At 38.0% G+C, this 72,089-nt stretch overlaps 1 protein-coding gene across 2 annotated transcripts; it reads right to left on the bottom strand.

The window, feature by feature from the left end:
- Positions 1 to 1,887: 1,887 nt before the first annotated feature.
- Positions 1,888 to 41,977, bottom strand: PRXL2C (peroxiredoxin like 2C). 2 transcript variants are annotated; one of them, XM_078153014.1, is made up of 7 exons: positions 41,550 to 41,977; positions 40,749 to 40,817; positions 35,601 to 35,654; positions 35,097 to 35,202; positions 26,996 to 27,127; positions 22,036 to 22,137; positions 1,888 to 2,119 (listed from the first exon to the last, which is right to left on the bottom strand). In XM_078153014.1, the coding sequence occupies exons 1-7, from the start codon at positions 41,739 to 41,741 to the stop codon at positions 1,956 to 1,958; spliced, it is 819 nt and encodes a 272-aa protein (XP_078009140.1). In that variant the 5' UTR covers positions 41,742 to 41,977; the 3' UTR covers positions 1,888 to 1,955. The 2 variants fall into 2 exon arrangements, with proteins under 2 accessions (XP_078009140.1, XP_078009141.1); XM_078153015.1 differs by lacking the exon at positions 1,888 to 2,119 and having other exon boundaries at positions 17,353 to 22,137; positions 41,550 to 41,959.
- Between the last annotated feature and the right edge of the window lie 30,112 nt (positions 41,978 to 72,089).

Raw genomic sequence — 72,089 nt, forward strand, 5'->3', positions numbered from 1 at the left:
AGGATTAGGAGGTCAGAGAAGGAAAATATCTCTCCTCCTCCCCCAATCATCACCCTGGGAAGAAGTCCCAACACCCAGCCTTAAGTATATGCTCCCTTTCCCTGTTCCTTTCACTAGTTTACAAGTCTCTCACTATATATATATATAATGAGAATGGGATCTAGACCCCAAAAAGGAAAAACCCTAGACTTTCCCACATGGCCAGATCTCTGACCTTCACTTGAGGCTGTAATCCCATCAACTGGCCTTTCATTGTGGCAACACCCAATCTCCCAATTCTCCTTTACCCCAGACCTAGACTAGCCCTCCACTGTTTTACCTTCCTATGGCCCCAGGCCACTTCCCACCCTTAATCCTATCTAGGCTCCATTCTCCCTTGGCTACAGTGGCCCAGGTCCCTGGAGTTCTATTACCTCATAGACTACTTGGCCACTCCTAGATCCCTCCCATAGTCTTTCTGTCCCTGTTGTCTCCATTAAGATGCTCAGATTTTTACAATCTAGCCTATAGCTCACAGATGCTCAGATTCCTTAAGAGTCTGACCAATATGGCCAATATATCCTTAATAAACCTTGTCTTTGGCTGAAACAAGGCTTGGGTTGAATTCTTTCGGACAGGACCTGAGTGTCATGATCTTGGGGTCCCAGCATCCCTAAACCTCTTGGCCTCATCATATATACATATATGTGTGTGTGTATGTGTGTGTGTATATGTATGTATATATGTATAACTTCACCCTATCTTCTGTGTTCCAGATCTAGATTTCCAACATCATACAGGATATATTCCTATACACCTCAAGCTTATATCCAAAACTTAGCTTTCCCCAAAAACCTACTATTCCTTCTCACTTTATTTTTTTTCCGGTAGTATCACCATCCATGCACTCTCATGTTTGAAACATTTATATTACCTTTTACTTGTTCCCCTCTCTGCTTTCCAATCAGCTAACAATAAGCCAACAATAAAAGGGGAATGATAAAAGCACCTACTTCAGAAGGTTGTTGTGAAAAATCAAATGAAATAATATTTGTAAAAAGCATTTCACACAGGGCCCAGCACACAATGAGTGAGCACTATATAAATGTGTCTTCCCTCCCTCTGCTATCCAAGTCATAATAATTCTGCCTCTACAATAACTCTTGCATCCATCCTTTCCTCCATATTCTACTTCTATTAGTCTATCCTAGTACAAGGTAGACTTGACTTACCTGCCCCAGACTATTAAAACTTCCTAATGTTTTTTTTTTATCTTCAGTCTCTCCTTGCCTCAACTTCTAATCTTTTTACACTATGACAGTCATTAGACTTTCTTATACACAGCTCTGCTCAAAACCCCTTGGTATCACAGATTTAGAGCTGAAAGGAACCCTAGAGGTGATCTGGTCCAACCCCCTCATTTTATACATAAGGAAACTGAGTCCCACAAAAGTGAAGTGACTCTCCTAATGTCTGTTTCTTGCCCTCTAACTAAAATTTACATTTACATTTCTTAGCTTGTTATTCAAAGCCTATCAAAATCTGACACACTCACCCCTCCTTCTCTTTCTAGCTTTATTCCATATCATTCACCTTATCTCACTACTCAAAGGGCTAAGTAAACTACAGTAGGAGGTTCCTTCCGGCCTTGGTGACTTTACTAACATCACTTCTTATACTCTGAATGTCCTTCCATTCTTTTCTTTGGCCTGTTGAATTGTTACCTAACTTTTGAAGTCCACCTTAAATGCCATCTACTCCATAAAGCCCTCCCTGGTCCCTATGGTTGATTCCCTTTCCCTTCTTGGAAATATCACTTTGAACCTCTTTTACGCACTAAGTATGTATTATTCTATATTAGTTATTTGTAGGCCACCACTTTTTACTAGATTGTAAGAGCAGGGATGGTTTTCTAATTTAAGCTTTTTATTTCTTCCAGCACCTAACACAGTATTCTGCACAGAAAAGTAATTTTATTAATGTTTCCTGAACTGAATAGAATGCTTTTTTGATAGGCAGGGGTGAAGGGGCAGAGGATAGATCTGTAATTTCTTCAGTGTGGGGACTTCCAAGTCTGGACACTTCCTGTAGTAATGCAGAAAAGCAATTCCTCTGGCAATGTACAGTCCAAGAGAGTTGCCTAGGACACAAAGTGATTAAGTGATCTGTCATTCTCATGCAGTACGTGTATATGCTAATATACACATAAGAGGCAATACTCAAACACAGGCCTTTAAGACTCCAAGACCAGTCCTCTATGAATTACACCAGCTGGTGACACAGTGACCATAGCAAAAGGCCTGGAGTCAGAAAAACCTGAGTCCAAATCCAGCCTCTGACAGTAACAGCTGTGTGACCCTAGGCAAATCAACTTCAACTGTTTGCCTCAATTTCCTCACCTGTAAAATGGGAATCATAATAGCACCTACTGACAGGGTATAGGCCCTGGAAACACAACCCTCCAATTTCCTTGAACTTTTACACAAGGTCAAGTCTCAGGGGTTGGCCTGAGGCATCATCTCAGTAATCCTCCCAACTGGCCTTTCATTGTGGATACCCTCCCAATCACCCTTGGCCACTTGGTAACAATTCTGTTAACTCTGACCCAGCCCAACCTTCATTGTCTGTTACCTCCCAATCACTCCTGACCACTTCCCACCCTTCATTCTATCTAGACTCCATTTTTCCTTGGCCACAAGCTTCAGGTGTCCCACCCTTACTACTTGGCCACTCCTAGATCCTTCACACAATCTTTCTGTTTATAAGATCCATCTTGCCTTCATTAAAGGGCTCAGATTCAATCTGGCCCCCTTGCAATACAAATGCTTAGATTTCTTTAGAGTCTGGTCATCAGGGTGGATTTTTAGAATCATGCCCACCCTGCATGGGCGGTCTAGTAAACCTTATCTTTGGCAGAAAGAAGGCTTGGGTCAAATACATTCAGGCAGGATCCATGTGTCACTATTTTGGTGTCCTAGCACCCCTAAACCTCAACACTACCTCACAGGGATGTTGCAAGAATCAAAAGAGATATTTGTTAAATGCCTAGAACACAGTAGATGCTAAATAGATGCTTACTCCATTCCCCCTTCCTATACCAGATTGCGTCTCCTTATTTAGTCCTAAAGTGCAGGCACCACTATGTCACTCCTTTACTCATTAAACTCTAGTAGCTCCCTATTGCTCCCAAGATCAAATTAAAAAAATGCTCCATTTGGCATTCAAAGCCCTTTATAATCTAACCCCCTTCTATCTTTCCAGTCTTCTTACACTTTTCTCTCCATTCTATACTCTTCAATCCAATGATCCCAGCCTCCTAGGCTGTTCATGAACAAGATATTCTACCTCTAGGTTCTAGACATTTTCTCAGGCTTAACCTCATGGGATCAGACTAGATTGTTTCTGAGGTCCCTTTCAGATCTTGGCCTAGAATCCTAAATACAAAATTTATTCAAAGTAAATATAAAGTAATTGGGAGATCAGGAATAGCTTTCTTGGTGTAGGAGGAAGCATTAGAACTGGGCCTTTCATGCCGCCTGGAAGCAGAAATGAGCCAAGTAGCAGAAATTAGTCAGGAGGAGGGACAGGTTGTACAAAGGCATGGGAGAAGGAGACTAGAAGTTGTGTATGGGGAACCAATAGGAACCATGCCAGTCTGGCCAGAGTGTGGAGTATGGGAGAGCTAATGATAGGAAAGGTCTAGAAAGGTAGTAGGAACTAGATTGTGAAGGTCTTTAAGTGACAAAGAGAATTTATATTTTATCCTAAAGGTAATAAGAAACTGATTTAGGAACATCAGTTTGGCAGCTATGTGGAGGATAATTTGAGAGGGGAGAAGCTGGTTGGAGGGAGAACAATGAGGAAGCTATTACAGTAAACCAGGTGAGAGTATTTGTAATAAAGGCATGAACTCATGTGGTCATATTTGTAGAGAAGGAAGGATATGAGAGACGCCTTGCATGTAGCATTGATAAGTCTTAGCAGTTGATAGGTTATGGAGGAGTCAAGGATGACTCTTAGGTTGTGACTAGATGGTAGAAGAGTCAAAACTATGACTTTTTTCGGGGCTTCATCAAAATTTCAAAATGAAATCCTCCCTCGGGTGGCCTTGTATAAGACATCTTTAAGGAAGAAATGGGAGATTGGAGAAACAGATTCCTAGTCAACAGAAACCTAAGCAGAAAAACAAAACTGGGGTCCTGTGCATGTACCTCCCTCATCTTGGGGGGAGGGGAAGAAGTGGGGGAGTTGCTATATCTGGGAACAAATACTACATGGCTGCCACTTAGAATAAGTACACAAGGTACATATTTCCTTTTTCCATTTCCTGAGGCTGTGTGTTGTGATGACAAGAGCACTGATTTTGAAGTCAGAGGACTTGTATTTGAAACTTCACTCCTTGTTGGATAAGTCACCTAAAGTCTCTGATTTTTTGGTCTTCTCACTGGAAAATATGTGCCCAGCTAATCTCAAAGGATTATTGTGAGAAAAGCTCATTAAGATAAAGCATTTGGGTAAATCCTTTTTAAAAAAATTTATTTATTTTTAGTTTTCAACATTCACTTCCATAAGATTTTGAGTTTTAAATATTTCCCCCTCCCACTTCTTTCACCCCCCAAGACGGTGTACAAGCTGATATGGATGGGCTCTACTTATACATTCATTTTAAGTGTATTTTCCCATTAGTCAGGATATAAAGAACAATTACTAGAACTAATGGGGAGGAACCATGAGAATGAAGCAAAAAACAAAACAAAGGAAAAGGAGAGCAAATAGTATACTTCCATCTGCATTCAGACTCCATATTTCTTTCTCTGGGTGCGGACATTTGGGTAAATCCTAAGTGACTTTATAAATGTGAGCTATCATTATTAAGGCAGGTTCAAATGAGCAATGGTCATATGGTAGAAAAGAAATGAAGGGTCCAAGTTTCCCATAAAAATGGTAATCAATTGCTGAATGCTATAAATTTGCAGAGGATTATAATTTAACCAAAAAGGAAGGATAGTTATGTTAGTATCTTAAAAAATACTTTGTTCATTGTTCTAGCTTAATCACACGGAGGAAAAGATGCTATTCAGGAAATATAGGTGGGGGCAGCTAGGTGGTAGAACGGATAGAGCTCTGGCCTTGGACTCAGGAGGACCTGAGTTCAAATTTGGCCTCAGACACGTAACACTAGCTGTGTGACCCTGGGCAAGTCACTTAACCCTGATTGCCTCACCAAAAAGCCAAAAAAAAAAAAAGGAAATATATGACTGCAAAAGAGATAGGCCTGTCATGTAGAATGAATGATGAAAGATATACAGCTAGTGCTGCACTGGTATGTACCTAATGTTAAAAATCAATCAATGCTGGGGCAGCTAGGTGGTGCAGTGGATAGAGCACTAGCCCTGGAGTCAGGAGGACCTGGGTTTAAATCTGACCTCAGAAACATTAACACTTAGTTGTGTGACTCTGGGCAAGTCATTTAACCCCAACTGCCTCACCAAAAAAAACAAACATTATGCTAAGCACTGGGCATAAAAAGGCAAAAAAATAACATAATCTCTACCCTCAAGGACCATATAGCTGCCTGCAGACATCAGATATATCTTATGCAAAGGCTATATTCAAGGACATAGATAAGTCGCTGGATGAGAAGACATGGATAGGTTGCAATCTGTATTCCTGGAGAGAGCACTTACCTAGATGAGATTCGCCGCCTGCCCCCCCCCCCATTAGATCCACTGAAATACAACAATACTTTTTTGAAATACTTTCCCATCTACACTCCTAAGGGTTGCATCTCCAGAAGGATTCCTACTACGTTGGATTATAGGGGTAGTCTTTTGGGTCTGCATTCCTAACTTTGAGCCCTTTGGCTCATGGGCCCCAACCAATGGATGTCATTCATATTAAGTAGGCCAACGGACTCAATCTGCTCTTAATAAAGGTATTTCCTCAAATGGCATAATTAAGTAAACCAGTTAAAAAATATTCCTCCCATAAACCTGAGTTACATTTTTCCCATAAACATACACAACATCCATGGAAAGAGCTCTCCAACTCTCAGTATAATGGTAGTGAGGCATATATACATCTGTATAGAAAAGGTGACTCATAATTCCTGGTGCTATAGTGCCTGGAAATCCTTCCTTTTGTTGTAGATTCCAGATGCAGCTCCCCTTGGATAGAACACTTCTACTCTTTTGGGTTTTCAGCTCCTCTTCCTTAACTAGCTTTTTTTTTTTGCTGATAAGTAATCTGCTCCTAGAAGCTGCTTTTTTCCTCAAACGACTGATTGTGTTTTTCCACGTATTTCTAGATACATGAGTTTGCTTGCTGAATTGTGGTTTGAACTTTCTCAAATTGACAAATTCTTGAACTGCTGGGTAGTATGTCTACTGCTTTATTGCAAGGCAGTGTGACTGATTAGTGTAGGAAAGACAGAGAAGTAACATTCCCCCTTTTTAATGGGATTATATTATAGTATTCTGGTTTAACCAATCACTCTAAGGCACACAAATTTAAATAATGTATAATTAAATATCTCTCATATGAAACTAGCTGCCAAAATAACATTAATAAAAATGGAAATCCTTGAGATTCAGACTTTTTTTTTTAATCTAGTTGAGCATCTTTATCTGGTGGATTTTATTCCTGGAGTTTGGATTTTAATGCACACTTTATTGCCTCTTGAGGGAGGAGTCTGCCACCTTTAAGATACTTAGAGTTCTCCTGGTTTTGATTTTTTTCCTAGTGTTCTCAGTAAATATGGACTTGGTGTACTTTGAGCTCAATATGAATTAATAGGGTGATAAAGAAATCTGAGCAATCTGTGATTCCATCAGCACTGGAAACTCCTTCTACTAAATTCTATCACAACTAGTCTAATGCCACAAATTAGTAAATAATTCATAGGAAATAGTCTGAGAAACAAGGAAATGAAATGGCTAGCCAGGATCATATAGCTGGGAAGTATCAGAGGCAGAATTTGAACCCAGATCTTCTTGATTATAAGTTCAGCACACTATTCATTGTGCCATGCTGCTGCTTCTACTGACAGCATGACATGGGAGAGAGGGGAAGGGAACAAATATTTATTAAACTTCTTACTATGTACCAGGCTGGCTAGGTGGCCCAGTGGATAGAGTGCCAGACCTGGAATCAGGAAAGGTTCCTTTTTGTGAGTTCAAATTCTCTTAGACACTTATTGCTATATGACCCTGGGCAAGTCAGTCACTTAATCCTGTGCCTCAGTTTCCTAATCTGTAAAATGAGCTGGAGAAGGAATGCCAAACCACTCCAGTATCTTTGCTAAGAAAACCCCAAATGGGGTCATGAAGAGTCAGATACTACTGAAAACAACTGAACAAGAACAAACATTTGCCAGGCACTGTGCTAAGCACTCACAAATATTATCTCATTTGATCTTCATAATAATCCTGGAAGGTAGATGCTATTATTAGCCCTATTTTATGGTTGAGAAAATTGAGGGAGAGAGAAGTTAGGTCACTTGCCCCAGGGCACACAGCTAATAAGTGTCTGAGGCTGAATTTGAACTTAAGTGTTCCTGACTTCAGGCCCAATGCTTTATCCACTGTGCCACTGAAGCCAAAAAAGTTAATGTAAGTTTAAACTGCATTAAGAGAGACATAGTATTCAACATTTTGATGGTGAAAAGGCCCTTGATACTATGTTCTTGTTTGATCACAGACACTGGCCTCTTTACTGTTCCTCAAATATAACATTTTATCTCCCAATTCTATATTTTCACTGATTGTCCCCCATGCCTGGAATGTTTTCCCTCTCCATCTCCACCTCTTTAGCTTCCCTGACTTCCTGTAAGTCCTAGTTAAAATCCCACCTTCTCCCAGGAGTCTTTCCTGATTCCTCTCAATTCTGGCCTTCCCCATTAGACTATAAGCGCCTTCTTTGAATTCCTAATGCTTAGCACAGGGCCTGGAACATAGCAGGTGCTTAATAAATGTTTCTCAAATGACCGACTGAGTTCAGGGTGCCATATTTTAGGAAGGACATTAATTAGCTGGAGAAAATTCAGAGATGGATAGCCAAAATAGTGAAGGGTAGAGAGAATAACTCCATGTTGTATGCCTCATCAAAGGCAGAGTTGGCATGGACAGCTTTGGAGAAGCATTCTTATGCCTCCTTTGAGAGACCCAGAAGGCAGAAGTTGGCAGAGGTTGCATAAAAGTAAATTTACGCTTCATATCTATATCTATATCTATATCTATATCTATATCTATATCTATATCTATATCTATATCTATATCTATATCTATATCTATATCTATATCTATATCTATATCTATATCTATATCTATATCCCAGGTTTCAATTGAGGTGTTTTGGGAGCTGCTGCTTGGGCATGACTCCTAAGCGAGTGGAGAATGATGATGACTCAGTGCTGTGTGCCTCCTCAAGGGGCAGACCTGGAAAGGCCAGCTTGGGAAAAGAGAGGCATTCTTCAAACTTTCTTTGAGAGAGGACTTGTGGTTCCAGATACACTTGGGGACCAACTCCAGGCATATAGAAAGAAAGAGACAGATTTTAGAGGGCAAGCATGTAGGGGAGGGCTGGCTCCTCACCTTTCCCTGATTTCTATCTTGCCTCCCTAGAGACTTCAGAAAATTTTCCTTTTGGGGGATGGCTGAGACTCTGTCAGTTAAACTGAGATCCATTGCTCTCAGTGGGAGAGCATATTTTCTCCCCCTCCTACCTTTTCAGTCTTCATAAACCTAACTCACTCTCATGTTTTCAGAGATTTAGTGCCATTTCTCACACAAAAGATGCTCCACATCTCTTGACTCCAAGACTTCCTTCAGAATAAACCAGAGATAATCAATTGAGGGAAGGCACTAGTATTAAGTGGAATTAGGAAAGTTTTTTTTTATATTGTTAGGCAATTGGGGTTAAGTGACTTGCTCAGGTTCACACAGCTAGTAAGTGTCAAGTGTCTGAGGCCGATTTGAACTCAGGTCTTCCTGACTTTAGGGCCAGTGCTCTATCCACTGGGCCACCTAGCTGCCCCCAGGAAACTTCTTATAGAAGAAGGGATTTTAGCTGGGACTTGAAGGAAGCCAGGGAAATCAGGAGACAGAGATGAGGAGGTAGAAAATTTCAGGCATGGAAGACATCTAGTGAGTCCCAAGCAAAGAGTGAAAGGCCACTTGCCAGGCATGTTGTAGAGGAGAAAGGAAGGAAACAAGGATTTGTTAAGCACCTACTATGTGATAGGCACTGTGTTAAATGCTTTAAAAATATCTTATTTGATCCTCACAACAACCCTAGGAGGTAAACGTGCTATTATTATTCCCATTTTACAGTTGAGGAACTGAGACAGACAGCAGCTAAGTGACTTGCCCAGGGCCACATAGCTAGTAAGTGTCTGAGGATGGTGTTGAACTCAGGTCTCCTGACTCTAAGCTCAGTACTCTATCCACTCCATCTGCTGTAAAGCAGATTTCTTATCCAAGACAGGTTTGACTACGTGGCCTCTGGAATCCATTTCAGCTCTGACATTCTGTGTTTTGGGGAAGAAAGTGAAAATTTATTTTTTAAATAAATGCAGGTTGTAACAAGCACAGGGAGTGACAAATATTGAACTCACTTCCAGTTGCATACATGTTTCTTAAATGAACCAATCACGCATCACACAGAGAGCAATCTTGTTTCATTAGGATAATGAACTAGCTATAATAATATATTATATAAAATATATTATATCTATATCATATCTATATCTATATCATAACTATAATAATAATGTAAGAAGAAGAACTATCTGACCAAGAGAAGTGAGTTCTCAGTTTCAACTTACCCAGGCAACATTTCACATTTGTTTGTCTCTGGGTTCCTTGGGGAGCTGGCTGATTTTAAAATCTAGAGCACTCAGTCAGCATTCATTTTTGTGCCTAATACGTAGTAATATCATCCCAGACAGGAATATAGGATTTAGAACCAGAAGGAACTTAAAGAGCATTTTGTTCACCACCTCCACCAAAAAAGCCCACACTCTTCTACGGATGTCAGGGATCCTTAGAAAGGCAAAGTTACTTGCCTAATGTTGCACAGGTAGTCAGTGGATAAGCTGCAATTGGAACCCAGGATGTCTGAATTCAAAGCTACTACTCTTTCTACTATACCACATGCATGACGTTTTCAATTCCTGCAAGGAGTTTACATATATAAGAGAAGACAAGTCTGACCTCACTTGCGTGCTCTGAAATCTTCAGTGGCTCTCTATTGCCTCTAGGATAAAAGGAAAATTCCTCAATAAAAATAGCTAGCATTTATGTGTTGCTTTAAGGTTTACAAAGTGCTTTAGAAATACTATTTCATTTGATCCTTAGAACAACCCTTAGAAGCAGGTGCTATTATTATCCCCATTTTACAGAAAAGGAAAGATTAAGTGAATTTCCCAGCATCACACAGCTATTGATTGTCTGAAGCCATATCTGAACTCAGGTCTTCCTGACTCCAGGTCCAGTGCTCTATCCACTGTGCCACCTAGCTGTTCCTGGCAGTTCAACCTGGCATTGAAAGCCCTCTGTATAGGGGCAGCTAGGCGGTACAGCAGATAGAGGACCAGCCCTGAAATCAGGAGGACCTGAGTTCAAATATGGCCTCAGATACTTAGTAGCTGTGTGATCGTGGGCAAGGTACCTAACCCTGATTGCCTCCAAAAAAATACAACAAATATATTTGAAAGCCCTCTATAATTTGGTTAGGACAGTTGGTATTAATGTGAAGTGTCAGGAAATGGTTTTTGGCAAGAGGAGAAAGAAAAGAGCCTGTGGGAAATGAGATAAGGAAGGAGATTGGTGATCATAGCATGAACCCATTTGAATTCATGTACCATAAATTTGTAAGAATAAAGAGCAGGGATGACCTTTGGAGATGTTGCCATAGTAGAATTGATATTATAGAAATGAATGTAGTTCAGGGAGGTAAACAAGAACTGCACTCTCTAGTGAAATCTATTCACTATAATAAAAATTTGGTTAAAAAAAGCCAGTTCTATCATTGACTGTATCTCATTGGGTTACTAGAGTATTAAAATATATCATTATGGTTCTCCTCCTCCTTCCCTTGCTGCTTTTTTGCCATTTTGGCTTGCTTCTCTTCCTTGTCCCATCCTATAAATGTGGATATAGGCCAAAGACTGGTCCTTGGCACTCTGATTTTCTCTCTAAGAAAGCTCATTTACTTTCACAATTTTATTTATTACCTCCATCTGGGAAGCTTACAAATCTCCATCTCCAGACCTGACTTCTACAGACCACACTTGATGGATATTTTCCCTCAGATGTACTGCCATCACTTTGAACTTGATCTTGTCTAAAGCCAAACCCATCATTTCTTTGCCCCAAAACTGACTACCCCTTTAGACTGGGTAACAAACCCATTTTATTCTGCCTTTGGGAGATCCCATCTGGAGTATTATGTGATGTTTTGGGTGTCAGGTTTTAGTAAGGACATTGACAAGGTACTGCATTCGAGGGAAGGGTGTCTAGGATTCAAGAAGAATATAGGCCATCGTAAATGAGAATTATTTGAAGCTAGTGGAATGTTTAATTTGGAAAGGAGAAAACTTTGACATGATAGATATCTTCAAATATTTGAGGGCTTGTTAGGTGAAAGAATAATTAGATTTGTGCTTGGCCTCAGAGGACAGAACTAGCAATGAGTAGCAGCTGCAGAAGCATATTTAAGTCGGATGTAAAGACAAACTTTATAATTGTTCAAAGTAGACCAAGTGAAATGTGCTGCTTCAGAAGGTGATGTGTTTCCTATGATATAAATTATTTCATTTATTTATTTGGCTAGGCAATGGGGTTGAGTGACTTGCCCAGGGCCACACAGCTAGTAAGTGTTATGTGTCTGATACCAAATTTGAACTCAGGTCCTCCTGAATCCAGGGCTGGTGCTCCTATCCACTGCGCCACCTAGCTGCCCCATATAAATTCTTTAAGTAAATAATGGATGACCATTCATTGGGGATGTTAAAGATAGGGTTCTTATTTTGAACAAATCAAATTAGGTGATCTCTGAGATTAACAGCAAACTCTGACTTTCTGTGATTCTGTGTTTTACCATTTCTGTCAGTGGTACCATTATTTTCCTAGTCAACCAGATTAGAAACCATGGAGCCATTTTTGACTTGTCCCACCTTGACCTTTGCATCCAGTTAGTCACCAAGTCCTGTCAATTCTCTGTTTACAATATTGTTTTCATTTTTGTCTTTCCTCTTCCATTCCCATTGTTATCTATATAGTCTAGACCACATCATATTACATCTACTCCATTGCAATAATTATCTAACTTTTCTTTGGGTCTTCAGACTCTTTGGGACTGGAGCTGGGTAATTCAAAAGAGCTGAATTCTGGTCCTGGTTTCACCACTTCCTAGTCATGTGACATGAAGAACTTTTCTTCATCCTCCTGTGCTATGATTTTATGTGTAAATTGGAGAAGATACTATTCTCATTACTTGAATTCAATTAAACGGATCAAATTTACCTCTCAGCGTTGTTGTAAGAAAAGAGGTTTGTAAACTGTCAAGCTCGGTGTTATCTAGGTGTCAGATCCAAGCCAATCATGGAAGTTCTCAATAATTAATACCCACTTTGGTCTACCTAAATTTAAAAGCACCGAGAAACTCAGTTAGCTTGCAACCAAGTTATTTAGTTGACTCATCTGCTGGCAAGCCTAGGCTCCCAATGTCATTGAAAAATCATAACATTTACTGACAACAGAACTGAACAGTAAAGCAAAAGAAAGTAATCACAGCTTGAATTCCCAGTTAGAACTGCCTTACTTTCCCCAGAGTAAGTCAGATCTCCATTCCCTCCAAAAACATACAAAGGCAAAAGAAGATGTTTGGATAATTACTCTGCAGCTGGAGTCAGCATGGGGTCAGCTTAGGAGGGTGGCTAGAAATTTCAGTGGATGCAGTATTGGCATCAGTGCTCAGATCACTAACTCTTCCATCTGGCAGCTAATAATCTCTTATAGATGGGAAAGTTTCCTCATCATCCTAGGTATTTCCATCATCCCTAGTGATGGGGTCCAAGTATCAATGCTTTTTTCACTCCCACTTTCCTCCTGCCTCTTTCAACAGTCTCTTGTTTAATACCTATCAACTATAAGCTTTTGGCCCACAGAATTCTGGGAAACATTATCTTCTACTCCTATTGTTGTTCAGTGGTTTTAGGAGTATCTGACTCTTGGTGACCCTATAGAGATTTTCTCAGCAGAGATACTGGGGTAGTTTGCCATTTCCTTTTCCAGCTCATTTTATTGATAAGGAAACTGAGGCAAAATAAGATTAAATGACTTGCCCAGAGTCAGACAAGTAGTAAGTGTCTGAGGCCAGATTTGAACTTAAGTCTTTTTGACTCCAGGCTGGGTGCTCTACCCACTGCACCACCTAGCTACCCTCTGCCATGTTCTAATTTTTAGACGCTTTATTGCCCCCACTTCCTCTGCCCCCTCCAAAGGTATGAGAAAAGAAAAAGAAATAAGTAGGTAAGGTTCCCATGAGTTGAATTATTTAGCTATTTTTGTAATCTACATAAGGAAGGGTAATTCCCTTACCATCATCACCTTTGCTAATATAGTCACTGAAGCCCCAGAATGTAATTATAAGGTGTGAAGAAGTGTAAAAGGTATGTCAAGTTTTCCTACAAACCCACAATAATATGTAAAGAAGTTCCTTTGTAAACATCCTGGGCTTTGGCCACTGGATGAAGGGAACTGACACCACATAAGAAATACAGCAATTGACTCAATTGGTCACGTTACATAAAAAAGCAAGCCATCTAGCAGTTTGAGTTTGAGTGTGGGAGAGAATAGAAGAAATAAGGGTCATGAACCATACATCTTTGAAGGGGAGCTACCAAACCAGTAGGAGATACTGAATCTAGCAGTGAATAGAGGTAGATATTACAGACCCAGACGCAAGACAGATAGTCATCTAGGGAAGGAAAGAAGCTTTGAAGAATGGGACTTCTAGCAGTAGGGAACAGAGCTGGCTATGGAGAAGACCCTGGGAGCACAGATGGGCAACACTCCCAGCAGAGATGCTGAACTGCTGGGGGAGTGTATAAGGAAGGACTCTATGAAGAGGGAAGGGACTTCCAGGTTTTGTAGTACCAGGAGTTGTGAGTTGCCTTTGCCACATATGTATACTATACATGTACCTCATTACCTTTATACTTTAAATTTGACTTACCACCTTATGAATCCTTATATAGAGTTTTTATTCTCCAACTAGATAACAAGTAATGTAAAAGCAGGGACTATGTTTTACATTTGTTTTTCTTATAGTGCCTGGCCTGGTGCCTTGCACTGAGTAGGTGCTCAATAAATGTACACTGACTGACAGCAGTTTCATCTGTGAAATTCCACAGTATCAACACAAACAGAGGGATGTCATTTTAAAAAGAGCTACGAGAAGAGTCACATAAAGATAGCAGTTGCTGTCTTTAGATAGAAGGTGTAAATACATTTTTTCCCATTTTTACCTACAAATGTAAATCAGTAGTATGCCATCTACAATGCTCCACTTTCTATTCAGGTCATTACAATCCTAAAAGCAATTATAATACAGCTATTATAAAACCTAGGAGTAAACAGAAATCTCAGTGTAGTTTTTCCTGCAAGTTGATAGGGAAAATAATTGCTTTAAGCAATGAGATCTGAATTAAATTTCAAATTTCAAACATTGTTAGTAAATAAGCTTTACAGCTTACAATGCTTTTGCTTTTAGAGAATAAGTAGGCAACTGTTCTATGATATTGCACATTATGATTGTACCTTAACAAAGCAAAGCAAGGGCTATTTGCAAATCTTAGAGAACTGGATTATTGCGTACTTTTGTCTTCATACATAAATTCAATCATCAACAAGATATGAGTCAGCATTTTTAAGTATAAAATGCACACAGATTTTTGAGTTACACGGTGTTGCCCTTAATTAAAACTGCCTGTTTATAGATAGAACAATTATAGTGGCATTCTTCTTTTTCAATAAGACAATTCAGAAGCAGTAGCAAGATGGCTGAGTAAGAGCTTGTGGCTAAGATCAGCTCTCCCTTTATTACCTCAGAGCAGGAAGAAATGCAGCAAATAAACTAAAAACAACAACAACTGAAAGAAAGGAAAAAGATGGAGGTGTTCACAAGGAAAACCCCCACAGAAAAGTCAACAGAAAAAATGAGTAAGCTAAAAAAGGTTATTTAAAATCAATAAATACAATGGAGTAAAAGAATGCAAGCAAAAACTTGTAGAAGTGAACACTGTAATTATTATAACTAGAATCCCCCAAAGAGAATGGAAAAGCCACAAGGACCCCCAGTGTCACTAAAAAGCTTAGTCAGAAATTAAAGGAAGCAAAGTTGGAACTTTAAAAAAAAACTGAAAAGTGAATCAATGTTATAGAACAGAAGTTGGACATTTTTTAATGAAGCAGTAGACACCCTGAAGCAGAGAATGGAAGAGATAAGACTCAAAACTCAGACGTGCAACAAGAAATATTAGAATGAAGAAAAAAGCAGCAATATTACACGTGAAGAGGTCTTGACAAAACAAAGCAACTGCTCTTGAAGTCATAGTACTTTAACATTCAAATTATTATAGGAATATTTTATAGAAGTATATGAAATAATAACATTCATTTGGAGAAACAAAAGACCAAAACTATCAATGGAAATAATGTAAAACAAAACAAAGTTAAAAAAGGGGGCTTTGTGCTACCAGTATTCAGGCTACATTGCAAAAGAAATATTAAATTATCAAAATCACCTAGTATTGGATAAAAATACAAAAATGGGTTAATGGAAAATAATTGGTATTCAAGAGCTAGAAACAAATGTGCTTTCCCATCTAGTATTAAATAAAACTGAGAACACAAACTATTGGGAAAAACACTGTTTATCAAGAACTACTGAGAAAACTTGAAATAAGTCTGAAAGACAGGCTGAGAGATTTACACTAGTACTTTATGTCATACATCTATAATTTCTATATAGAAAAATGTTGCTATTAAAAAAAATCAAACCACAAAAATATAGCAGAGAAGGAAAAAAAGATATATAACAACAGTGGATAGTGAAATAATTTGTAATCAAATAGAGGATAGAAGAGATTATAAAAACCAAAAGAGACAATTTTGTACAAATAAAAACCACTTTTACATAAAACCAATGATGCTAAAAAGAAAAAGATATAGATTGAGAAATATCTTTGCATGAAATATCTCAGAGTAGTCTCATATTCAGAATCTAGAAGTAATTGTCATAAATCTGCATCCTTAAGGACCATTTCCCATATGCCCAAAGGGCTATAAATATGTGCATACTCTTTGACCCAGCAATAGCACTTCTAGGGCATGTAAATGGGAAAAGGATCCCCATGTACAAAAATATTTATAGGAGCTCTTTCTGTGGTGGCAAAGAACTGGAAATTGAGAGGATGTCTATGAACTGGGGAAAGGCTGAACAAGTTGTGCTATATGAATGTAATGGAATACTATTGTGCTATAAGAAATGATGAGCAGGCAGACTTCAGAAAAACCTGGAAAGACTTGTATGGACTGATGCTGAGTGAAGTGAGCAGAACCAGAAGAATGTTGTATATAGTAACAACTATGTTGTTAGATGACTAACTTTGATAGACTTAGTTCTTCTCAAAAATGCAAGGATCTAAGACATCTCCAAAAGTCTCATGATGGAAAATGCTATCCACATCCAGAGAAAGAACTATGGAGTTTGAATATAGTTCGAAGCATGCAATTTGCTTTTTGTTTTGTTTTGTTTTGTTTCTTCTTTCTTGTGGTTCCTCCTATTGGTTCTAATTCTTCTTTACAACATGACTAATGTGAAAATATGTTTAATAGGAATGTATATGTAGACCCTAAAATAAATTGTTTGCTGTCTTGGAGAGGGAGGCAGGGAAGGAGGGAGGGGGAGAAAATTTAAAACTCAAAAGCTTATGAAAGTGATTGTTGAAAACTAAAAATAAATTAGTTAAACTTTAAAAAAAAGAACCATTTCTCAATAAAGTGGGCAAAGGAGAAGAAAGTTTTCAAAAGAAAAATCACAAACTATCCAACCATTAACTGAAAAAAAAATTAAAAACAATTAATAATTAAAGAAATGCAAATTAAAACAATCCTGGGATGTGCAGAGATGTTAAAGGATGGGAAAACGCATCCTTGGAAGGGAAGAAAGGCATGATAATTGGTTCAATTATTGTGGAAAACAATTTGGAATTATGCAAAGTTACTCAGTTATTCACACCTTTGACCCAGGGATCATGCTATATCCCAAAGAGGTTATGAAGAGAAAGAAGTCATCAATATGCACATAAAAATTCATAGCATTTTTATTTTTTGCAACAAAATGCTGTAGACAATGTTTGCTTAACAAAGGACATAAGATGAGAAGTTTTGTCCTAGGACACTGAAATTTAGAGGATGTTGACAGAATATTACTCCCACCACATGTTATGAATAAGGGAGCACCTAACTAGCAAGAATTGGTTAAAATGAGAAACTACTAGAAATCACTCTTTTTTGGTTTTCCACTTTAACCAGTTAGAGAATATAATAGATGGAGAAGACTGGACTTGGGGTTGGGGACTTGACTCTTTATTGCCTTAGATATTTACTGGTTATATGACACTGGACAAGTTACTGTAAAAAAAAGTTCTTAAAGTGCTATACAATTATTACCTATTATCATGCCATCGACACATATATATCCACTCCCTCAACTGGTCCCCACCTTAACTATGACAGTGCTCTCCTGGGTCCCTGATATCTGCCACAAACCACCAATTCACTTATAATCATGTCCCAGGGCAGCGGGAGGTAACAGTTGCTGTGGCCCCCTTGCTCCAAACCAGAGTTGGAGGATCTAAGAGTCATTGGTGTAGCATGAAGCATAAGATGGAGTCTCCAGAGGACAGACTGTCCCTATAACCAACTGGGGCAGTCCACTCTTGAGGCATCCCCAGCCTGAGATAAGTGTGATCTAAGTTACCCAAGCTGTCACAAAACACAGGCCAAAAAGCCTTATGGGTACATGAGTCAGGGGCCTGCATTGCAGCTACAATGGATGTGAAGGCCAGCACACCCCCAACTCAGGCAGGAATCCAAAGGCTTTACCACAACAAAAGTAAGCTCCTCTCTAGCCTGGCCCTACCGAGTTCCTTTACTTTAGACACAGGATACTCCAGAAGCAACTTCCTCTGTCTAGGGGTCTGAAGAAAACTGATATAATGCTGCATCATATTGATCTGAAATCCATCCTTTTCCCTATTTGGTCAGATCCCACTTTTTTCAGTCTAAATTCACCAGGCCATTTCTGAAGGGCGTGATCTAGTAAAGTGATCACTCCTAGCCCCTTAGACATCCCTAGTTAATCTTTGTGGGCTGGGCCCCTTGTCTCTCTTTATCCCATAAACAGAGAAATTGCATGGTCTAGGCCCTTCAAGAGATAAGTCTTTTGTCCTTGCTTTTCCTTTATCAAAATTAGGGGTGACTTGACCTTCAACGGGGAGACCAAACCAGGGGAAACCTGATTGAGATGGCTTCTGTTTTGCTAGCCAAGACTGCTAGAGGCAGCTGGGTCTCAAAAAGCAACTAGCATTCCTTTAGTGTCAGAGAGGGGCATAATCAGCCACATCTGAATGCCAGCCCACTTTTGCCAGCAGCAGACTAATCCTATCATTTGAGGATTAGTTCTGCCCTTCACTCCTCCCCCGCACAGGGTTAAGCGACTTGCCCGTTTGGACAGCTAAGATTGGAGTGGAACTGAAACACTCGAAATCTCATTCCTCTATTGAGAAAGGCAGCCCCAGTGCAATGAAGTAATAGGGAAGAGCTGAGAACTCTTGATCTACCTCCTCATTAAAATGTCTACCAACTGGGATTGCCTTGCCTTTGCCAGGAGAGATCCAAAAAGTGTACTATCAGGCCAATTAGAAGGAAGACACTCCCAGGTGTTTAAAAGACCCCGTCTTCCACCCTCACTAAGATCTTTGGACATCAACAGAAGGCCACTGGTCCAATTTCTTTGTTACTGCTAGACTAACTAATAAACTGGTCATGCTCCTATCCCTGGTTTGCTGCTTAGGTGCCAATGTGACCCATTTTAATAATAGTATGTGCGTCACGGTCACTAAAATGCTAATTTACCCTGGAGAAAACTGCATCTCAGCATCATTTCTACTCACTACAGGTCTCTGTCCCTGAGGGGAAGTGTCCATGAGGCAGTCTGTCGTGAGTTCTGAGGTATCCCAAGGAGCTTTCTTCTCTTCCTTCCAACAAAAATATTTTTCTTAAAAAGATAAGCGCTAGGTGGCACAGTGGATAGAGCACTGGCCCAGGAGTCAGGCGGACCTGAGTTCAGATCTGCACTCAGACACATAACACTAGCTGTGTGACTCTGGGCAAGTCATTTAACCCCAACTGCCTCACCAAAAAGGGAAAAAAAAGTTAATTTAAGGGTACCTTTTGGGTTTGCCTAGAGAATCAAGGTTCTTAGTTATATCTATGAATGAATTCACCTTTGAAGTGGGAAGATAGCCAATATCTAACCATATATGACCACACTATTATTTTTTATCATCATCTCATTCTCATCTTTTTTTTTTTAAGGCAATTGGGGTTAAGTGATGTGCCCAGGGTCACACAGCTAGTAAGTGTCAAGTGTTTGGTCTGAGTCCAGATTTGAACTCAGGTCCTCCTGACTTCAGGGCCAGTGCTCTATCCACTGTGCCACCTAGCTGCCCCCAAACATTTTGTTTTATTTTTATTTTTAAATTAGGCAGTTGGGGTTAAGTGACTTGCCCAGGGTCACACAGCTAGTAAGTGTTAAGTGTTTGGTCTGAGGTCACATTTGAACTCAGGTCCTCCTGACTTCAGGGCTGGTGCTCTATCCACTGAACCAACTTAGCTGCCTCATTCTCATTTTTTTTTGATAGAATTCAGAAATAGTCCGAGGACAAGTTACTATCTTGGTATCATTCTTTTATATATATATGTATGTAGACAGATACAGATATATAGCACATACACAGTGTGCATGTACATATATGTGCATAAAATTTTATTTTATATATAATAACAGAATAATACTATATATCATTTTATTATATGTACAATAAAAGAATAATACCAAATATTTTTGTTGTTGTCATTTTTCAGTCATGTCTGACTCTTTGTGACCCATTTGGCGTTTTCTTGGCAAAGATGCTGGAGTGGTTTGGCATTTCCTTCTCCAGCTCATTTTACAAATGGGGAAACTGAGGCAAACTGGGTTAAGTGACTTGCCCATTTGGACAGCTAAGATTGGAGTGGAATTGTAGCACTAGAAATCTTATTCCTCTATTGAGACAGGCAGCCCCAGTGCAATGAACAGCTCTAGTGCAATGAACCCAAGGAAAACTACGAGGGCAGGTAAAGGACAGTAAAAGGAGGTCACTAACCTTAGTGGCCACTGACTTGTGGTGCCTGGCTAGCTGCTGTGGTAGCCATATGTTTTGTGAACTAAAATTATCACTTAAAAAAAATGAAATTAGAGGGGGCAGCTAGGTGGTGCAATGGATAGAGCACCGGCCCTGGCGTCAGGAGGACCTGAGTTCAAATCTAGCCTGAGAAACTTGATACTCACTAGCTGTGTGACCCTGGGCAAGTCACTTAACCCCACTGCCTAGCAAAAAAACAGAATTAGAGCATTGGGACATTGGCACATCTTTGGTTGACTTGCTGGAAAGCACCCTTAGGACAAAGCTAATCATAGGCAGGAGGACAGGGATGACATATACTTTATCTTGTTCCCATATGGTTTTAATTACCTCTGTATTTTGAAAGCTTTTCCATCTCAAGTGGTCGGGAGACTATAAGTATATGAGGACGTTTATTTTAAATATTATTGTGAAATTCTTACCGATCAATATTATATCTGGGTTTTTGTGGGAAACAGTTCTATCTGTAACGATGTTGTTATTCCAGTGTAGTTTGTCTACTAAATCCTCAAGGATATTTTGGGGGATCTGTATTCATTGAGGATTTATTGTCAATTAGTTTCTTTTTTCTTTTCCTTTTTTTTTTTTTGCGAGGCAATCGAGGTCAAGTGACTTGCCCAGGGTCACACAGCTAAGTGAGTGTTATGTGTCTGACGCCTGATTTGAACACAAGTCCTACTGAATCCAGGACTGATCCTCTATCCACTGCACCACCTAGCTGCTCCGATGTCAATTAGTTTCTAAAGGACAGTGAGTTTCTGGTGTATATCTATCCTATTGATTGTGTTCTATCCAGTAGATGGCTAAATTTTTGCATCTTTCAGTGATAAATCACACATTTTCCATCACTTCATTGCATAATCTCTGCTGATCAATATGTTTGGACTCTTTAAGGATAATCTTTCTGTAATCATTATGATTAATTATCTTTATTACATGTTATAAGAAATTTTTCCATTTTTATTTTTTAAAAATTTGAAACATTGCTCTTTTAAAAAATATACTTTCCTTTTTTAAATACATCACTTAACTTTCAAACATTTACATCTCTATGTTGTCATAAGAAGAAACGTGCAAAAAAGAAAATGAAAATGAAATAATTCATAGCAAAACTGTCAGTTGAGCATGTTTTTGTTGTGACTATTTATCTGTTAATAGGTTGAGTTGAGCAATAAACATTTTATTATCCAGTCCCCCAATATTCAAGCAGAAGGCTCTACCAGATGACTAAACAGGTGGTCTGCCATGTATGACCACTGGACAGATTTTTCTGTGCATTAAGTGAACTGAATGGAAGTATGTGAACTATGAGTTGCTACAAAAAGAATACCTTATAAAGATTTCTGATGTTTCATAGTGATATTCAGGATAAATTATGAACAAATGGTATGTTTTATTCAACTGATAGGTCATTTCTTAATCATCTCATAATTTTCTTTTAAAGACTTTACTCCCCTCAAGACAAAGTCTTGAAAAGAGAAGTATGTCTCTAAATCATATGTCAATAATGAAAGACTTACTTGTGAAGTTCACTTTTTGAACTCTGGCAAGTTGCAAAATGGAGTTTATGGGCTTGTGATCTAGTCTATTCTTATCAAGGTGTATAAAATGGATGTTGTTACCTGGAACAGAAGAATAAAAATGGAGTTAGTAACATAAAGTATATTTGCTAAATTTATTATTAATAGTAGAATGAAGGGAGCTTTTAGGTTTCTAATTAATTGCTCTAAAGAGACAAATTAATCACCTGGATTATAGAATATTCCCTATATTTTGCTCTAATAAATTTTAATTACAGCAACAAAGCAGGCAAAGGAATACCGTTAAGTGAGTGATATATGACCCTTTAAAAGATCCCAGGGGAAAGATCCTTGAGTTATAACCTTCTGTTAGGTTTTATTCTTTTTTATGCAAATCAAGTCAAATGCCTGGTCAGATTGAATGGCAGAATATAGGGATGACATACAGATGTTGAGGGGTTTTAAATCATTCTTGTTTCTGAAATAGTTGAGTAAATAATTTATTTTTAAAGTTTCACTCCAAAACACTGATTTAATGGAATATTTACATCGCAGGCATGGCACTAAAGATTTTTGAAGGTTAAGGGGATTAAAACAATCAGGCACAAACCCTCTAGGTCTCCTTTACTCACAAGCCTAAATGCACTGCTTTTGTTTAGCATTTAAAGCCCTTCACAATCTGACTCTATCCTACCTTTCCGGGCTGATTACTCTCATAGTAGTATAAACTTCAGTCAACCATAATACTATTGTTTCCCTACAAACCAATTCCTACCTCAGTGGCTTTGCATGTGCTGTCCTCCAAGTCTGGAATGCTCTCCCTCTTTATCTCTCTTTGCTCCCTTCCAAGTCTACATGAAGTGTTACCTCCTTCAAGAAGCCTTTCCAGATTCCCCCAGGTTGTTAGCTCTTCCTCCCCTATCTTGCAAATCACTGTATTCAATATTACTTATCTGCGTAAAGCTCCTTGAGGGCAAGTACCATCTCAGTTATTTGTATTCTAAGCACCTAGCACAGTGCCTCATTAATAAAGGCCGGCTAGTTAACTGACAGAATAAAAATTTATATCCTCTGTTCCATTTCCATAAAACTAAATTAATTATACAGGAGCCCTAAAAGGCAGGATTTGAATTTATATCAGATCAATTGTCTTATATAACTTTATCCCATTATAATCACTCCATTGTAACTACTTTTAAAAGATGAGTGAAAAAGCTATATTAGTCACGTTGTAGAAATATGTGGCTAATCACATGCTGTTAGTCGTCTCTCAGAATGGCTTTTGTTTGTTGTTAGGTTCTTTAATAATGTTTCTCCTATTTAGTACTAAAGCCTGTGGTGCTGTGGTGAATAGAACACTGTACCTAGAGTCAGGAATACCTGAGTTCATATCCTGACTCAGGCACTTACTAGCACTGTAAAATGGGGATAATTATAAGTTCAATTCAATCATTTTTCAGTCATGTCTGACTTTTTGTGACCCCATTTGGTGCTTTCTTGGCAAGGATACTGGAGTCATTTGCCATTCTCTTCTTCAGCTTATTTTAAAGATGAGGAACTGAGGCAAACAGGGTTAAGTGACTTGCCCACGGTTACACAGCTAGTAGGTGTCTGGAGATGCATTTGAACTCAGGGAGAGGAGGTCTTCCTGACTACACGCCCTGACTCCAGTGCTCTATCCATTGCAACACCTAGCTGCAGGGATAAATATAAATAATGCCTATCCCCTAAAGTTGTTGTGAGGATTATGTACATATACATATGCATATACACATACACATACATATACATATACATAATATATATATATATACATATACATATATACACACATACATATACATACACACTTACATAAATATAAATATATGACTTTGAAAACTTTAAGGCGCTATGTAAATGCTATTATTATTACTAATGATCTCTTTTAGGCCGCGTGGAGGAACTTAGAAATAGTGGGGTTCAACACAAATAATACTGGATTTGGAGCTAGCAGACATGGGTTTGAATCTTACCTTGTTTACTACTTATGTGACTTTGGGCCAGTGACTAACTACTGTAGGCCTCAGTTTCCTCATCTGCAAACTGAGAGGGGGCTTTTACTAGATAATTTTTAAGGTCACTGCCTGCTCTAAAATTTATGATTCTCTACATATGCTATCTGAGTTTGGTTATAAACAAATGAAGTTTTATTTCTGTGGTCCTAACTGTATTGCCATTAGCCTACAGAGAGGAAATATTAATAAAAAGAAGCCATTCCAGTTTTAATGCTAAATGCTAAATGGAAAAAAATGCTAAATGAACTTAAAAATATGAATTCCTTTAAAAGAGAGGTAGCTTGATGAAGCCAATAGAAAACATAATCTCAAAGCCAGGAAAGCCTGAGTTTAAGTCCCACTTCTGACACAAGTTGGCTATGTGACCCTGGGCAAGTCACTTAACCTTTGAGTTCTCCAGGCAACTCTCCGTGACAAGGGCTCTTAACCTGAAGCCTATGAACTTGTTTTTAAAAAAATAATCTGATAACTGTATTTCAACGTAATTAATTTCCTTTGTAATATGATGTCTTTTAATTTTTGAATTTAAAAACATTACTCTGGGGGCAGCTAGGTGGCACAGTGGATAGAGCATCAGCCCTGGATTCAGGAGGACCAGAGTTCAAATCCAGCCTCACACACATAACACTTACTAGCTGTGTGACCCTGGGCAAGTCACTTAACCCCACTGCCAAAATAAATAAATAAAATAAAATAAAAAATAGAAACATTACTCTGAAGAGCTCCATTGGTTTCATCAGTCTGCCAAAGGAATCCAGGGCAGAAAAAATATTAAGTACTCTCATCTAAGACAAACTTCAGAGAAGACACTGACCTTGCAGTGGCAGAGGGGCTTTCCTTATTTGAGAATCCTCTATGTTACTAAAATCACAGGTCTTTCAAAAGTACCCCCTTTCTTTGAACATTTGTAACTTAAAAAGTTTTATGTCTAACTGCACAAGTGGGAAGGGCTTTTTTGGTACCTTTTGTAAAGAAAAAAAATAGGGGAATATTGTTGTTTTATTGTAAATATTGGGAATAAAGCGGTAAAATTTGTGTGGCCTAGTTCACTCAGTACCAAATAAAAAGTTGCAGTCTCACATGTTTCAGCATTTCTGTTGCTGCTTTCTGACTCCAAATAATAATAATAATAGCTAGTATTTATATAGAGCTTTAAAGTTTGCAAAGAGCTTTACAAATATCTAATTTAATTGTCACAACAACCCCAAGAGGTAGGCATTATTATCATACTCATTTTATATATGCGTAAATTGAGACTGAGGGAGGTTAAATGACTTGTCCAAGACCATAGAACTGGTAAGCATCTGAAATCGAATTTGAACTCAGCTCTTCCTGACCTCAGGTCCAGTACTCTATCCACTGTACCAGCTAGCTGCTTCTAAAAGGGCACTTCACAAATACATGCCTAGTTTTATAAGGTGTGAAATAAATTCTAAATCTTCTGTTGATAAAAAAAATTAAGTTGGTCAAGCAGCAGTGAAAAGAGTGCTGGATTGTAAGTCAGGGGACCTGGGTTCAAATCTCAGCTTTGCATGACACTCCTTGGGTGACCTTGGGCAAGCTACTTAACTAATCACTTTAGGCCTCAGTTTCCATATCTGTTAAATGTAGAGGTTAAATTACATTAAATTAAAAAAGATGATCTCTAAGTTTCTATCTCTAAATCAATGGGGACTCATCATTTTCCATTAGCAGCTCTACTTGCTTTTGACTCCATGGAACATGGAATCAAAAACCTCACTCTGGATAAGCTGATAACCTGAAATCTCAGCACCATGCTAACGTGTCTCAGTTTTTGTTACTCAATACCTTCTCAACTCCCTTAGTTGCCTCTCCCATCTGATTTGAGGGCTGATGAGTAGAGCAAAATCTTTTCTCAAAGCTTTATTTATTTATTTTTTTTTGGATTAGGCAATGGGATTAAGTGACTTGCCCAGGGTCACACAGGTAGTAAGTGTTATGTGTCTGAGGTCAGATTTGAACTCAGGTCCTCCTGAATCCAGGGCTGGTGCTCTATCCACTGTGCCACCTAGCTGCCCCTAAACAATTCCTATTTTCTCTCTCTCCCTTTTTTTGGGTGGGGCAATGGGATTAAGTGACTTGCCCAGGACAGCTAGTAAGGGTCAAGTGTCTGAGGCTGGATTTGAACTCAGGCACTCCTGACTCCAGGGCTGGTGCTCTGTCCACTGTGTCACCTAGCTGCCCCTTCAAAGCTTTCTTTAAAGAGGGCTCAGAAGTTTCAGAACTTTCCAGGTCAGCAGTTCTGCTCGGTTTTGACTCCACAGAGCATCACATCCCCAACCCTGGTATCCCCTAGTGCCCACTCCCTCCTTTTCAGCTTCTTTATGTGTACCAACTTCCTCTCTTAGACTGTAAGCACTGATAATAGGGGTTGTCTTTTTCTTATTTGTATCACCAGTGCCTGGCACATAGTAGGTGCATAATAAATGTTTATTCAATTTAATCACGATCCTATGAACTCTGTGGAACTGAACAATATTTTACAAAATATCTGCAAATCACTAAACTAGAATTACTTTAGTTTATCTCTTTCGCTCATCCCTACAGTCTCAGTGATCTGACATTACTTGCTCTCTGAATATGGAGAGTATTACATTAAATTAGTCATCAGAAAGAGAAGCCATGAACACATTTGAAAATGTAAAGTATTGGATGAAAAGATGAAGTCCCTAGGTTAGTCAATCAATTAATCAACCTTGCATTTTATTAAACACTTACTGTGCACCGGGTAAAGCAAGAAAGATAGAAGCATTTACTATGCTGAAGAGAAGAAAAGGTGCTCAAGATGGGAATGGCCTTTGCATTTTGATAATGGTAAAGAAAAGTCACAGAGACTAGACAGCTAATTAATGAAGCTACTTGGTTTTAAAACTGAGACTTACCAGGACCTAAAATAAGCGTTCCACCTTGCTGAGCTGGATCTCCTTGAAAATCAAAGACAGGGCCAGTCACCGCTCTCCAAAGGCTTTGAATGCTTCCTGACAGTAAGTTGGATTTCACATGTGGACTCCGCACTAAAATGGTTAGCATTCATCTTTCAGTTACATTAATTCATATTTTATAAGGATTAGGTTCAAAAAGTCATTAGTCTCTCTGTGGGAAGACAGGCATGCCAATATACTGTTGTTGGAACTATGAACTGGTTTAATCATTCTGAATATTAATTAAGAATTATGCAAGAAATGTAACTGGGGCAGTAAGGTGGAGCAGTGGATACAGTGATGGGCCTGGAGTCAGGAAGATTCATCTTCCTGAGTTCAAATCTGATGCTTAGCTCTGTGACACTGGGCAAGTCACCTAAGCCTGTTTGCTTCAGTTTCCTCATTTGTAAAAAATGAGCTGGAGAAGGAAATGGCAAACCACTCTAGTATCTTCCCTTAGGAAACCCCAAACGGGGTCATGAAGATTTGAACATGACTGAAATACCTGAACAACAACAAAGAAATGTAATTACTCTGTTCCTACTCTTTGACCTAGCATTGCTAATACTGGGCATGTATCTGAAGGAAATCTAAAGCAGACACTAATATCCAATACATGCCAAAATACTAAAAGAATCACTTTTTGTGATAGTGAGGGAAGTGAAACAATGTGGTTGTCCATCAATTGAGGAATGTATGAATAAACTGATCACAAATGTAATGAAATATTATTGTGTAATAAGAAGTGATGAATATGAGGAATTTATTGAAACATGGGAAATTTTTCTGGACCGACAGAGTGAAATGTGTGTAAGCAGAAAAACAGTATTCAGGTGTGGGGAATGTGAAGTTTGGATTCAGTCAAAGGGCCACACTTGAGGACCTAGAGGGCCACCCTATACATAATGCTAACAACAATGTAAATGAATAAATTACTAAAAGGAAATCAGACTTTGAGGAGATGAAAACCAATAATGGTCCCAGAGAATAGATAATAAAACATATTTCCCTCTTCTCAGCAGAAAGATTGGTCACTATACTGCTTGTTTTTGTTTTACTGTTTTCTTTGTTCGCAAGGGAGAATTAATTTCTTTTTTCTCTCTCTTTTTGTTTTTTCCTTTAGGCAATTGGGGTTAAATGACTTGCCCAGCGTCACACAGCTAGTAAGTGTCAAGTATTTGGTCTGAGGCCGGATTTGAACTCAGGTCCTCCTGACTCCAGGGCCAGTGCTCTCCTTACTGCACCACCTAGCTGCCCCTGAGAATTCGTTTCTAAGGTAGGGGTGGAAGGCAGTATATCTAGAAATGATGGTAATATAAAAATAAAGGGCATCAGTAGAACACAATTTTTAAGATTTAAAATAAATATAAAAACATTTTAAACAAATTTTTAGCCTCTCGTGACATCTTCCTCACAAATGTGCCAACTTACCTTACTAGTCTTGCTTTCTATTTCCCACTTATGATTTTTGCCTATAAAGGGAGCAATTGTAGATTTAGTTAATTTTCTCCTCCTACTCCTGCTCTGTTGGCCATACTGGTCGTGATTTTTTTTTTCTGCTCCTTGATTTGTTCCACTCCCAACTCACTTTACCACTAAGTGCCTCCTATCTTTCCCAAGTATTATTTTTTGTCTTTTATTTGTTTGCCAACTTTTTTTTTCTTTTCCTGTAGTGAATTTGATTCTTTAACCTCACTCCCACACCACTGATGGAATAAAACTTCCTTCACTTTCTAAATTTTATCTCTTGATCCTTCTGCTACTCTCTTTCTTGACCATATAATGCCAAGCTGGAAGAGATATTCAAAATCATCTAGTTCAATACCCTCATTATACAGATGAAGAGAACTGAGGCCCAATGGCTGTCCAATATCATGCAACCACTGTGGCAGAGGTGAAACTTGAACCCAAATCTCCTGAGTCTACTTTGGGTGACCATTTCACTATCCCATACATCTGATCACTAAGTCTTTTTTAGAAATGAGTCTATTTCTAGGGGCAGCTAGGTGGCACAGTAAATAGAGCACTGGCCCTGGAGTCAGGAGGACCTGAGTTCAAATACAGCCTCAGATACTTGATACTATCTGTGTGACCCTGGGCAAGTCACTTAACCCCATTGTCTAGTACAAAAACAAGAAATACGTCTATTTCTAACAAGTCTTTCCCTTGATCACCCTTACTTTGTTCCCTCCTTTGTCCTTGACCGCCTAGGATTTGAGAGTGCAGTCTTGCAAAGGTTATTATACATGAAAGACTCAATTTGCTTTTATTTTTTGTTAGTCATGAGAATGAACCCTAAAATCTGAAATAGTTTTAAAAGAAGTTCATTAGGTTGTTTGACAGGCAGAGAGCCAGAAACAAGGGATGGCTCCCTTCTTGAGCATCTGTGAGGTTACCTTATAGAGAGCCCAGACAAGGTTATAAAGGACATGTGTCTGTCTGGCCTCACGTAGGCAGTAGGTAGTCTCTAGAAGAGCAGAGTGAGACGTACATCAGTTGATAGGTTAATCTAATTTAGGGGACCCAAAACACAAGCTTTGAGTAGAATCAAAACAAGAGCTGAGCAAACCCTGAACAAGCACTGGGTTGTATCCAAGCATTCCTTATCAATTTTGTTCTGTGAAAAAAGTTCAGGGAAGCAGGGTGGCAGCTAGGTGGTGCAGTGGATAGAGCACTGACCCTGGATTCAGGAGTACTGGAGTTCAAATCCGGCCTCAGACACATAACACTCACTAGCTGTGTGACTCTGGGCAAGTCACTTAACCCCATTGCCTAGCCAAAAAAAAAAGTTCTGTGTGTGAAAAAAGTATAGAGAAAATATTTGTTATTTATTTAATATTATTCAAACTTAGCTTTATGTGGCAAGAAAATTGTCTAATCAAAAGATTACTGTAGAGGTCAGGCTGACCCTCACACTCAGGGAAGCTGTTCAAATCTTTGGTTACTGATTCTGGTATTTAATAATCCTGTTTGTCAGTCAGTTACAGTTCTAGTTGGTCTACTTTCATTCACCACTTTTGTATTAAATTTCTCAAATTCACCACTTTTCAAACCATTCTACTTTTGCAGTTAACTGCTTTCTTTACCTCAATTCTTCTCACTCGCTTAACTTTATCTAAATCAAAATTTTACTTTTGTATGTCCTGTCTAACAAACAGAATGCCCTGTATTCAATTCTGAGATGTATATTTTTTTGTTTTTCACTAGGGGAAAAAAAAGCCACTTTTCCCTATTAGGAGCTAACAAGAAACAAGAGGATTTAACAGAATCATAGGCTCATAGATTTAGTGTTGGGAAAAAACCCTAGATGTCATCTTGTTTAACACCCTAATCTTACAGATAATGAAACTGAGGTGAAGAGAATGTAAGTGACTTGTACTAAGCCACATAAGTGCCAAGCATTAGAGTCAGAATTCAAATTAGGGTCCTCTTAATCTAAATTCCTTACACCATACTGCCTTTATAAGTATACAGTGGAGTGATTAATTTATTCAATCAAGTGAGCTCACTTAAAGTAAGTGATAAGATGCTCAATCAATCTCAATCACAGGCTTTAAACTAAGTGCTAAAAATACTTGGAAATGGAATTACATTGCACAGGAAGAAAGCTTTGGATAGGTCAGAGAGAACTGGTCATGCTCCTAGAGTCATCCACCTAGATAAACTGTCAAGCTAGTTTCAAGCTGGAGTCACTGGAGAGTTTGAAACATGTGGCTTTCCAATAAAACCCCCAAAGAGTAACACCCTGGGGATGGAATGGGGAGGAGAGGCTTCTGGCTTCAGCTTTGGCTAGTTCTTCTTCCTCTCTCCTTCCCCCAACACTGGCCAGAAGAGGACATTGTGAGTTTCAAAGGGTCTAGAGGACTCTGGATTTCCCAGTTTCCTATTAAGTGTCCTGGCAGCATCAGTACTGGCAGCCAAAGACAAACTGGACAGAGATTTATAGCTCTATAAGGAGTCTAGCAAAGAATGCATATCATGCCTAAGGGAAATTTCTTGAGCACCCCACAAATGGGATAAGAAAACTTCCAACATCTAAGAGCTGAGAATTACTCCTTTGCCACATATACCATTTATGTTTAAGCCTACTTTCCTGGAAACTCTGCATGTACTTATATGAGAGTGTCTTTGTGGGGATGTTTTCTACCAACTCTTCTCACCGTAGAAATACTCCTTCCTTAAAAGCTAGTTTTCTGAAATGGTTCTCAACTGATAATATTGGGGTGAAGCACATTAGTGGAAGCTCAAAACAATGGCACTAGATAATCACCCTCAATTCAGGGGTACCCTTAGGGTCCTGAGGGGCAGACATAGCCTTGCTCCAGGACCCAAGACTCATCTATAAGAGTGTGAGTTGAGATAGTATCTTCAAAAGCTTCTATGGGCTGCATAAACAATTAGCAGAAACAAATTTAGAAAATCTCTGTGTAGTAGGGAGGTGATAAAGGGTACCCCTAGTCAACTGAGTCCCTCTCCCATCCTAATCTACCTGATAAAACTACAGGGTGTGGATCTTAATCAGAAAGGGACACATCCCACAGAACTTGATACGTGTTCTGTCTCTTTGCTAAGTGATATGCAATTTGCTGGAATGACATAGAAACTCCTGATTGGTCCCCAGAGACTGGACGCTGCCCTGAGAGTGAGGAAGAACTGTCTATGTTGGTCTATAAGATGAATGAGGAGCAATATCTCTGTCTTTGGGATCCTTCTCTTTTAAGACTCTTCCAACACTCTCTCACTTGTAGCAGGGGTAGGGGAGGGGAGGAAGAAGTTTTTTCTCTCTTGATCCCCCTGCCTCATTCCCCAGTAACAATAGAATCTACAAATATATAGCAGAAATAATGTGTACTAGTCCAGGAGACTGGACTTCAGGTCCCTTCTCTTTCCTTTCTTGAGCATAGGCAACCAACATTCTGAGAAATGGACCATTTTTCAACCTTGCCAGTTACCCACCTCACAGGTTACTGAGTTTGAAATCAGGCTATCAGTGAAGCAGAGAATGAGGAACTTCTCAGAGGAGAATATGGACATCACCAGGATCATCCCAGAGACAAAGAACTAAAGAAATCCATGTCCTGGCTGGCCAGGAGATCTGGACCTTGTGGGTGACTCCGATAGTGAAGGTCTGAGGTGAAAGTTAAATCTCTCTCACGCAGCTCTACAAAGTTGCCATTAACTTCCACGGGGAATAGAATGAATAGCATTTGAAATGTGTTTTGCTGTTGGCATTTCTTCATGTGTGCTGTTCAATCCTTTGCATCTTAAATATTTTCTGTGACAAAGGATATATAAACAGCTGTCTTAGACTGAATCTCCATATTGTACATTAACTGACTTTTCTAGAAGATATTCTATTACCTTAATCATTGTTCTAGAAATTTCTACTCCAGGATGAGGACAGAGCCAGACAGAAAAATCTGACTCTCTTCCCAGATGAACTGGCCTGTGTGAAGACAGAGCTGGGGCCCCTTATGAAAGGGGGTATCCTGGATCACGGAGGATATCTGTTATCTTTCAACCTTTACATATTTACTATAGGAATCACTTTTAGTTTAGGCAGAAACTAAGCCAAACTAAACAGTTCACACCTAACTTATCTGTAAAATGAAGGAGTTGGATTAAAGGGCCTCTGAGGTCCCTTTCATTTCTGTATATGAGCCTATTATCCTAATTACACAGAGCTCTATCAATGTAGAATCTATTAGGATTTTCAAAGAGCACAGGAATGATGCTCTCAAAATGTCATGGTCATGATTCATATGATACTCCTCCACTCACACCTGCCTCTCTTCTGTCTCCCAACCCCCTACATAATAATTACTATTTCAGGGAACTAAGATCCTAAATGAAGATTGAATATCTAACTTGAAATAAGAAATTATTAGCCCTCATAAAATGATAATTTTTAAAGCCTTTGAACAGAGGAAATAATAGAAAGGGAAGTTTTAAAAAAACTGCATAATACATAAAATATCTGAGGGCCAATCTGCTAAGGTACACTCAAGACTTATATAAATACAATTATAAAATACTGTGAAGAAATAAGGAATGACTTAAATAATTGGAAGGATTGCTTCAAATTATTTGGAATTGCTCACACCAATGTAATAAAGATGACTATGCTATTTAAATTAATTTATTGACTTAGTGCCAGATTAATCAAACTAACAAGGGGATTCTTTATGATGCTAGATGAAATAACAAAATTAATCTGGATCAACAAAAATTCTAGTTTCTCAAGGCAAATAATGTAAAAATATAATTTTATATGATACAGAAGCAATCATTAAAAGTAATTTGTATTGATTAATAATAGAAAAGTAGATCAGTAAAAGAGACTAGATAAGGAAGAATCAGAAACAGTAAATGAATTAACTAGTGTTCAATAAATATGAGAACATACATTACTTAGGAATGACTTCTTATTTGACTGCTGGAGGGAAAAACTGGAACAAAATTTGGCAGAAATGGGGTTTAGATTAAAAACTTTTACTGTATACCAGCATAAGCTAAAAGTAGAGATATGGCCTGAATAGAAAAGATCATGCCATTAAAAAATAGAAGACAGTAAGATTTTCAAGGTGTTCACAACTATGACTAATGGGAGAGTTCTAATCTAAACAAAGAATAAAGGCAATCAGAAAAAAACATTTTAAATTTGACAAAAAACCCCCTAAATTTGGCAGTTTAGATTATATGAAATTTTTGAATGAATACAATTCAACTAAGATAAAATGGGATGTGGTCAAATGGGAAAAACCTTGAATTATATATCTCTAATAAGAGTCATAGGATAATGGATTTAAAATAGAAGGGACCTTGGAAGCCAAATGGCTAATTAAAAAGGGCTTAGCACAGTGTGCCTGGCACATTTGTTGTTGCTGTTGTTCAATCATGTCCAATTCTTCGTTACTTCGTTTAGGGTTATTTTAGCAAAAATACTGGAGGGGTTTGCCATTTCCTTCTCTAACTCATTTTACAGCCAAGGAACTGAGGCAAACAGGGCTAAGTGACTTGCTCAGAGACACAGGGCTGGGGAAGTGTCTGAGGCCAGATTTGAACTCACAGAGATGAGTCTTCTTGTGTCCTGGCCTGGTACTCTATCCACTGAGCAACCCAGTGGCCCATCTGGCACATAGTAAGAATTACATATAAAAGTTAGCTATTATTATTAATACTGAAATTGCTGCTAGAAGACAGGCAGCAACTTTTTCCACTTTTGATGGAACTGTGAAATAGTCTAACCATTCTGGAAAACAATTTGGAATTACCCTTTAAAAGACGCTAAAATGTCCTTTCCTTTGTCTTAGAGACTCCATCTCTAAGTATGTACCCCAAAGATGTCTAAGACAGAAAATAAGGTCAAATTGCACACCAAAATATTCACAGCAGCACTTTTTGTGATAGCAAAGAACTGGAAATGAAGTAGATGTCCACTGATACGGAAATGGCTAAATAAGTCATGTTACATGTATATAATGGAATACTATTACAATGTAAACAACAGTGAATATAGAAAGAATTCAGACAAGTGTGGGAAGAGTTATATGAACTGATACAGAGGAAATAGACCCCCCCCACCAAAAAAGTTTGCAAAATGACTAAAAAAATGCAGATGAAATAAAAACAACAAAACTGAATACTGTGTAATGATAATGACCAAGCTTGATCCTGGAGAAGAGATAAGAAAAAGCCCATCCTTAGATGCTTCTCAGAGGTGGTGGACTATGGATAAGGAACACTGCATACATTTCAGATTCAACTGATGGGTTGGTTAGTTTTGCTGAATGACTTTTTCTTTTCTTTCTTTTCTGTTTATTTACAAAACATGGCTCTCTATGTAGGGGAGTTGGGAAGAAAAATTTGGAAATTAAGGTGATGTAAAAAGCAAAATATCAATAAATTTTTAAAGACTCCTGATTCATTTAAAGACCCCTGACTCATTATTAACTATTCTTTTCCCCACTATAATACATGTTTATAGATTCACAAACAAATATATTCACAAAAGGAAAAAATGTTTTCTACAGTAAAATGAAAGACCCAGAAGTGTATTTACCTGATGTAGCAATTCCTTCACCTTTCTTCATTCCAAGTTTTCTATAAATTTTTCTCTCAGTGTCAACATAAATTTCATGAGAATACCCTGTCAACTTGCAGAAAGGCTAGGAAAGAAAAAGAAAAATTGAGTCTTTCAAAAGGAAAAATATGAAAAAAATAACACTGATTTAATTTTATTCGTAAAAACTAACTTGCAGCCAAAAAATTTACATAATGTACACATCTAATGTCTGAAAGTAAGCTGGTTTAATCTCACTTTTTTCTAAGTAGAGAGGAAGTATGGCACAGTGGATACAGTTAGGAAGAATTGGATTCAAGTTCTGTCTCTGACACATAGTCTTTACCTCTAAATTCCCTAGGGGAGTATCTGAGAGATGACAAGTTATAAATAGTTGCAGCTCAGCACCAGTGGAGGGAATTTCCACACTGGGAGCTCTATACAGCAATAGAATCATAGATTTGGATCAAGAAATACAATTTTTCTTACTTACCGACTACATACCTCAATGTGTTGGAAAGATGACTGTCCAATAACTATTAGTGTGATATTGGCAGCCTTTAAGAGAGGAAAAAAAAGATTTGACTATGTAAGATTATAGCTTGTCTTTAATGGTGTCTCATAAAGCACTTTAACAAATATCTTATTCATTAGGAACCATTTATTTTACATCTGTATCCTCACCCTTCAATTTTTATTCTATTTTAATAACAATGTTCTACTGCACCAGAATGAAAGATTCCAAAAATGTATAAGCAATAACAAAAAAGGTATGCTAATTCTAAATCATGAGTTCTGGCAAGATGGTTCAGTAACAGATCATGACTAAGCCCAGCTCTCCCTCATTACCTCAAAATAGTTAGCAAAATGAAATAGTGTAAACAAAGAACAAAAAGAAGGAAAAGGAAATATTTTTCTTACAAGGAAAATCCTGGAGGAAAATGGTGAACAAGCAAGTAAGCAAAAAAATTTCTCCTGAATGAAGAAATATTATGACATAAAAGGAAGAAGAGGAGAAATCCCCATGGTGGTGGAACAAAAAACTCCAGAAAACAGAATGGAAATCCTCACTTTTTTTTTTTAATGCTTGATGAAAGCATTAAAAGAAGAGATAAATAAATCATAAATAAAAAAGTAAATCAGACTTTTAAAGAAAAATTCAAAGAGTGAAAATGGTTGAGAAAAGATTTTTAAAAAATGAATAAAGCAGTGAACACCCTGAAAAAGAGAATGGAAGAGATGGAATGCCAAAATTCAAAGGTGTAATAAAAATACTAAAGCAAAAGCAAAAAGAGTAAAATTGGAAGAACATGAAAGGTCCCTACAAATTAAAGCAACTTACCCTAAGAACACTGGTTGGTAAGACAATTGTGGCAAGCCCTACAAAACTTTAAGTTTTGTGACACTTTCCATATTTGGTCTCTGAAGCTCTGTAGGCCTTTCTTGCTATGTGTATGAGATATAGTGTTGCTTTCTAGAACTCTGTAACTGCCAAGTGCTATCTTTCCTCATCTAAGTACTATAAATGAATGAAAACTGGTTACTATAGAATAAAATTGCACACACATATTTATATATAACTATATTAATAAGTAAGGCCTTTATCACCTTGTTAGGATCTTTGTGGATGGGACATTTATTTATTTTCTCCTGAGTTAGAATTTCACATATTGAATCATAGAGAAAATAAACACTATAGGAGACTTTTGATTCTCCAGAGAACAACTGAAGGTCATTTTTTCTGACACCTGCCTGGTAATTGGCATGTATCCTATAAGTGTTCATTATCCATGAATAATTACTTCACAGGTAAAATGCCCATCTTGGCCCAGATAGCACCAGAGCAGCAGGCATTGTGAACACTCTCCGTGTGTCTCCTTTTAGCTAACTTTGAATACATCAGGGAACATTCCACTCTCATCCCTCACGACTAATTACTGTGCTCAGAGATAGAAGAATTTAGATCCTGAAGTGGAGGTAATATATAACACCTTGTTCCACCAATCACTATCCTGGAACACCAGAAAAGGAAGGGGCATCTCTAACACTCAGGAGAGATTTTACTACACAAAAAAGGAAAGCTGGGAGGCCATACTATCACAACCTAAGCAACTGCCATGCCATTGCCCCAAGCTAGATGAAGATATAAAGGCCTCAAGTGTCCTACTTATGTCTCTAGCCAGATGTGAAGATTATACTTTAATCTTCTATGACATTTAAATTTGGCATGTGACCTTCTCCCCCCCCCCTTTAGGACACTTGGGTCACTTCATAATTTGCCACCAAATAAAAGAACTAAAATTAGCAGAAGGAACTAATCAAGTCTCCTTATAATAAAATTTCTCAAATTCAAGGAGCCCTCGTTTCAATTGCTTCAGTGAATGGCCCTAATTTAATAATCTAATAACTGGCTTCCAAAAAAAAAGAAGAAAGAAACTCATGACGAAATAGAGTGCATGTATATACCACATTGTAAGAAATCATGTAAGAAAATTCCTTTTAGTATTGAAACTAGAGGGCAAAGAGCTGGTTCACAGGCTACTAAGAGAGGAGGCCTAAACTTAGCTCACTGTTAAAAGTATTTGACAAATTCCAGTGCTTCAGGAAATATCTCACAAGTAGCCAAAAAGGCACAGATCACATTATCAGTTTGGAGCTACAAGTGACCCTCAAGGTCATCTACTGTGATCTCTTTATTTTACAGATTAGGAAGCTGAGGTCTGAAAAGGATAAGTGACTTACCCATAGTCACACAGGTAGGACTTTAACCCTGGACCTTTGACTCCAGATGCAGCATTACTACTAACAGTATCATATTGTATCAAGTACAAATTGAGAAATTAAAGACTAAGCTGGAAAATAAGATACCAAAAAGCAAAGGAAAATGACTTGTACCCAAAGATAACTTATCCTGAAAAAAAAGGTAAGTATAACCCTATATGGGGAAATATTTTTTTTTTAACATAATTGATGTTTTCAAACATACTTTTTAAGAAGATCAAAGGTGAGCAAAGTTTTTAAAAATGCAAATGGTAACAAATGATAGCACCTTGGACCTAGGTTTGACTCCCATCTCTGACACTTAGTGGTGTGACCCCGGGAGAGTCACTTAACCTCTCTGTGCCTTGGGTTCCTGATCTATAAAATGAGTGAATTGGTCTTGATGTCCACTAAGGTCACTTCCATAACTAAACGATGATCCTATTTTTCCAGATTCAAATAGTTTAAAAAAACTAGATGATGGCCAAGTGCTTACAAGTTGCAAAGTGGAGAAAAGCCTACTGTCATAGGGTATGGGAATCCTACTCTGTTAACAGGTCATGGAAGGAGGGGGAAGGGAAGGCAATACATACATAGTACCTACTATGGGCCAGGCACTGTGCTAAGCACTTTGCAGATATTATCTTATTTGATCCTCACAATAAACCTGTGGAGCAGGTGTTATTATAATCTTCATTACAAAAGTTGAGAAAACTGTGTGTTAAGTGACTTTCCTGGGTCACACATCGAGTAAGTACCTGAGGTGGGAGACAAGCTCAGGTCTTCCTGTCTCCTGGGCCCAGTACTCTATTCACTGCACCACTAGCTGCCTCAGAAGGATTGAAGAATCAGCAATGAACTTAGGCCATAGGTGATCAGTAGAAGGTCAGGAAGAATGGAATTAGTATTTCTTGAAATCAGGGTGCCACAAGTGAAGGTCATTCAAATAAAGAGGTTGTCACCAAAAGGCAAAAGAACTCAGATATGATATAACAGAATAATGGTGCCAAATTAACAGAGTTAAAGCACTCATACTTTCTGTTAAAAGTCAATTAACTAGAAAAGGGCAAAGTATCATGTGTACGGGGGAGGAAAGTGTTTGTTGTTTGTTGGGAAGTGTCTGCTGAGTCAAAAGAAAGCTATCAATAATTTTTTTTGAGGCAATTGGGGTTAAATGACTTGCCCAGGGTCACACAGCTAGTAAGTGTCAAGCGTTTGGTCTGAGGTCAGATTTGAACTCAGGTCCTCCTGACTCCAAGGCTGGAGTTTTATCCACTACACCACGTAGCTTCCCCCTATCAATAAATTTTTAAAGTATTTTAGGGACACAAATCGCATTTAGATAACTCTTTCAATAAGTAAGATTTCCCTAAATTATATGATTAATGAGCTTTATTACCATAAAAAGTGTATGAGGGAAGAGTAAAAGCAATTAATAGTAGTTATTTAATCAGATATTCTCTATTCATTTTACTTTCACACATCCCAATGAAGAAGTATCAAATGTATTTTTGCTGAACATAAAGTACTGAGGTTTAAAGTCAGAAAATAAAATTTGCATCTGTATCTTTGAAACAACAAGACTTCTGCAAATGGTCATTCTGGGTAAGAAAGAAGCACAGGGAAGCCGAACCAAATACATGTGTAAACCTGAGAGAAAGATTGTTGCTAGTGCAACAAAGCAGTAAAAATGAGAGATTTTGGAGCCTGGTATCTTTCAGTCCTCATTTCCTGCGTGTATTAGTGTGTTTCTGCCAACTTCTCTAGATCTGACTGATATCTATTTGCATGGGCTGGCTCAATCCTATGGTATTTATGTACTCGACATGTATTGCTTACTGAGCTTGTGATTTATTACCATCTTGGGGGTTTGAAGGGTGCTAATGCACAGCCTAGTGCTGTCTGCCACCCAGTATCACATTACACTGAGACCATGTACCTCAGGTCCTGACTAGGAAGCATTTGAAGTCCTGCAGACCCATATCTTCTAGAATCTAGGACAAGCTCCTCAGCTTGTGAAAAGGGGTTCTGAAATTATTTTCAGATGAGAAGGATAGGACAAAAATGGTGAAGTGAATTGAAATCTAAGATAAGTAAGATGGTGGTAAGAAAGAAGCTTGGATAATTGAAGGCAAATTAGTTAACCCAGAGAGCTAGGTGACATAGTGGATAGAATGTTGGCCCTGGAATCAAGAAAAACTGAGTTTGAATTTTGCCTTTCAGACACATCCTAGCTATGAGAACATGGAAGTCACTTAACCTTTCTCAGCCTCAGTTTCCTTATCTGTAGAACTGAAAATAATATCTACCTCACGGGGTTTGGGAGGATCAGATGAAACAATATATGTACAGTGCTTTGCAAACCTTAAGTGCTATACAAATGTTAGATATTATATCCCAGGTTACTGAAATAAATTGTGCATATTTAGCTTGGAGAAGGCTTAACAGGGAAATGATCATCTGTCTGTAAACATTATTTGAAGGGCTCCCACATGGAAGATGTTACTTCGCTTGGCCCCAGAGGATAAAACTAATAGCCATGGACAGACCTTGCAGAGAGGTAGATTAAGGCTTAATGTAAGGGAAATCTTCCTAAAAATTAGAGTAAATGGAATAGGCTGCCTTTAGAGGTAATGGGTTTTCTCTCACGTGAGATATCAAAGCAAAGGCTAGATGACCCTTTTTTGGGCATACTGCAGAAGGTGTGTATTTACTTACATGTACACAAGTTTTTTTTCTCCTGATAGAATATAAACTATTTGAAGTCAGAGGATATAATTTGTAATTCTAGCACCTAGCTTGCTGCTTGGCACCCTTAATAAACACTTGTTGATGGACAAATCTTTCTCTTGCACATTTAACATACAGATTATTCCCACTCAGGAAACTTACTTGTAAGAAATTCTTAGGGATTTTGGCCAGGTCTTCCACATATTCTTTACAGATGTAACACAAGAAATGCTGAAACATCAATGCAGCAAGGTAGGCAGGTTAGGAACTCACATGAGCAAGAGGTAACCAAACATCTAGAAGGGGCCGAGTTTATATAAACTCCATACAAGTAAATGTTCAGCAAAAGGTGCCATGGGCGGACCAGTCATATTAAAACTGAAAAGAATCCACCACCTCCTTTGTTGTTGTTGTGTTTGGGAACAGGAAGAAAGGAGAGAAATACACCTTCCAAACCAGAGGCTGAAGAGCCTGACAGCTATTTTGCATTTTCCTCTTTCAAAAAGCAAAAGAAACAGGACTTTCATACTGAGGAAGGGAGCGGGACCACAAACCTATGTTCTCATTCTCTTGGCTTCTCTCTCTAGGCCGGATGGGACCATGAACTTATTGTTATAAAAAATATTTTGATAACTATTTCAAACCAATATTTGGTTTCCTTCGTAATCAATGTATTTTAAGTATTTAAAAAGTCGTCCTACGAAGGGGTCAGTAGACCACAATGCCAAAAGAGATAATCAAGGTTAAGAGTCCTTTGCCACAGGAAAGGTCTTTTAATACTCTGGGGAGGAAAAAGAAAGCAATAAAGCTCCTCCTGTCCCGGATTCCCAGGAACCTACAGCCTCTCCTTGAAGCAGGTCAGAAGCAACTTTAAGACTAGGCCGGAGGAGGAAGCTGTTCCAGGGAGGGAAGGGGAGGCGAAACCTCCCCGCTCCGATGTGGGACTTTGCAGCCAGGTCTCACCCGCACGAACACGACGATGGCTCGGCGCTCCCTGAAGAGCGCCCCGAACGGGATCCTTTTGCCGGAGGCATCCAGCACCGGCAGCTCGGCCACGTCCTCGGCCAAGGGCAAGCCGCGCTCCGGCTCCGGAGGCTGCAGCGGGCCCAGGCTGCAAATTTGCTGCGTGACCGCCCCGAGCGCGGCGCTGGCCATTGGGACACCCTGCTCGGCGCTGCCACTCAGTCCTGGGGGAAGCTAAGCGTGCAGAGGGGACTGGGTAGGTGGGGTGGACGAGGCACCCCTCGGTGGGCTCGCCTGCTCAAGGAAGATCTGGGAGGTGGCTGTCTCTTCCCCCGGAGCCTGCGGAGGTGGAGCCATAGGGGCTGCGAGGGGGTGGGCTGGCCTTGGCCGCATCTGCCTTCCTTCCTTGGACGGTCTAGACCTGCACTTCACGTCTGGGTGTGTACACACACACACACACACACACACACACACACACACACACACACACACTCACACACACACGCCCTTGGCCTTTCCCAAAAAAATAATAATTAAAAAAAAGATAACAAATAAACGTTGGATATTACTAGCTTCTTGGCACACTGGCACCCCTAACTCCCCACGCTTTGTGATGCTCTTCTACTGGGCTGGATGGAATTGCTAAAGACAGTGGGATGTAAATTTCAGCAAAAGAAAAAACATTGGTGCATCAGAACCCAGAGCTATTTAAAGCACATGATAAAAACACTCAAAAGTTATCCCATTTTTCCCCCTCTTCAACACGATAAGCAGTGTGGGTAGAGGCTTGGCCTTGGCGTCAAGAATATTTCAGCTCAAGTATTGGACACATAGTAGCTGTGTGGTCATGGAACAAATAAATCTCTTAACCGCTCAGTGCTTCAGTCAGCTCTCTATGACTGTAAATTATTATCCAGTTGCCATATTATACATCTGTGAGGGATTTCCCACCCCAATTAATCATTGGTCTAGCACTTGGCCCTCCCCCGCTCCCATGACAAAACTTTGTTGTCCAGTCACTTCCGACTCTTTGTGAGCCTATTTGGGGTTTTCTTGGCAAAGATATTGGAGCGATTTACCATTTCCTTCTCCAGCTCATTTTACAGATGAGAAAACTGAGGCAAACAGGGTTAAGTGACTTGCTCAGGTTATATAACTAGTAAGTGTCAAAGGCCGGATTTGAACTCAGAAAGATGAGGCTTCCTGACTTCAGGCCAGTCACTCCATCTATTGTACCACCTAGCTGACCCTAACAAAACGTTAGTTGATATCAAATTAAAGCCAACAAGATAAGAAATAATGGTATTTGGCAAGTTGAACAGGGGTAAAAAATTCTGGACAAGTACTTTTCCAGCACAAAATATTTATTTTAGTATTCTTCCTTCACCCCCCTATCTGGTATTTCTTTACAGCAGAAATGAGAAGAAAGATTTGGAAAAACATACTGATGACTTACTTTATTGTCTCCATTTCATAGTGATCCAGATTTCTACCAGCACAGGGTGGAACTACCTCACAAAATTAATTAGGGCACTTAATCCTGGGATATCCACATTCTGCACTTTTGGGGAATATGTGAGCATGGATTAGAGAAATTTTTGTCTAATTGTTATTGAATTGGCCTTGCTCAGCCTTAAATAGTTCTATCTACATGTAAAACTCTCTTCTTTTTCCCACTTTCTGATATTCCTTTAAAAAAACCATTTGTGCCTTTTGTTTTTACATCAAAGAAAACTTCATCATCCCTGCAGAATGAATCCTCCTAATAAAAAAAATATTAAAAACACAGGATACAGTGATCTTAGCTGGTGATGTATGTATACAACATTTTTGCTGACAGGTGAGAATGTTTAATTAAAAGTTATCTGAGACCATCACTGGTTTTTAAGTTGCCTGGAGTTCAGATTCCTTGCAGTGATCTTTTAATTTATGTTATTCTAGTCTGTACTCATTTTATCTAAGAAGTTATCTGTTATGTCCTTCAAGTAATCTTGAAAATTTTTTTTTTGCACCTACCTTATTGGAAGAGAACTAAAGGGGAGTGATTTGCTCTACTGAATTAAAAGCTTTTTAAAATAGTCAGTAAAGACAGATAACAGCAATATTGTATTGCCTGCCCTTTTCAGCAAGTTGTAATCATGGGATTGGTTTACTGTGGAAAATTGTCTATTCCTGACTCATATCCTCATGAAGGATCCTTCTATTCCTGTCTATAATAGTCATTAAAATGTTACAAAAGTAGGCATGTATGCGGGTAGTTGATGTTGATGTTCTCAGCCCTTGGGAAAATAACAAAAATCCTTTAATAACTATGGACTTCTTCGTGAAACAAAGGCCCATCTGTTTTTGTGCCAGGATATTATCAGGGTTTTATGACAACTTGCACAATGTCCATAATAATGTAAAGGAAAACAACACTGATTCTATTCAATGCAGTGACCAGCCATAGTCCATTTGTCATGGAGCACTACAGTCTCTGAAGAATTAGAAACATGTCTTACTTAGAAGGCAATCAAGTAGAGGATCATGATGAATATGAGCATGTTGAAACAGATAACACACAAGGCATTATAAAGAAAATTGGAGTAAAAGATGTATGAACAAAAGCAACATGCTTGCCAATTGGTGAAAGCGATAGAGAACCAAACCAGGAGTGGTGAACCTTCGGCCTGGAGGCCACATGCGGCTCTCTAGGTCCTCAAGTGTGGCCCTTTGACTAAATCCAAACTTCCCAAAACAAATCCCTCACCCCTGCTGAATAGCCTATGCGCTATTCTGGCATTCTTCCAAAATCAAGAAAAAGTGATGGAGTTGCTAGCATCTTGGATACTCCTTCTTCGGGGAACTTTATGGGACAAAATACATAAAAGTCACACAGGATAGACAGGTATTATTGGGGTTACAATCTGCATCACTGGAGGAAATATCCATGGTGATTAGGTCACATACAGGTGGGTATTTGAGTGAGTAGTTGTGTTTATTTTTTTCTAGTCCAGCTTAGATCACTTTATATCAGTTCATACAAATCTTCCTATGTTTCTCTGAATTCTTCATGTTTCATATTAAGTAACTAGATTCCATTATTCATGTTCATTTGGTGGTAAGTCACTTCAATTCCAGTTCTTTGCTACTACAAAAAAAAGTGCTCCATTACTTTGATAGAACATATAATAGGTCTTTATTTCTATCTGTAACCCTTGTCCCAAAACCCATTGGTTTGATCTCCTTATTGGTGGAGATGAATTTAAGTTGAGAAGAACATCTTAAATTGTATAGTACAATAAACTTCAAATGGTTATAACTTAAATAAAAAAGATCACACCATTTAAATAATTAAAGAACTGAAGGAAATACCTTTTACAACTGTGGCTGGTGGACAATTTTGATGATAAGAGATAAAGCAGGCAATTTTGATTTTATAAAGTGGAAAATATTTTGCATGAACAAGATGATTGTGACTAGAATTAAAATAAAAAAAGCAGTTAATTGGGAAAAATCTTTGTAGCAATATTTGAAAAAGGTATGACATCCAAGCTATGTAGGGAATTGATATAAATATAGAACCAGAGTCATTTCCCAGGATATAAATAGGTTGTTTTCAAAAGAGGAAATGGAAGTTATAAACAATCATATGAAAGAATGCTCCAAATCACTAATAAGGCAAAGTGTGTATTAAAATAACTCAGAAATTTCACCTCCTATCTATCATATTGATAAAAATGACAAAAGACAAAACTGATATATTGAGGCCTGTCCACCCCACATAGCTTGGGGGTGTGTCATTGTGTGGCTTAAAGGGAGACAGAATAGACATTTCTAGCTTATTCTCCCTCCTACCCTTCTTCAAGGTAGACTTTAATTCCTGCCAGGAGAGGAAGCAGATTAGAGCCAACAGGAATTTGGCCACTCTGCTGTCCTCAGAGATTGGGGTACCAGGCTAGAATTATATTTGCCTGCTCCCTTAAATATTATTAGTTCGGGGGATATGGTTTTCTGGTTTAAACTAACTTCACTGTTTCATTGTTGGGGACCCCATGCGCTATATGCAAGATGACTCCTTTCCCACCAAACACCAGTTCTACAATAAGCACACACATAGCACTTAGCCAAGAAACCGATTTATTCAAATCAGAAGTCAGAGAAGGCATACATAGGAAAATGTATATTAGACAATACAGAATGAAGGGGCTCTCCCTTTGGGAACAAGGTAATTCAGGTAGACCAAGAAAGAGTTTCCTGAAGTGCCTAGAATAGCAAGCTGGGGATAGGGACAGTCCTCACATGTTGGGTTCTTCCTAGAGTCTTTATCTTCACTAACCTGAAGTGGGGTTGACATCTTCCATTTCCTGTCTTGAAGCTGAAAGCCGAAAGTACCAGAAGCAAATGCAGAACCTAAATCTCAAAAAAAGCTGAAGAGCTCTCTTTGTCAGTCTCATCAACACCACCCAGTCCTCATGTAGGCACAAGGAATTGATCTCCATCAGTGAGGAAAGAGTCCCATACTAAAGGGCTTTGGGATTGGGGGTCATAAAGATACTGTGGGAAGATAGGCACAATATTGGTGGAGCTATGAATTGGTCCAACTATTCTGGAAAGCATTTTGAAATATATTAAAAAGGCCAATAAATTGTACTTTTTGACAAAGCAATGCCTCTATTAGGCATATACTCCAAGCAGGTAAGACATAGAGGAAAATTGTCCTCCTGGAAGAAATTAAAGTCTCCCTTAGAGAAGAGTTGAAGGAGAAGAGGATAGAGATGTCTTTTATGCCTCTCTTTAAGCCGCACAATGACACCCCATGCTACAAGTGGGAGACAGCCCTCACAACATGTGAGGCCTCAATGCATGAGTTTTGTCTTTTGTCATCTTTATCATCATCCCACTTTCCCATTGTACAGGAGGTGCAGAGGACTAGTGGAGAGAAACAAGGGAGAATACTGGAGATAGTCAGGGGATCTGCCTTTCATATCCTATGCACCCTTATGATGCAACACACAAATACAATGTTTGTAAGTATGTGACTGTGAATGTACAAATGACAGCTATATGTCTATGTGAAGTTCAAAAGAAATGAGAAAACCAGACCAGATACTTGACATGTACTAGCTGTGTGACCCTGGACAAGTCACTTAACTCCAATTGCCTACCCCCCCCCAAAAAAATGAGAAAAGGCTTTTGAATCTGATTCAAGTTTGTAAGTAAGGCATTACTCTTAGGCATATGTTTCTTTTACATGTATTCTAAGAGTCTTGAAATGAAATGAACTTGGCATCTTTAGTTTGGTGATAGTGCAACTTGACAGATGGTACTTGACAACTCACTTTCATAGATATTTCTTTGAAAAAAATGAATGTAATTGTGACTAATGTGAAAATATGCTTAATATGAATGTATAAGTAGAGCCTATATCAGATTGCATGCTGTCTTGGGGAGAGGGGAGGAGAAGGGAAAATTTAAAACTCAAAATCTTATGGAATTGAAAGTTGAAAACTAAAAGAAAATTAATTATTTTTAAAAAAGAAAAAATGAATGTAGATTTATTAAGTGTAAAGAATTAAAATATATGTTGACCATATTGGAGAAATTTTAATTCAAAGACAAATATGAAAATTATTTTCTTCAAAATTATAATTAGTTCAATCAAGTAACTTTTTCTTTAGGAACTTAGCTTTCGCAACTTCTAACAGAAGATCACACATACCACAATCAGGCAAAGAAGATATACACAGAAGGAAAATGAAAAGGGTTAGAGTTCATAAGAGGGGAAAGATACATGCTCACAAAATACTGGGGGTGGGTAAAGATGTTGCGATTTTCAGGGAAAATACTGGTAGGAAGGTGGGCCTGAAGAATAAGGATGCCTTTCCCAGGGTTCTGAGGGACTATTCTTTTTCTTTTTTTTTAGGCAATTGGGATTAAGTGACTTGCCCAGGATCACACAGATAGTAAGTGTCAAGTGTTTGGTCTGAGGCCAGATTTGAACTCAGGTCCTCCTAACTTCAGGGCTGGTGCTCTATCTACTGCACCACCTAGCTGCCCCCTGAGGGGCGATTCTTGCTGGGGGTATTTCAGAGCTCCTTGGTCATTTAAAAAGGTAATAGAGTTTCAGAGCTTCACTGTCTGAAAAAAAAAAGTGAGAGTGCTCTAAAGAAAAAGTAGAGGAGAAGGCAAATTTCTGAGCTCTTTCCAAATCCCAGAAGAGAGAAAAGGGGAAAAAATACTCAAATTTGACCTTAAACAAAACATGAAGCAGCAGCCAGAGAGAAAATACAACAAAAACCTTGTCATCTTCCTCAAAACAAGGATCAGCAGCAAAAAAAGAATGAGAGAAGAGCTTGCCTTAATTTTTTTAAAAAGTCTCTGCTCTTAAGACTACACACACACACACACACACACACACACACACACACACACACACACACACACATATTTCAAATGACAGAACACATAAATTTTATCAATTTTACCATACTCCGGGGGTATTCAAAGTTCTGATGAAGCAAAGATGAAAGTAAGACAGTCCGTCTAGGAGCATACCTTCTATTATTGGGCTACAGAATGTTCACACATAATTCAATATAAGATATATACAAATCTGTACATAATAGATTTGCAGTTTCATGTGCAATCATCATTTCCATTATACTATGTTATGGAAATGCTTGTTTTATTCCATTTATTAAAATAAATAAATGTGGAAAAAAGATATGTACAAAATTGGCCCGTTAATTAACAAGAACTTATTAAACAGTTGGCATGTGCTGTTGTTGTTGGTCCTTCATCCTCTAAGAGGACCGATGACATCAGGAAGAAGATATCATGACTTGCAAGTGAATTGGATTTAAGTGAAGGAGGGCTGTGCAAAGTCATCAGCCTCACTCTCTTCTCTGGAGCCATCTGGGTCCAATGGCAAGATATAGATCAGGACATCTGAAGACAGCCCCAGATGCAGTAGGGGACTTGGCCTTTTCAAGCTAAGGTCTTTAACAGGTCTCAGTTTGTCTGAGGCAACACCCATTCAGTGATTAAGGCTAGGTAAGAAATGAGGCAAAAAAAAATGGCCTCTTTTACCTAATAAAAAAATTATTGGGGAAAATCTGAGTTTTAATCCTGCCTTAGACATTTACTTACCAGCTGTGTGACCCTGGCCAAGTCATTTATCCTCTCTCAGTCTATAAAATAAGGAAAATAATGGCACCTACCTCAAAGGTAGGTTAGAATCAAATGAGATAGCTTATATAAAGTGCTTTGTGAACTTTAGAGCACTATATAAATGCTAGCTATTACTATTATTACAGGTAAGCATACTAATACACAGTGGGAGGGTATGGGTCAAAACTTGGTTATGGGTATGGGTAAAATGTTTATTGTTGTACTTTTCCTTTTTAAAAGATCATTGTCACATTCCAATGATTTCCATCCTCCCAATGTTAACAACTAAGTTATACTGGTCATGTCTAGAGATGTATATCTTATTCCACACTTATCTATCACCTCTTTGTCAGCAAATGGAAGGCATAGTTTACCAACAAGTGCTATGATGTTATAACTGGTCACTGCATAAATCAGAATCAATGGTATTTTCTTTATACTATTGTGGACATCGTGTACATTTCCTTCTGGTTCTGTTAAATTCGTTTTGCCTCAGTTCATACAAGTCTTCCCAAGTTTCTCTGAGTTTTTCATATTTGCCATTTTAATGATGCATATTCCATTGTATTCATTCACCAAAAATTGTTCAGTCATTCCTCCAATTGATGGGATTCACTTTCTTTCCAGTCCTTTGCTATTACAAAAAAAAATGCTGCTATAAATATTTTATCAGCCTTATTGACTGAGTGGTTCAAGAAGCAATTTCCTCCAAATTCACTACTACGAAAATGAAGGAAAGTATTAGGTCTCCTGTAGCCAAGTGTGTGGAGGAGAGAGGTGAGAGAGGAGGACTTCAGCCATGCAGTATATCTGTCTCTCTGCTAAAGATTAACAGATGGACTCCATAGCCCCACCACAACTTAGACAGCTTCTCTTCATACTCTTTGGATGAACAGGGACATTCAAGGATTCTTGGGTTTCTAGAACCATCATTGTTTTCCTGCTGTTCTAATCTATAACTCCTCCAAATTCTATTTGCTGTTTATGTGGATTGATGGATTTACTCACTATTTGGGATGTTTTTTGAGTTCTGCTGGGGAGACTGCATTTGTATACATAAATATATGCAAGATAAATAAAAGCAATATTTTTGTTTGGGGACACTAGGAGTTGGGGGATGCTGAAAGACTTTGTGTAGAAGGTGGTGGTTGATCAGGGGCTTTGAAGGAACCATGGGATTCTAAGAGATAGAGATGATGAAGGAATACATTTCAGGTATGGGAGGAAGATAGGTAACGCAAGGGCATATAAAGGAGAGAGGGAATGCTTCGGTGATGAATAGCAAGAAAACCAGTTGGGCTGGACCATAGAGTGTATGAAGGGGAATAATGTATAATAATTTTAGAAAAATAGTTGGGGACTTTAAAAACCAAAAGAGGAGTTTCATCCTAAAAGCAAAAGGAGTTTATTGAGTAGAAGAGTGAGCTGAACTTATGAAAATGACTTTGGCAGCTGTGTGTTAAGGGGGCAGATAAGTTAAGAAGACAAAGAGGAACCCACATTAGAAGTGATAAAGATCTGAACTAGGGTAGTGGCCAATGGATTACTCGGGTCAATAAGAACAGGAACTCTTTTTTCAAAGAGCTCATTCATGCTTGCATATTTTCTGATACATTCTAATCTGTATAGTAACTGTATAATAATGATTTCTATTTGCTGTTTTCTTGGATAAATGAGTTTACTACCTATTCACTATTTCTAACGTATAACTTGTGTAACAAGTCTCGTAGACAGGCGTTAAGTGATGCATTTCGGAAATAAGACTTGAATCTCAAGCCAAGACGTGAAACTGGGGCCCTCTAAAATTAACCTGAGAGGCAGCATGGCAGTATAGATAGAGTATTGGAATTGGTGTCAGGAAAACCTGGATTCTATTCATGTCTCTGATGCTTATGAGGTGGGTGACCTTGAGCAAGTCACTTAACTTTTTTTAGTCCTCAAATATTTTTATCTGCAAAATAGGAATAAAAATGCATGTGATACCTATGTCTTAGAATTGTCAAGAGGCTCAGATGAGATAGGGTATGTAAAACATTTTCAAAATTTAAAATGCTATATAAATACCAGTTTTATTATTTATTAATAAAATTATTAACTCAAGAATAGATAGTTGTGTTTTTAAAAAGCTAGGTAAACCATGACACTGAATCAATTTTTTTGTAATAATATTAAATCATAAGATGGTTATTACCATGCTTAAAAAAAAAGCCCAGATAAACCACAGCATAAAATCAATAAAAGCATTTAATTCAAACAGAAAAGGAAATTAAATAAATATTGGAAACATTTTTAGCAAACATTCCATATTGATTATTTTCTTAACCTTTTCTTTAGCACCACAGAATAGCACAGAATAGAGAAAACTCTTTAATATAGGTTGCAACTTACAAACTGTCTTGGCAGCCGTTAACCCCATTACTCATAGCTCTTAACTCTCAGTGGCATCTCCTGACAATCTTGGTCTTGGGAGTGTTTAAGAGCTGTGCTGCATGTATTTTTCTAGGATGCAGTGCATGACATCAGAAAGGCAATCAGGAGCTATGTTTACTGGACAACGTCAAGAACCTCCCCAGATCTTCAGAAAACTCTCTGGGTTTGGAGAAATGGAACTTCGTCCATTAGTGTCCTGCAGCAGGAGTTAAAAATGAGACAATTGAAACCAGATACAATAGGTTTCCTGCCTGAAACTTCAACTTTAGAGCCTCCTAGTGTATAGATGCACCCCTCAGAATGTAGTAATACTTACAGCCATCCTGGACTCTCCCTGAGCTCAGGTTTAAGGATATAAGTATATAGTTCTGATGAGGATTGTGATCAGACCAACTCATTCAGGTGTAGTGGAAGGCAGATCTGCAAGACACATGAAAGTCAGATCTATTACACTAGTGACAGCTTAATTTCTAATGGTCTTTTGTGCAACAAGTTTTTGGTAGACAGGAGTTAAGTGATGTATTTTGGAAATAAGGCTTGAATCTCAAGCCAAGATGTTAAACTGAGGCCCTCTAAAGTCAACCTGGGAGGCAGTGTGGCATTGTGGGTGGAGTGTTGGACTTGGTTCCAGGGGAACCTAGAGAAATGTGGACAGATGATAACGCTAACATTTGCCCATGTAATATGTGCCCTGCATGTAATCACTGATGTATATGTTAATTACATGTTTAATTATGCTCCTGTTTTATTATTTTCTTGTTTATGTTTTTTGGGCTGGTATCCTGCCTATATTATAGTCTATTTTAAGTATACATATTTTGCTATTTGTTTATTTGCATGTGTGCTAATGTTTCTCCATATTTTGTATGCCTACAGATACTATTGTTTTATTTTTGCTTCTAGTTATGAATGTTTGCTTTGTTTATGGATGTGTATATGCTGCTATGCTGTGTATGTGTTAGGCACTTCATGTAATTTGGCCTTATAGCCGCTGGACTAGTCAAGTGATGTTTTCTTTGTACTACCTTATGTAGGCAGCTAGAAGGCTCAGTGAATAGAGCACTGAGCCTGGAGTTAGCAAGACTGGAGTTCAAATTTGGCACCAGATACTTACTAGATGTGTGATCTGGGCAAGTTACTTAACCTCTATTTGTCTTAATCCACTGGAGAAGGAAATGGCAAATCATTCCAGTATCTTTCCAGGAAAACCCAATGGCCAGTGTTGGTATGCTATGGTCTATGAGGTCATGAAGAGCTGCACACAACTGAACAACAACAACGTCTCAAGCATTGATTGTTGGTCTGCATCTTTTATAAATAGCACCTTAAAGTGACTGCCTGAGATATTGGGTTAATCATATTTGTTTTATTAAACATTGATGTTTATTTTGATGCTGTTATATAATTTCAGATATCAAGAATACTGTAGCTGATTGTGCAAAGGACCACAAAATTCAATACCCAGACAGGACCATAACCTCTAAGATAAGGAGATATGTACGATAGGAGTTGATGATTTGTTGGTCAGAATGGGATCTCTCGGAATTAAATTCTGAGACAGGGCTGCAAAGGGAGGGCACAGAGCTGAGCTGGTAACAGCATGAAATGTGGAAAGTTTGGGGGCTCTTGCTTGGGAGAAAGGCAGATAGAGGAGTTCTCTGATGGAGAAGGAACAAGTAAAGTAGACAAGCAAGTGGAATCTGCATATTTGAAGTGTATATTATCATGGCTCCTGGAGAACCACGCTATCTCCACCTGTTCAACCTTCTGCTAAAAGGTGGGGCTTGCCTGAGTCTCTCTGAATTCTCTCTGAAATGCTGCAGTTGGCCTACCCTCTTTACTTCCACCCTAGCCTGTGGTTGGCAGGCATTTACTCTAAATTTCATTGTTTTTTAAGTCTTTTGAAAATAATTTAATTCATGCCTTTGAACGCATCTTATATGTGACATAAAACTAAGACTGGTCAAAAATCCTTTATGATTTATTATATATTTAATTGACAGAATAAGAGTGTGACAGAAGGGCCAGGGAAGGAATTCTCTGAATGGAAAGGATGAACTTTCTTTGCCTGAGGAGGCTGGCAGGGAAAGGAATTCATTTTCCTTCTGCTCCCTTCCCTTCCTTCCCTTCTCCCCCAGACTGAGAAAGAGCCCTGTGGCTTTGTTTTTATTTCTAACCATTTTAAGTTTCCCAATAGCAGAGAAGACTAAACAATAAAAATCCTGGTCCTTAATTTTTGTTTTCCCCTATGCTGAAACATCAGGCCAGGGAATGATGGCAGCAACTGAGTGAGGAGAGAGTACCTTGTAATTTTGTTTTCCTTAAAATTCCAAACATTGCTAGACATCTCCACCTAGTGTTACCAAGTAGAAAATTCATCATCACTATTTTTTTTCAGATTTTCTTTTCTCTGCTTTGGTAATTAAAAATCCATTTTTTTCCCCTTCCTGGTATTTTTAAAACACAATTTCCTTTATGATCACTGCATATAGTGAATACACCTGTACTACAAACATACATTTAGGTTTTTTCTCAAATTTTCAATTTTATATGAATTGAAATATTTTTCTTTTGCAGCTTCAGTGTAAATTTGAATTTTGCTCAACAGTGATACTTTTGAGGGAAAATTATTGGATATTGTGGTTTTCAATTCATTTTTTGGATTAAAAATTATATAATTGATTTTTTTTTCTGTTATGCCATTGTATTTTCTTCTTTCTCACTGAAGTCATCAGTTGGACTGTTTTAAAAGCTATTTTACTTTTGGATCTATTTTATTTTGAGTTATTTTGTTTTCTTTCCTCTGTGTACTAATCTTTTGCTGAGCTTAGGCTACTGTACACTTATATTGCATCTCTATATTAAATGCTTTTTAAACAATAGTGCTAATATGACAACAGTGCTAACTGCCAGTTCATGTACAAGTAGAATGGTATTGCTGCTTATTGCTGTTAATTTGTTTATACTTTTGCATGTCACTTTCCTTGGAGAACAGCTTACTTGTTTCATTAGTTAGTGAATGGCCCTTTGGTGACTAGTTAAATAATGACGTGATGGAGCAATATTGTGAAGATGTGAATGGGTTACTTGAAAAAATATTGCCACTTTGTGGATGTTAACATTCACAAGAGAATACTGATATTTTGAGTAAACTCTGGATGTGGTACTGATGATACTACAGAATACTTCAGCACTCAGTGAAAGAGTTAGAGAGTTGTAGAAAAGTAGAACTCATATTACTTTGGAGTCAGAAGAATCCACTAAGGATGTACATCATGAGTCATCACAACCAGTTGACTATGCAAAACACCTGACAAGTTGCTTCTACCATGGTGATGTTTGATCCCTGTACTTAGGAATATGTCTTGATAGCTCCAGCTTTCCTCATATGAGTCTTACAGTGGCAATAGCTGTAATATATACTGCTATTATATATAGGCCTGGGATAATTTTATACTTTCTTTTTTTTTTTTTAAATTTTATACTTTCTGTCAAATGCTATGAAAGAATGCATTCATTCATTATGGTTTTAGAAGACAAGATTAAAAAAAAAGATGCTGTTCTGGTATAATTTGTCTGTTAATTGGATTCATGCATGCAATTCAAAAAGGAGATTTTGAAATTCTAGGTTGTTTGTCCATCTCCTTTTAAAAATTATTTAAGATGTTGGTGATTTTTGGTCATCCATTTCACTAATAGGTATGATTTCTTGAAGATAAATCTGCCTGACAGACATTAGCTTGATGTTTTTTGTTTTTATTTTTTGGCCAGATTCATTCAGGTGTCATCCATGGAGGGCCTGATCATTTTACTCTTATATCTTAGTCATGGAAGTAAGCTACTATCAGCTATATTCAACAAATCTAATTTGACTTCCTGTTATAAGACAATACTGATGTTCTGGGAAGAGGTTTGTGTATTCCATGGAAGATATGGACATATACAGACTGAATTTTTCAAGTCCACAGACTTCCAGGTTTTCTTTTCTCTAAAATCCAAAAAATGAAAGGTTACAGGTTTTGACACCTACATTACTTCCTCCTGTAGATGAGGAATGCAAAAAAGTACAGAAAAGTATTTCTATAGTTTTTGACTTGTTGTGCTCTAAGGTTTATCACCCTTATTCCTCCATTTTGGTGAATGAGCATTTATTTTTCTGTAGCTTCCTTAAGATAATGTTTTTGTTAATATTGCATAGTTTTGTTTTCATTTTTTTGTTAAGGTACTTTCAAGATTTGTTACAATCCATTTTATAATTCTGAAAGTGTACGCTGAGATTGGTATTAAGTTGGTGTTGATTGCTTTAAATGTCTTCTTCCCATTCAGCTCTGATATCAGAATGCCAGTAAAAGTCTTAATATTTCAGCTATAGCCTTCTCCCTGAAATTTTTATGCTTAATGCATCTTGCCTGGAGGAGATCAAGGTATTTATAGTTATCACTTTCATCCATTGAATCAACATGACTTCCAAATTCCAGCTTGTAGGGTCAGTCTCTATCTTTCCTTCGCATATGTTAAAAATTTTATACTTATTTTACCCAAATTATATTTTGAAATATTAGGAAAAAATTCCACCAGATGAAAAACTGTTTAATTTGTTTTTTGGTGGAGTGATATAGCTTGATATGAATGCTTTCTGTAATATACATAAACAAGTAATTGGCCTTTACTTGGAGAGATTACTGGTGTCCTTCTCTATATGATAAGGTGATCTCAGATCTTTTATGTCCCTCCCACTTTTTGATTTTGCATAGAGGCTAGAGTTTCAGTCATTTCTCTTGTTGTAACTATTCCATTGTTAATACTATTAAATATTTTAAAAATATTTTAAAATAATTTTTATATTTTTAATATTATTAAACTTTCTATTTCTTATTTGATTCAACTTGCTTTTATTTGTTAGAGTGCTTGTAACAAAATAGATGTCCTTTTCCAGGAGTTTTGTCCTACTGATGATTTCTTTCCTCAAGACTATAATAACATTGAACTTGATGAACTTTAAACAGCATGGGCAAGTCAAGTTAATAAACATTTATTAAACACCTACTATGTGCCAAACACCATGCTAAGGGCTGGGGAATATAAAGAATGTTGAAAAAGTAGTCCCGTCCTCAACAAATTCAGTTAATTGGGGAGAAAATGTACAAATAACTACGTACTAACAAAATGTATACAGGATAAATTGGAGATAATCTCAGAGGGAAACCTAAGATTAAGGAAAACCAGGAAAAGCTTCTTGCAAAAGAGGATTTTATCTGGGATTTGAAGGAAACCAGGGAAGTCAGGAAACAGAGATGACAAGGATAGAGTTCCAGGTATAGAGGAGAGTCAGAGAAAATACCTCAAGTCACAAGATAGAATGTGAGGTGTTGTAGTAGATCAGAGGTTCCCAAACTTATTTGGCCTACTTCCCCTTTTAAAAAAATTACTCAGTTTCCCCCTAGAAATCTACTTTCTTTAACCTTTTAATGACTTTAAAAAAATTTGTCATTTCAAAAAAATATGAAATTTTTAAAAAAGAGTGACACATCTTAAATTTAATAATTATTGTAAATTTGTGGTTTTTTTCCTGCATTGAAATTTTGATGACATAGTATTGCATCATATGGTATCAATATGGCATCATATTGTAAACAAGTTATTACATGCACATATTACTGCTGTTGCATGCTGGACTCCCTGACTATGTGTGAGCCTACCAACACTTGCTTGTTAAGACCTGTTGGCAGACTTGACCACTGATCAGTTATAACTTGCATTTTGTGTATTTATCTGGAAAATAATGTAATCACTATGACTTTAATTCTGTTACACAACAGATGAAACATGTACAAAAGGTTTTTCAAAATTTTCTTATCTTCCCTTCTTTCCTTATGCTTCTACTGCCCCCTTATTTTTATTCAACACCATCTAATTGCACCTAAGGCTACTACCTCATGCCCTGATTGTTTTAGCACCTCACAGGTGGTATTGCCTACTTTGGAACCTATGGATCATGAACCATCACTTAATAATAAATGCTTGATGAATTAATGAAATAAAGTTGATGAGTGAAGAAAAAAATAAGAAAAAGAAAAAATAAGCAAGAAAAAACCCCCCTAAACATCTTTCTGCAACAAATACATTCATACTTCTACCACATGTTCCTGTATTCATTCCCATCCAAACCAAACAGCAAAGAAATTGGAAAAGCTAAAAGATCGTACATGAAGTCCATTTTACATTAGGCCCATTCTTCTTAACCTTGTACAAATGGTCAATCATCTAAAGTAATCAAAAGTCAACGAAATTATCAATGCAAAAACGAAGCCAACACAATTCTTATTCCCTAACCTACTGTTAATTAAGAATCATTTTGATTTTTTTAATATGCATGCTGTTGAAGCCAATGTTTCTTTACAGGTTGGTGTGTGTGTGTGTGTGCCTGAAAATAATTCTTTGGAAATCTTTTAGATAATACAAAAATTCATTTTAAAGATTATGATTTTAAATAGGATTTATAATACCTTTTCCTACCTCACTTGCCAACAATAATAACCATATAGTCTATCTAAGGGAAGGTTAACTTCTTTTGTGAACAACTTTGTCAAAAATATTCCAGACAGCTGTGTTATTTTCTCCCTTTATATACTGGGGGATGAGGAGTGAGGGTGAAGGATTGATGGGGTGGGGATGCAGGTAAGAGAAGATAAAAGAGGAAGAGAAATGAATATTAATGTGTATGTAAGACAAATTGTCATGATAATTAAGAATCAGAGTTGAGAAGTCAGCCTTTTGAATTTTAAAAGGAAAACCTGGATTCCATTAGATAAATAGTACAGCTTGACAGAAGAAACTTAGCATGCAAACATGGTTATCAAATACTGTGTTGTTCTGACATCCAGTGGCTTAATCGCAAAGCTGCAGCTTAGGGATGATTCTACAGGGCTTCTAGGCTGGGAAAGGAGTCGGCACAGCAGTAGAGATCTCCATTAAAGAGGCATTCCTCCTCAAAGGCTGGTCTCTGATGGTGGGTTCACAAATATCATGGTGGAAGGGACCTAAGAAGTCATGGAATCTGAGCCCCTCCCCCTTATTTTTTAGATGGAGGAAAACAAGGCACAAAATGAAACAAAGTCACATAGGTAGCAAATGGCAGATCTAAGATTCAGACCTAGGCCTTCTGATTCCAAATTCAGAATCCTTTGCAATACACCATGCCGTGCTTGTAGAATTCTATTTCTCTATATGATATATTATCTACATATTCTAAATACTATTTAGATAGAATTCTGTAATTCCATATTATATAGTAGAATTCTGTATATTATGTGTGACATATATTATCTATAGAATTATATATATTCTATACATAATTCTCTTTATACTATAACCCAAATAGTACTTAAACACCATAGAGAGCTAGTTATAAAAAAATTCAGATTAAATAAAGATTGTATGGGGAGATCCTCCCAGTTCCTTGTTTGTACTTGGCTTTAACCATTTAACCCATAAGACTATGAGTTTTTGAGAGCAGGGACATTTTTTTTTGGCCTTTCTTTGCACCAGGTACTTAATATAGCACCTGGCACGTAGTAGGTACTTGATAAATACTTGTTGACAGACTATTATTCACTTTTTCTGACTTCCCACACAGCATATGTAATATTCTGATAGTATAAGTAATATTCCACGCCCACAGACCACCACCCTTGCAATGAAGGGAGAGAGGTACATTTTCTCAATTCTTCTCTTGAGAAAACTTTGATTATTATAATTACACAGTGTTCAGTTTCATCTTATTCACATTGTTGAAGACATTGTGCATATTGTTTTCCTGCTCTAAACCTAGTTTCTGCCAAACTCCTATCTAGTTTTTCCAGCAATTCTTCTCAAATAGGGAATTGTTCCCCAAATAATTGGTCAAAAAGTGTTTATTAAGTACTTACTATGTGCCGGGTACTGTTGAAAATGCTAAGGGTAGGGGGCAGCTAGGTGGTGCAGTGGATAAAATTCTGGCCTTGAAGTCAGGAGTACCTGAGTTCAAATCCGGTCTCAGACACATGACACTTACTAGCTATGTGACCCTGGGCAAGTCACTTAACCCCGATTGCCTCACTAAAAAAAAAAAAGCTTGGGAAAATGCTAAGAGTACAGTCCTTTTCCTCCAGGACCTCGTATTCTAATAAGAATAAATAGTTTTCATTCTTGCTCTTATCCAACATTGGAATACTTAATTCATTTTGAGGGGAAGAGGTTTCTTGTGTATGTCCTTTGTTTCACTGTTTACTTCCCCATTTTTAAACCATTATCAATAACTTTGATGATTAATGCTTTATACTATAATGTGAACCCTATGCACACTCTTCCTCTTTAGTTTCTACTTTTTTCATTATCTTCCTGAAAATTTTAGAACTTTTGTGCCTCAAATGATTTTGTTATTATTTTATTTAGCTTCATAAAGTCTCCCTTACTAGTTTGATTGCTAGAACTTGAAGTTGTTCAGTTGTTTTTCAGTTGTGTCTGACTCTTTGTGATCCCATTTGGGGTTTTCTTGACAAAGATACTAGAGTGGTTTGCCATTTCCTTCTCCAGTTCATTTTACAGAAGAGAAAACTAAGACAAACTGGGTTCAGTGACTTGCCCAGGGGTACAGAGCTAGTAAATATCTGAGGCCATATTTGAACTCAGGGAAATGAGGCTTCCTGACTCCAGGCCCATAGCTCTATCCATTATGCTACCTAGCTGCTTCTAGACCACTAAAGCTGTATATTAATTTAAGAATTCTCAATTTTATCTTATTCACATCATCCAACCATGAATAATGAATACCTCTCCAATTATTTAATGATTCTTTGTTTCTGTAAAGAGTTTTTTTGTAATTATTTGTATTTGTAACCCTGCTTTTGCCCTTTCCTCAGTTGTTACCACCATTGTTCCTCTGGTTTCATAGCTCTTCAACAAAATTTGTGGTGGAAAGGTCTGATATTTAAGATGTATAAGGATGGGCAGTGGGAAGACCTGCCACCACAGAAGGCAAATTTTTCCTCTTTCTTTGCCCCAGATCATCCAGAACCCATTTAGCAGTGCTAGGAAGTGTAAAAACAGCAGTGGGGATGTCCTTCTTTCCTTGACTAAATCAATTCCTGATATTTGCTCATAATGTGTAGTCTTTTAAATATGTTACTATATACTATTTTGTAAAATTTTACTTAATATTTTTGTATTCTATATGCATCATAGATATTGAGCTATTGTTTTATTTTTCCTCTGCTTTATTTCTTCCTGGTTTAGGTATCAGCGTTATATTTGTCTCATAGAAGGAACGCCTTCTTCCCTTACTTTTGCAACAAGTTTATGTAATGGTGGGGTTAGTTTTTTTTTAAATATTTGTTATAATTCGTTTGAAATTAATTTGATCAGGGTCTTTTATTTGGGAGTTCATTTATGGCTCATTCAAAATCTTTTTTTTCCCCTGAGATTGGGTTTTTAAAATTCTCTATATTTTGTTTCATATATCTGAGTATTTCTTTAAAATGCACCTTTAGTTTCCTGTCATTTATTGTGAGTTTTCCTTTTTCCTTTTTCAATTTGATTTTGGTCTTGCTAGCTATAATTTGTTGATTTTATTAGACTAAAAAATAATCTCCTAATTCAACTTACTAATTTAATGTTTTTTTCGTTTTCAATTTGGCTAATTCCTTTATTTTCAATTTTTGTTTCAAATTTCTATTTTTGTGTTTAGTTGGAATTTGATGTTCCTTTTTTTTTGGTGAGGCAATTGGGGTTAAGTGACTTGCCCAACGTCACACAGTTAGTAAGTATCAAGTGTCTGAGGTAGGGTTTGAACTCAGGTCTTCCTGACTCCAAGGCTGGAGTTTTATCCACTGTGTTACCTAGCTGCCCCTTGATTTTACTTTTTAAGTTTTATTTTATTGCATTTCTAATTCATCAATCTATTTTCTCTCTCTCTCATTCTTTGAACAAAGTTTGGAGTGAATTTCCCCCTAAAGATTGCTTTGGCTTCATCCCAAAGGTTTTGGTATATGTTCTCACTTTTGTAATTTTATTTGGTGAAATATCTGCTCCATCTCTGATATGATTTTAACTTACAAATTCTTTAGAAGTCAATTATTGAGGCTTCATTTAAGCTTACTCCTTTCTTCAAATTTGTTTATTGGTTATATTTTATTAGTATATTTATTATTATATCACAATAATCACATTATTGTTATTGATGTATTTTATTATATTTATTAAACTTTTTATTGAAATGTGGTCAGTAAAAGATGTGTTTAACATATATCTGCTTTTCAGTGTTAGTTTGTAGGGTTTTAATGTCCTTTAATGTCTTAGCATTTTACTATGCTATTTACAGCTGACAAAAATTATACTTTTGATTCAAATTCAATAATTGCCAGAGATCTATAATATCTATTTTTCCTAAAATTCTACTTAAGTCTTCAATTTCTTTCTTATTTGTCATTTTTTTAGACTTGTCTTGGTCTGAAAGGAGATACTTTGGGTTTTGCTATTTTTTATTCACCTTAATTTTTTCTTTAAATACATGATTATTCCATTTTATATAAGTATACATATATATTATTGATATTACCTTATTATCTATATACCTTTAAGCATTTAGGCATTTGTTTCTCATAAACAGTTAATTATTGGAGCTTGCTTTCTAATCCATTATGCTTATCTTCCTCTGATTTATAGGTGAGTTCCTTACATTCACAGATTTGAATGTTAGTTGTATTTTTCCCTCCATCATCTCCTCTTTTACTTTTCTTTCCTTCCTCCCTTCTCCTTTTAATGAAGAAGAAAATGGAGGTGAAAATGGAGGAATGTGATTAAAACTAATAATCAATAATTGAAGTAGTCTGATTCTACTCCTCTTCCTTTCCTCTTTTTACTAAGCCCAAACTCTTATTATTGATTTTCACAAATCCTTTCAATTCTCTCTTTATGATCCACCTGCCACAGTTGGAGCTTATTTTACTTGTGAGTTTTCCTTTCGTCACTCTCCTCCTCCCTCTTAAGTAGCACTCTGCTTTCCCTGTTCTTGTCTGTTTTCATGTTTTATTACATATTTCTATAATAAACTCTCTCTCTCTCTCTCTCTCTCTCTCTCTCTCTCTCTCTCTCTCTCTCTCTCTCTCTCTCTCTCCCCCAAGTTGTGTGTTTTCAGCCTTCCATTGCCTGGTTTTGATAAGAGTGAGGTTCTGGAAATTCCTGTTTCTACCACCCCCCTTCCACATGTTTGTATGTATTTCTGGTGCACTCCAATTATGAGAACTAGTAAGTACCATACACACACAAACACATACTTCTTCTCTAGTTTATTTCTTTTCACTTCCTTTGTCTTTCCGTTTTTAAAGCCAACAAATCAGAATAAAACCACCCACAGGCCTTGTGACCCTTGAAGACAGTGGAATTTTGAAGGAATGCATTTCTTCTCTCCCTATTACCATTTAATACTTTGTCATAATTTAGCCCCTTCCAAATAGTCAAATGTATTTTTCCTTCATCTATTTCTTGTTCTTGTGTCTGCATTTCAAAGATTCTATCCAGGTCTGCCTTTTCAAAATCAGAAATGCTTGAAATTTCTATATTGCAGTAAAGATCCATTTTCCACTGTATAATTTTACTTAGTTTTTCAGGGTAAGATATGCTTGATCATAAACATCTTCTGTTTTACTTTTAGGAGTGTCATATTCCAAGATTTTCTCTTCTTAATAGTTGTTGTAAAGTCTTCTGTAAACATGATTTTTGTTCCTTGGTACTTGAACACCCCTTTTTTTTTTCATGGATACTTGCAGTATTTTTTTTCCTTTGACCTGGAAGCTCAGGATTTTGGCTATGCATGTTTCCAATTTGAGATTCATCTCAAGAGGTGACCAGTTGAATCTTTTTATTTTTTCATTTTTTCCCCTGGTTCTAATGGACTTGAGAAGTTTTTTCCCCCATAGTTTCTTGAAATATAATATTCATTGTTTTTTTGGGAATGGACTTGATTTTGGTCAGGCTTCAATTTGGGTTCCTTTTTGTCGTCAAAGGCTTAACATAGTGTACTGAAAGGATTTGGAGTTCAAGTCAGAAAACAGGTGTCATATTTCTATTTGCCTTAGCCTCTTCTTTTAAAAAGTGAGTAGGATGAACTATTACAAACTTGCAGATCTGGAGAGAATCTTGGAGGCCATCTGGTCTGTTTTACGCCTGAACAAGAATTTCTTCTACAACACATTCACCAAATGGTCACTCAGCCTTTGCTTGCAAATCTCTATTGAGAGGGAAAACCATTAACTCTCAAGGTAATATATTCCACTTTTGAATTGTTTTAGCTGTTAAGTATATTTTCCTTACATGGAGACTAAATCTGCATCTTCCACCCATTATTTACAGGCCTGTTCTTTGAGGAAAAACAGAACAATTTTAATCTCTTTTCCCCATGATTATTGTTCAAATACTGAAATAGCTGTCGTTTCTCCCTTAATTCTGTTCTCCATGCTAAACATCCTGAATTCTTTTGATCAGTTCTCACATGGGAACTCAAAGTCCTTTACTATCCTGATCTCTCTCTACATAAAGAAGAGAATTGTATATGAAAAATATTCTCCATTTCATCCCTGTCTCTTCTCTCTTTCTTCTCTCCTCTCCTCTCTTTTCTTTCTCTTCTCTCCCTTCCTCTCTTCTCTCTCTCTCTCTCTCTCTCTCTCTGTCCTCTCTCTCTCTCTCTCTCTCTCTCTCTCTCTCTCTCTCTCTCTCTCTCTCTCTCTCTCTGTCTCTCTCTGTCTCTGTCTCTCTCTGTCTCTCTCTCTCTCTCTCTCTCTCTCTCTCTGACAAATCTCACATAAATTAATATCTTTTCTGAATATGTGGCAGGACCAAATCCAATAGTCTACATCTGGTCTGACTGAGGCAAAGTATAGCAGAACTATCACCCAGTTCCTGGCACACAATGCATCCCAATAGTGTTATTTTTTTTTTGGCTGACATATTAATTGATCTGTTGACACATTCTGAAATTGTAGTTTACTTAAATCCCTAGTTTTTTTTTTCCTGACGAACTATTATGTAGACATACCTTCCTCATTTTGTTCTTGTGAAGCAGATTTTTGGAACTCAAGCATAAAACTTTATTTATTGCTATTAACTTTTAGCTTATTATATTTCGTCTAATGTTATGATCAGTTGAGATTGGGGGAGGGGTTGGGATCCTGTCATTTACCATGTTAGCTTTAAGTCATTATCATGCTTAACAAATTTGTAATTTGTAACCTAGTCATTGACAAAAATGTTAACCAGAGCACATGGAAAGATACAGATACCCAAGGTACTCCACTGGACACCTTCTTTCAATTTGGTACTGAGCCATTACCTCTTTGGGTCTGACCATTTAATCAGCTTAGACACTACTGTGCGAAAATATTTTATCATCTATTAATATTATTCAAACTTAGTTTTATGTGGCTAGAACATTGTCTGACCCAAAACTAATGGGAGAGGTCAGGCAGACTTCAGGGATGCTCCAGGGATGCTGGCTGCAGAGAATGCTTTGATTCTACCTAGGTAGGTCTTGCTATGGGTCTACCCAAAGCTTATGTTTTGGGTTCCCCAAATTTGAATATTTATACTTACTGATATCTATCTATCTATCTATCTATCTATCTATCTATCTATCTATCTATCTATCTATCTATCAGTATACTGTTGATATACATCTCAAACTACCTACATGAGGCCAAAGAGGCAAATATCCTTATGCCCCTTGTCCGAACTCTATATAATGTAACCTCACAAAGTCTTGAGGAAGGAGTCACACCTTTTTTCCTGGCTTTATCTTTTGCCAAATGACTTAATAAAATTCTTTCTGAAATCATTTGAGATTTTGGGGTTCTATCAACAATTATGAATGCTACCTACCTATTTTCTGTTTCACATGGCTACATTTTGTCTATAGAATAGCATGAAAGACTTTATCAAAGGTTATGCTAAGTTTGGTTAAACTATACTTACAACATGTTCCTGATCTACCAGTAATAATTATCCTTTCAAAAGAAAGAAAAAAGAAAGGAGGGAGATGGATGGATAGAGGGAGAAGAGAGAGAGAGAGAAGAGAGGAGAGAGAGAGAGAGAGAGAGAGAGAGAGAAGAGAGAGAGAAGAGAGAGAGAGAGAGAAATAGAGACAGAGAGAAAGAATGCAACTGGTTTGATATGACCTGTCTCTGATGTAAACATGCTGACTCTTTGATTTTTGTTGAGTTGTTTTTTAATCATGTCTGACTCTTCATGACCCCATTTTGGGTTTTCTTGGCAAAGATACTCTAGTGGTTTGCCATTTCCTTCTCCAGCTCATTTTACAGATGAGAAAAGTGAGGCAAACAGGGTGAAGTGACTTGCTTGATATCACACAGCTAGTAAGTGTCTGGGGTCAGATTTGAACTCAGATCTTCCTGACTCCAGGCCCAGTGCTCTATCCATTGTGCAACCTAGCTGACTTTTTGTGATTATTACTTCCTTTTCTAGAAATTCACTAGTCAAGCATTTACAAACATATTTTAGAAATTTTCCAGAATCAAAGTCAATGACACCCACTGATTCCATGTTTTCTCTTTTCCTCACCCCACCCCCAAATCTCTATTCCTGGGTATATTTCTGTTCTCCACAATTTAAAAAAATGTTGCTGAGAGTGTCACATCACAAGAGTGTGCTGGAGCCAGCTTGCATTGGCTTAGTATGATTATTAATTTTTCAGGGTGAGCATTTATACCTTGGAAATTGGCAAATGCTACAAATTGGGGCTTGATTCATGGTTTTGTTAGTTTCATAGATTTATTTATTTATTTATTTTTGGTGAGGTAATTGGAGTTAAGTGACTTGCTCAGAGTCACACAGCTAGTAAGTGTTATGTATCTAAGGCCAATTTGAACTCGGGTCCCCAGCTCCACGGCCCAAGCTCTATCTACTGCGCCACCTAGCTGCTCCTGTTTCATAGATTTAAGATAGTGATGGGGAAAATGCTAATAATGCAGATTAAATATAAAGATCTGTCTTACATGCCCATCCCCCTACCCCCAATCAGAGCCTATTGTTAAACATTTACCAGAACACTCTTACACACCATTTATGTTTTCCAGTTCTTTCAGTACACTAGAATTTAGTTCCTCTGGACCATGAGATGACCTTATCAATGCCAACATGTGTTTTCTTAGTATTTTTTTATCTTGGATTTCAATTCCCCATTATCCATTTTTTCCTCTGTCTTCTGCTCCAAAGATTTTCTTTGGCAGGTAAAACAAGTCAAGTAAGAAATCAGCACATCTGCTTTATCTCTTTGTTATACAATGGATTAGCAAGTCCAGCTCTATTTTAACCTACTTGAAAGAGTCTCCTTCTCCATTCTTGGCTCACACAGTTCTAATCAAAGACATTGTTCCTGGGCCAAAGGTTGGAATCTTTGAATAAATGGAGTACTGATTTAAATCTCCACAAAATAAAGAACTTGTCTGAATTGAGTGTATTATATGATTACCATTGCATTAGTTGCTGTATGGGATTAAGAGAAAGACTTGGTCCCTGCCCTTCATAGTTTATAGTTATAGTTATAGTTATAGTGTAGGAGTTTATAGTTTCATTGAGGAGACAAAAATAACATAGGAATCAGAGAACAATAAAAGTTTGTATTCTCTCTCCTCCTCCTCTTCCTCCTTCTCTCTCTCTCTCTCTCTCTCTCTCTCTCTCTCTCTCTCTCTCTCTCTGTCTGTCTCTCTGTCTTTCACTCTCTCTCTGTCTCTCTGATGCATTTGGGGTTGCTGAGAAATGACAGAGTACATGGTGTGTCCTCCTGGAAAGAATTCATGCATTCAAACCTTCTTCCAGTCAAGTGGAAAGGTTTATTGTAACACCAATAATGCAGGCTAGATTCCTAGAGTGAATCTGTAACTTAATGGGAGTGAGACTAATATTTCTATACAAAAAAGGGACCATGAAAAGATCTGGATGGGATTGAGGAGTGGTAAATAGCCTGGGGTGGGCCAGGTGCAATAGTGAAAGGAGTATTAAATAGTCTGGGGTAGGTCAAGAGCTGTGAAAGGAGTATTAAGTAGTCTGTGGTGGGCCAAGAGTGACCGAAAGGATAGTCAAGTATTTAGGAGGGCTGAGGTGGGCCAGATGCCTTGGGTGAAACACCAGTGATCTGGGCTGCTGAAATGTATAGGAAAATTCAGGGACTGTGTTGCTTTCAAAGACATGGTCTTTTCCTTTTACTGCTCCAGGTCCCAATACCCCATCATCTCTGTCTCTCTGACTCTGCCTCTGTCTTTCTCTCATCTCTCTCTCCTCATCTGTGCTTTGGACTTCCCAGACATCAACACCATGCCTCTACTACAGTCTCACCTGGAATCTCCTTCAGTGCCTAGGGCCTCCTTACTTTGGAACATCCACCCTCCATATCAGTTCCTTTCTCACATTGGTGAGTTCCTTCTACTGCCTCCATTCTGGAAGGGGTCCCAAGCTGGCAAAATTTCATTCCTGTCCAAGCTGTGCTTCTGACTTTCTGGACTTCAACACTAAACCCCAGCACCTTCATATCTCCCTTTCTCTTCTGCCTCAACCTCTGCTACCCTGCTTTTCAGCTCTTTCTTGTGTGTTGTATTCTGTCACTGAAATGTAAGTTCCTCAAGGGCAAAGCTTGTACTTTTTGCTTGTATTTGTATCTCTAGCACTTAGCACAGTGCCTGGTATACAGTACGACATGTAAAAAATGGTTGTTGGGGCAGCTAGGTGGTGCAGTGGATAGAGCACTGGCCCTGGCTTTAAGAGGACCTGAGTTCAAAGCAGGCCTCAGACACATAACACTTACTAGCTATGTGACTCTGGGCAAGTCACTTAACCCCATTGCCTACCCCACCCAAAAAATGATTGTTGCCTTATCTGTTTATCTATCTATCTATCTATCTATCTATCTATCTATCTATCTACTACCTTCAGTTGTTGAGTTACATGAGACAGATCACAGGGTCATTGTAATAGTACTAAAATTTATCAGGATGGATTTAGATGATCTAATATTCCTTCCAGTTCTGGAGATTATGATCTTCAACTTAAAATGAATTTGTGGTGTAGCCATCTTTAATCAAAATGGTGACCAAGGAAATATACATGCCCACTAATTTTTATTTCTTGGAATTTTGGCAAATAAGAAAGGATGACATTCTGACTAACATTTGGCATTAGAAGCTTTGAGGTGGCAAGCTTTGAGACAGAAAGCTGGGCCTAGAGTCAAGAAGACCTGAATTCAAATCTGGCCTCAGACATTTGCTAGCTATGTGACCCTGGGCAAGACACTTAACCCTGTTTTCCTCAGTTTCTCATCTGTAAATTGAGCTTGAGGAGGAATTGGCAAGCTACTCTAGTATCTTTGCCAAGAAAGCCTCAAATGGGGTCACAAAGACTTGAACATTACTGAAAAATGACCAAACAACAATAACAGGTTAAAATGTAATTATTTTGTAAAGCATACCAGTGACTTACATGGTTGATTTTCTTTAATGTTTCAAGATCAGTTTACCAGTTGGTATTTTGCTTTCGCTGGCTTCCATACAATTGTCCCTTTTAGCTCTGAGGGTTTCAAGGTTAGCTTGAAGTTGAGCTAAAGCCCATGGGAGCTGATCTGATGACAAATAATCCTAGAGCATGTGATTTTTCCTTGTAGCATGCTCATTGCCTAAATAAGTGATAATTATCTAACTTCACAAGAGGCCAGTAGATTTATTTTTGTTTGTGTATGACCTTTACAAGTGTGAAAGACACAAAAGCACAATGCTGAATTTGCTGAATAGTTGTAACAAAATTTTTCTTGACAATTTAATCCCTGCTGAATCTGAATGAATCATTTTAACCTGTGAATAGCTAAAGGTTTCCTAAAGGAAAGGTTCCTAAAGGAAGCCATCAGACCAGTAAGAAATTGGTAGGGGCAAAGTCATAGCCCTCTCCCTTTCAGATAGTAGAGCACAGCAGATAACAGGCACAGCAAGGAAAAAATGTCTAAGTGGGCAGCCCACACCTATCCCTGTGAGTTATGTAGATTGTGGAGTTCCCAGTGGAAAGAAAAACCTACCACGGGGAAAGGTTGCCAGATATCTTCTGAAAAAGAGAAAAGCAATTTTGGTACTATTGTGTGGCTCCTGTAGGATCCTGCTTTGTATTTTTTGGTCAGGTTCAATTTAATTCAACAAATATTTAATTAAATGCCTATTATGTTGTAGACACTGGAGAAGAGAAGAACAAAAATGAAGTGGTTCCTATCATCAAAGGCTTACACTATACTATAAGATTTATACTAGATTAGATCTCTTGTTACACTGATTGTTTCTAGGGGAACTGAAAACCCATTGGAGAGAAGCAAAATAATCTAGATATTGACATTCTTAGGGTTTCCCTGGGTAGAGGAAGAAGCCAGATAGATTTTCTATTTTGGTCTGTATTTTTAGAGCTGAAGACTCAAATAACTCTCTAACAGGAAAATTCAAATTGTAGTGTTTTGATGTTATATAATAAAATGAAATCACCCAGATGTGTCATGGTAAGTAAACATGACTCCAAAATTAACACACACAACACACACACACACACACACACACACACACACACACACACACAGAGAATAAAGTCTTTTGTCTGGCCTTCTCTTGCTCAGTTTTGGGGCTTCCTTGCCTTTCAAAGGGATCACTTCTGTAGTCCTTATCCTGAAAATCCTGGTACTACTGGCTTAGATTATCAAGCCATAACAGTGGCACAGGTCTTCCTTTCTCCCTCCCTCCCTCCCTTCCTCCCTTCCTCCCTTCCTCCCTCCCTCCCTCCCTTCCTCCCTTCCTTCCTTCCTTCCTTCCTTCCTTCCTTCCTTCCTTCCTTCCTTCTTCCCTTCCTTCCTTCCTCCCTCCCTTCCTTCCTCCTCCCTTCCTCCTCCTCCTCCCTCCTCCTTCCTCCTTCCTTCCTTCCTTCCTTCCTTCCTTCCTTCTTCTTCTTCCTTCCTTCCTTCCTTCCTTCCTTCCTTCCTTCCTTCCTTCCTTCCTTCCTTCCTTCCTTCCTTCCTTCCTTCCTTCCTTCCTTCTTCCCTCCACACACACACAAGGGAGGACTAGATAGCATAACTTGGGACACAGAGTAGGAGAAAAAAGGTAGCAAGGGAAGAACAACAGGCATCCACTGCTTTTTGCCCCAGACCCTTAAATTAGGGCAGCAGCTGATACCTCTGAAATGGGGGCAGCAGCTACACCCAAACTAGGGCAGCAGTTGGCCCCATCAAAGCAGAATGGGGAGGCACAGAGCAGGAATGTAGCCAAGCACTGGTTGTGTCCATTGCCTCAGGAACAATGGTCCTTAGGCCGTTCATGATGGTCCTGGGTGAGGTTGCTCTTTGGATCTGTTGTTACTACACTGTGCTCTTGCTACTCTTTCCAGGTTTTAGCAGATGAAACCCTTGTTCCCATCATCACTCTGTGCAGTAAGTAAGTCAAAAATAATTTAATTAATGTTTATTATGTGTCAGGTACTGTGTTTAGCACTAGGGATACAAAGAAAGGCAAAAAACAATCACTTCCCTCAAGGAACTAACATTTAAACGGGGGTGACATCATAACAACATTCAGGATATTTACAGTTTAGGTGGCATCTAATCTCAGAGGAAAGGCTTTAGCTGTTGGGGGCAGGGACTGGGAAAGACTGTGAAAGGTAGGATTTAAGTTGAATCTTAAAGGAAGCCAGGGAATCCAAGAGTCAGAGGTGAGAATGGAGAGCATTCCAGGCATAAGGACAACCAGTACATCAAGGAGATTTTACAAGCAGGGGCAACATCTCATTCAATGGGCTAGGAAAGCAGAAGTTTCTAGTATGGGAAGTTCTAGGAATAGAAAAGATAGAGGGTATCAGACAGGAAAATAATGGTTGCATAGAGCAAAGATAACTTTTTAGAAAGGAAAAAACAAAGCTAGGAGCAGCCAGGTAATGCAGTGTGGATAGAGCACTGGCCCTGGAGTCAGGATGACCTGAGTTCAAATCCGGCCTCAGACGCTTGACACTTACTAGCTGTGTGACCCTGGGCAAGTCACTTAACCCCATTGCCTAGCCAAAAAAACCAAAAACAAACAAACAAAAAACCCATTTCTAGGGCAGCTAGGTGGTGCAGTGGATGGAGGACTGGCCTTGAAGTCAGGAGGACCTGAGTTCAAATTCAGTCTCAGACACACAACACACAACACATACTAGCTGCGTGACCCTGGGCAAGTCACTTAACTGCAACTGCCTAACAAAAAGCAAAAAAAAAAAAAGCCAGGCCTAGAGAAACAGAGAAATTTTTGTTACAAAAACATCTTTACATCTAAGATGCTGTAGCGCAAACATCACGTTCTATCGGCACAAGCCCCATTCCAGAGACCTTAGAAAATTTCTCCACTGGAACTAAACAATGAACCATCACCAACTTCTTCGCTTGCGAGAATGTTGGCCACATTGTATCAATAGGGTATTTTATTAAGAGGAAAGAAAACCCAGAAATATTAGATAAGTAGCAGATAAATCACAGTAGTGCAAAGTCTCTCAAGCTTCACTGTATCTCCGGTGGGATCTCTGTTAGATGATAGCCTGTGGCCGGTCTGAGGGTAGACACATACTCTTCCTGTTAGCAGAAACAGGGCCAAAAAGGTCAGTACAAAGTCCAGGAAGTCAAAACTCTCCAAGTCGGCCAGAGTGAATTTGTGACTTGTTTGGAATGATAAGGAAATTTCTGTGAAGCAAAAGATACGTATTCTTGGCCTCTTTGAGCTTTCTTTTCATTCAGTAGAGAAATACATAGAGGGGAAATTTCTCCCTTAAAGAGAAATTTGGCAATTATGCTAAACATTTTATGATTTTTAATTCACAAACTGCTATGTGACCTTAATTAAATTGTACTTGTTTGTAATGGTATATGGGGTG

The sequence above is a fragment of the Phascolarctos cinereus genome, unplaced genomic scaffold, assembly GCF_003287225.1.
Source record: "Phascolarctos cinereus isolate Bilbo 61053 unplaced genomic scaffold, phaCin_HiC Scaffold_4;HRSCAF=312, whole genome shotgun sequence".
Lineage (NCBI taxonomy): Eukaryota > Metazoa > Chordata > Mammalia > Diprotodontia > Phascolarctidae > Phascolarctos > Phascolarctos cinereus.

What these genes read in the sequence shown, in the direction of transcription:
- PRXL2C (XM_078153014.1), bottom strand. Translation starts at nt 41,741, where the DNA reads ATGGCCAGCGCCGCGCTCGGGGCGGTCACGCAGCAAATTTGCAGCCTG. An exon ending in TCCCTAAGAATTTCTTACAA is followed by an intron (nt 35,655 to 40,748) that starts GTAAGTTTCCTG and finishes CCTCTCTTAAAG; the next exon opens with GCTGCCAATATCACACTAAT. An exon ending in CATCTTTCCAACACATTGAG is followed by an intron (nt 35,203 to 35,600) that starts GTATGTAGTCGG and finishes TTTCTTTCCTAG; the next exon opens with CCTTTCTGCAAGTTGACAGG.